General features: G+C 36.9%; 1 protein-coding gene across 1 annotated transcript; it reads left to right on the top strand.

The window, feature by feature from the left end:
• The first annotated feature begins 57976 nt into the window (after positions 1-57976).
• LOC140169807 (uncharacterized) lies at positions 57977-64298 on the top strand. Its single transcript, XM_072193111.1, has 2 exons — positions 57977-58142; positions 62197-64298. The coding sequence occupies exons 1-2, from the start codon at positions 58110-58112 to the stop codon at positions 64000-64002; spliced, it is 1839 nt and encodes a 612-aa protein (XP_072049212.1). The 5' UTR covers positions 57977-58109; the 3' UTR covers positions 64003-64298.
• The last annotated feature ends 7791 nt before the right edge of the window (positions 64299-72089 follow it).

Raw genomic sequence — 72089 nt, 5'->3', positions numbered from 1 at the left:
AGGGCTGAGAGCCCCATTCAAAATATACGGTTAGCATTTACAAATGAAAAATTGACATACTTACAGTGGGGTACTTTGTCGTACCCCAACGGTTTTAGAATAACATAATTTTGCTTGGACACCACATAACAAATTTAGAATTGTTTGTGAAGATTTCATGATTATGTGTTAATCCAATGGCGACGTAAACAAATGGCGATATCGCTTCCACCATCATCTGCGTAAATATGTATTACCTGTGGGAGTAATTGTGGTAGCTGTAGTCATTTGTCTAACAGTGGCAGGCTTCTGAGTTGTTACTGCAATTATAAGATATAAAATGATATTGTAAAAGCAAATTCCAACATCATAGCACCAAATAATTATTGCTTTGGATGGTGCGACCCAATGAAAAATTGCTCTACATCCTTACTATGAAATAAGTTCATCAGATGAAATTATTATTATTATTAGTGTTATTATTATTATTATTATTATTATTATTATTATTATTATTATTATTATTATTATTATTATTATTATTATTATCACTTTTTGACTCACAGGTCGTTGTTAAGGTATCTTCTGCAACAGTTGTTTTGGCGGGAGATTGTGACGTAGACGGCATAGGTCTAGTTGTAACTCTTGGTGGTGGAGTTGCAATGGCTGAAAAGAAATGGATAATGTCAAGTAAAAGTAAATGTATCTTACATTCAGGTACGCCTAAAAGCAGAAGCACACATACTAAGCAGCAACAAAGTGATCATTTGATAGCTACAAACATCAAAACATTTTAAATGTGAAAATCCTACTGGCTTATTATTTTGTTGCTGTTTTTTTAAAGTCGTCCCAAATTTTGGGCGATTTCTCTTTGGACGTGTTAAATAGGCACGGTTTATGGTAACCCGGTGTTCGTCGATATGCAAAACTCATGACAAATTAGTATGATATAAATACGTTGAGTGTTTACCTTGTACATCAATAATAACGGATGTAGTAACACCTCTTGTATTTGCAGTATTCAGTGCGATGCACGTCAACACGCCACCATCCTGATCCAAAGTCCATGGATAATCAAGATTATTACTGAAATCAGACAGTAATTCATTTTCTTGATTTGTCGTAATGACTCCTGATGTTCCTCCGATAAACACTCCATCCAGATCCCAACCAATGGTGCCTGCAGGTTTGGCTCCAATAGCTGTACATGTAAGAATCATCCCAGGCCTGACTTCCATCACACTTCCAGGGCCATAGATTCGAGTCCCATCGCTTATTATAATGTTACTTGGTTCAGCTAAAAAAGAACGAAGTAAGTAAATGTCTGTAAGTTTACACCCATCCTCATACAATAATATACAAGTTCACATACTTCAGTAAGCCATGTGGTAAAAGCCCATTGATCGGCGTATAATGACTTCATAACATTATTATGAATACATTTACAACTTAAAAAGACATACGATTTTGTTTTATTTAGGGTCACCAGAAAATTATGTTAATAAGGAAATTTGAAAATACCACCCAATCCTCTCCTCTTCTCCCAACTAATTACAATTATAAAATTTATTTTTATGCAAGACTTTATTTACCAATAACATCCAATGTTGTCGTTTCACATAACTCTGATCCTTCATCCTCAATCCCATTTGATGCACAGCATGTAAGCGTTGACTCAATGGAGTCGAAACTGGCTTCCAATATGTAAGAAGAATCACTGTCAAAAGTGTATCCATCTGAATTTGATGTACTGTTGAACGACGCTGCAGGGACGACTTCATTATTTAGCTTCCACTGGAGACTACTTGCTGGTTTTGCTTTTAAACCTCTACAATGAAACACTGCTGAACCTTGTGTCACTAAAGTGATTCCTTGGTCAAATGCATTATCCGCTGCGTCATTGTTTGGTTGTTCAAGAGAGAGCTCAATATCTAAAGGTGGACCTGAAGAAATTGCATCAATATTCCGTAATAATCGGACTTGACAAACGGAAAGAAAACGAGACAAACTACACAAATTTTCTATGTCATTGTGCCCTGGTCACATATTGCAGTATGAGTCCAAGCGCTGAAGGACACCATGAGATACAACTAATTCGTACAGTTTGATCAGCTCCTAATCGGCGGGCCTTATAACATCGCGGATTAATATCAATATAGTTTCTTTCGAGAATTGTCTTGTGACAATCTTATTTACACACACAATATAGTCCAGACAGGTCAACTATATCACTCTTAATGTGGATCCAAAGTATAGATATAATATTTTTCCATATTAAGTTACAGTCCACTCGAACAAATTATTATACTTACTTAAAACTGACAATGTCACACTCGTGCTGTAATCATCCGGAGAGCCAGAGCCCACTTCAATTGCTTCGTTTAAAGCTGAACATGTTAACTGAGCACCATCATGAGTAGACCAAGTTGCGACTAATCGAATCTCCTGGAAACTGTCACGGAGACGTCCGTTTTGGGTATTAACAGTATCGTAAGAATCTATCGGTACCCCATCCAGCTCAAAAGTGATGTCTGCAGCTGGTTTAGCGCCAGTTACAGCACATGTAATCAAATGTCGTTGCCCATATATCAATACATTATTCTGAGAGTTCCATTCTGGGTTGATTGATATCATTGGTACATCCGGGAGGACTGCAAAAATGATGAATACATTGGATATTGTGGTAAACTGATAACTCATCATTTATTCTGTTTCAACCAAAATGTCATCTTTATCAATTTAAATTGTTAAATATTTATTCTATTTCAGCTAGAATGTATTTCATAATATACTAACCTACGACTTCTAAATAGTTTACTGTCGACTGTCCGATTGCGGAACTACTACACGTAACCGAATCACCGTCATAGCTGCTCAATCTAGGCGTAAACGTATAAGTACTTCGCACATCGATGAGACTGGGACTATCAGGATTAGTTTGGTATGTCTCACTGTGTAGTTGGCTGTTAATTTCTTGTCCATCAAGCGACCACTGTATTCCTACTTGTCCAGGTGCACCACGAAGAAAGCAGATGAGAGATGTCATTTCTTGATCGAAGACTGGTATGTTATTGCCTCTATCATAAAACGTGTCGCCAGCTCCGATAAAAATTGTTTGTGCTGCAAACATTAGAATTATCAACACGAGATATTTTTAAAGTATACCCAGTGTAGAGACTCTTAACAAAGTTCAGAATAGCGTATGAACCTGGCCCCCTCAGATGAGGTGTTTGTTACCAATTGGGGGGGGGCAAAGATGCAGTACTACCAGAGATGGTTGACATTATGGGCTACACAAAAATGCATGATAGCAATTGAACTGGAGTAGCTTTTGGCAGGAATATGTCATCAAACTTTACATTGGCTAAAATTGCAATTCCGATGTATCCCTCTAGTCACAAGAATTCAGAAAATGTAAAGTTTGACATATCTATGACATACCGTTCTTGAGTTATAACCGAAAAGGTCAAAGGACACGTTTTTGGCTATATGGGTGTCAAAACATCAAAATCAATTCAGATAAAGATATGATTGCACCATCTAAGATGTTTCGTTACCTAGGTAACACAGCAAAACAGGTCAAGGTCAATAGCTCTCAATGGTACTAGATAGGTCAAACTGTTCGGAATCCTTGTGACTAGAGGAATACATTGGAATGGTTTGTAACACAATTTGAGCAACTTTGAAATTTGACCCAGTGTAAAGTTCGATGACCTTTTCCCGCCAAAAGCTACTCCGGTTCAATTGTTATCAGGCATTTTGTGTGGCCCAAGAGGTCAACTGCCTGTGGTAAAAGTGCAGCTTTGCCACCCCAAGTGGTACCGTCCAACCCGCGGGCACACACACTAGAATGAAAGAACGCTACAAAAGAAAAATATCGTTGTCTTTAGTAGGACTAGTTAATGACAGAACATTAGTAATAATTGCCAATGACATTCAATGTCTCGCATTCCCTCGTATTTAGAATTATCAACACGAGAGATAAAAGGTCAGAATAAGATAATACCACCAAAGAATAAAATATTTGTGTCTATAGTAGGCCTAGTTATGTATAGAATTTATTTATTTATTTATTTATTCGTTATTTATTCAGGAAAATTCCATCAATACAAAAGTACTGGTCTCCCTGGAAGCCCTGATAACATATATACAAATAACTCTATAAGAATATGAATAATTAATATACAAACATGTAAATATAGAACAAGTTCAAATTAACATATTAATGAGGAGGGCTACAATAAGTTCCTTATTAACTTAAAATACATACAAAATTATAAGGCATTCTTGAACTCATTCAAGCTTAGAGAATACAAATTGGCACAGAGATTATAAGGAAGTCTATTCCATGAAGTGGCAGCTCTATAATGAAATGTTCTCTGCCCAGAAGATAATTTCCACCTTGGAACGACCAATTTGTTATGTGATTGACTTCGAGTGTTCTTAGAATGAGTAGAGGAGGTGAAGGTAAATTGAGACGACAAATAATGTGGAGCAATGTTTTTTAGACATTTAAAAACTAAAATAAGTAACTGATTCTCCCACCTACTATCAAGTTTAACCCAGTCCAGGTCTTTCATCATTTTGTTCACTGGTGTTCTTATGTCTGCAGAAAGTAAAATACGGGCAAGTCTATTCTGCAGAATCTGAAGCTCATTTTTGTGGCAAGCACTAAAATTTGACCAAACAGAGCTGCACTAGTCAAAATGATGAAAGACAAGGGCTTGGGCAAGTGTTTTAACTGATCTAACTGGAAGATACTTTTTCACTCTACAAATAACACCAATACGTTTTGATACATTAGAAGAAAGATAATTAACATGTTCATCCCAAGAAAGATGTGGATCAAATGCAGTAGTCAAAATGAGGAAAGACAAGGGCTTGGGCAAGTGTTTTAACTGATCTAACGGGAAGATACTTTTTCACTCTACAAATAACACCAATACGTTTTGATACATTAGAAGAAAGATAATTAACATGTTCATCCCAAGAAAGATGTGGATCAAATGTAACTCCTAAATACTTATACTTATCAACTCTTTCAATGCTCTCACTTTTGTAAATGAGGGATATATTTTATAATTAATTAAAGCTTGCCTTGTTCCAAACAACATCAACTTAGTTTTCTTAGTATTTAGAGTTAAATGATTAGATTGAAACCAGTCAGCAATATTCTTTAGATTTGCATTAAGATTATTTTCCAGAACAGTGGGGTCAGATGAGCTTACTAAAAGAGTAGTATCATCTGCATACATTACACACTTACAACTACTATTTACTGCTTCTGGTAATGAATTAACCAATATTATAAATAACAAGGGTACCAAAATTGAGCCCTGTGGAACACCAATATTAATATTTTTAAAATTTGATAAAGAAGAATTCATATTTACAGCTTGAGATCTGCCATCTAGATATGATTGAAACCAAATAAGAGCTTTACCTTTGATACCATATGAACTAAGTTTTTGAATAAGAAGGTCGTGGTTAACAGTATCAAAGGCCTTCTTTAAATCTAAAAAGATTGAACCTGTAACTTTGCCATTATTCATGTTATTTAATATGTGATCTGTCACATCTGATAGAGTAGTATTAGCACTATGATTACGTCTAAAGCCTAATTGACATGGATTTAAAATATTGTTACATGTGAGATAATTATACACTTGGTCATGTACAGCACGTTCTAAGATCTTAGAAATAATGGGTAAAACTGAGATAGGTCTAAAGTTGCTGACATCACTTTTGTCACCCTCCTTGTATATAGATGTAACCTTTGCCTTTTTCCATTCATTAGGAAAGTGTATGTGAACATAGAAAGATTACAAATATATGCAAGGGGATGACAAATAATCGGTGCAGCAAGTTTCAAAAGTTTAGTACTAACATTACAAATACCTGAAGACTTATTATTAGAAAAATTACAAATCTGTTTAAAAACAAATTCAGGTTCTACAAAATCAAATTCAAAATCATCATGCTCATAACTCACGTCAGAATTATTGTTACTATAATTACTACACTTAAATTTATCAGCCAAGGTATTTCCAATAGACGTAAAATAATCATTAAACTGATTAGCAGTTTCTTTATCATTGCCCGTAATGCCATCATTAGTTTGAACATTAGTAACTTTGGAAACATTTTTGGGAATTAATTTTCTTATAGTACCCCAAAGCTTCTTTGAATCATTTACATTACTATTAATTGCATCTGTACAGTAGGTTTTTTTCAAAGTCTTATTTAGTTTATTTACTTGATTACGAAGTTGTCTAGCCATTTTCCAATCTTCAGAGTCATTAGTTTTGTGAGCTTTTCTGAAAAAAATGGTCCCTATCTTTAGAAAGTTTAATATACTTACTTGTAATCCAATCAGGATACAAGCCTTTGACCCTCTTTTCTTTCACTGGACAATGTAAATTGCACGCTTGATCAAACATATCTTGAAAATTATTATAGGCATTATCTACATCATCACATTTTAGTACCTTATCCCAATTAGTCGTCTTAATTGTTTCCACAAAATTATGCTCATTGAAATTTTTGAAACACCTAGCTTTAATAACCTTCGGAGGAACCTTAACTTTTTTGTTTTTACGAATAACATATATCAATGAATGGTCCGAAAGTCCTAAGCTATGTACACCTGAACATGATACTTTGTCCTGTTTTGATACAAATGCCAAGTCAATGATAGTTTTAGTAGACTCTGTGATTCTTGTAAAATCATTAATTAATTGACAAAGGTTACTGTGTGTTGAAAGTTTCTTGATCTTACTTGCATTACATCGTTTATTTACATCAACATTAAAATCCCCAACAATAATAACATCATCATAAAGAGAAGTATTATTTTGAAAAATGAAGTCTAATTTGTCCAAGTAATCAGCTGTTGAGTCAGGTGGGCGGTAGTCTGTGCCAAGTAGGATAGGCTTGGTGTAGGGTAGGTTTACCTCTATCCAGTGAGCTTCAACATTACTTTGCAAATCAGATTTTTCTTTGAAAACAATACCATCTTTTATATAGCATAAAATCCCACCACCATTTAAATCAAATCTGTCAAATCTACTAATATTGTAACCATCTATGTGAACCTCACCATTGCCTATATCATTTTTTAGCCATGTTTCAGTTAAACATAAAATATCAATGTTATTTTCATCAAGTAAAATTCTGATATGATCAACTTTATAACGCAGACTTCTAATGTTGACATGAGCTATTTTAAAACCTTTAGAAGCATAAAATTTATAATCAATAAAACCTTCATTGAATGGGAGCTCATTATTGCACATTTTAAAAAAAGCAATGATTACAGATCCAAGAATCATTGCTGTCACCGGAAGAATTCATATCAGTGCAGGATACATGGAAATCAAGGTTACAATTATTACATACAATATATTTACAGTTTTCAATTTTACAAGTACATTCACCACATTTAATAAAGTTTTTAGAAGATCTTTTCTCATATACATTTTTATCCTTGGTGCATTTTCCACTTAATACTTCACAACCTGATGAATCATCATATTGATTAGGTTTACTACTAGACCCACTTGAGTTCAAGTGCTTATTGTCATCCTTCTGGACATGGCAAGTACTTAAGTTTGAATTACATATATTAACATGATCAATAGAGGATACACTTACAGGATTTTTAAAGTTTTTATGTACACTTGAATTTGTACATGTAGTACCAACATAAGAATAAAAGTCTATTTCACTGTCTGATTTGCTTCCTTGTGAAAATTCAAATTGCGAATTGCTGATAGAACAATGACATTCAATGTTTTGCATTCTCTTATGAGCAGGGTCTTCAAATATGTAGCAATGTTTGAAGCTTGGCAACAAACTTGCCGTCCGTCCAATTGTTCGGTAGCACTCTGTTTCACAAATGACAATAACAATGAATAGCGACCCAACTCTTTAGAAGCTAATGTACATATGCTATATGCCTAAACGTGCAATATAAAATATATATAGTACAAATAAAGCGCGATATCAAATTTGAATTAAATACATGAATATAAACTATTCAATGGCTCAAATCAATGCCATTTCAGCTGACAAATATATTCCCATACCCGCTAATATGGAATATGAACTTGATCAATTATTATACGTACTATGAAATAAAAAATATTGCTATAAAGCTTCATATAACTGAATTCACATGTAATGAGGACAAGAAAACTAATATTCTAATTAATGTTTTTCATTTTCCAATGTTAAGAGACACCATTTAGCGTGTGCCCCTTACATTTACACTACAGCATTCATAATCGGTTTAAACTTTTCCAAAAAGGTTTTCATAACACTAAATAGGTGAGTTTTGCAAGTTACCCACCGCGCATTATCTACTTATAGTATAACATTATCTACTTATAGTATAAATCAGCTTGCATTTAAATAGATATTCAAATAACAGGTCAAATCAAAAGAGACAAGTGAAGATTGCATTTTAAAATGACACAGTGTATACCACTTGTCTTCGATGTCCCTGCGTGTAACACCAATAACATATTTCAAAATAATTATCTATATAAAAACGTTTTAAGCGCGATTTGGTTTTGGTCAAAATGTTGTGCAAACTATTTTCTGGCAAACGTATAATATTTTGTAATCACTTAATAACATTATTTTATAATGTTTGCATCCAGATACAAGAAATGCTTTCTGAATATTATGAAACGTTTTTAAGGGTAGACGAGGTATTGTTGGTCGAAGCAACCTAAAAATCGATTGGCATTATCTAGATCAATATATTATTGAAAATTAACACCTTGATGTTTTGCAAAAGTTCATTCTATATACAAATCGTATACTTTGCAAACTTGCTTAATTTATTGTTGTTAATGAGTTATGTACGTTTTACAAAAGTGTTGTTGTTTCAGCCCTCTTTACAACGTAACTCAAGAACCGCAGCACCTATAAAAGTATATTTGTGATATTTTAATTCTTCTACACGCTCGCTATGAATTGAGCAATGCTGTTTTTGCCAAAGCTCACTACCATTCGTAAGATGCTGTGAACTACCAAATCACAACAGTTTAAAATAATGAATAACCTTAAATATCCTTTATAGATAACCCGGTATTTAAAAATGGTCTATGAAACGTTGTGTTTGTTCAGTGCAGTTTATAGGCCAATAGTATTAGCTCATATAGCCAAAAAGGTGGACATTTTTTGTAACAAGCTGTTTTTTTCAGGAATAGGTGTAGAAACATGTGTACTATCACTGACAAAAAGTCCCCGCAAATCCCCTGTAGGCGTTTTTCAAAATCCAAGATGGCGTCCAAAATGGCTGCCATTTCATATTTTTTCATAATGTCCCAACAAAACTAGCTAGAAACACAAATAAGGTATCCAAACATATGTTTTGAGGTATGAGGAATATTTATAAATCCATATTAAGATGATTCAACCCTTGCAAGTGTCCAAAATCCAAGATGGCGTCCAAAATGGCCGCCATTTTCATGTTATTATCATAATTTTCAAACCATACTAGCTAGAAACACAAGTAAGGTATCTATACATATGTTTTGAGGTGTGAGGAATCTTTATAAATCCATATTAAGTTGATTCAACCCTTGCAAGTATCCAAAGTCCAAAATTAGCCGCCTTTCCAAATCCCGGATCTGGATTTTCAAAATCAAAAAGTCAATTTGAGACCAAACTAGGGCATTTTGGGGTGGCAACTTTTCAGACCAGACCATAGAGCAGTTCTTGATGCGGACACTGAAAACATCAGGAGGAATGACACGTGAACGGGGCATTACAGACAGCACGTTGACCAAGTGGGTTCATGCTCTTCTTCGATGTGCTCCTATCTGTGACGCATTGGAGCAGTTGACTGGAGTTCACACTCGCACATCAGAGTAACACCGCGGCATTTTTGAATAATGGTTAAATGCTCATCTACCGTTTGCTGGTTATGAGGCTAATCAGCTCGTGTCTGTGTCAACTGGGATCGTAAGCTATCGTAGCAGGTGAATCTGTAAACTGTGACAGAGCTGTTGAAATTTGTAGTAATGTAGCATCAGATATGACGAGCAAGAAGTTCACAAATGTTTCACTACGCCGAAATGACAAGGTTACAACAATGGGATCAAAGGACAAAACGGTGACCGTCAGAGGACAACAGGTAGAGGTGAATCCAAGTCTCTTGTTTAATAGAATCACCTGTGTGCTAAACAGCAGCACTGAGATGGGGGCATTTCTGGCATATGAACTCGCTCCTCAGCCACCCTCTCTGTTTGAAGATGGACTGATGCGCAAACCCCCTACGAGTGCATTGGGTCTTCTGCTGAAATCGTTCACAGAACACTATGACTTGCCACAGAATTGCCTCTTCATAGTAGACGGTGGTCACCTACTTCGACATGCAATTTGGTCCAAGCCGGTGTTGCTGGTGTTTGTCTAACTTACACTTCACATATCCTGAATCATTATGGAGTCCAGACCACTGTTGTATTTGATGGCTATGGAAGCAAAACACCCACAAAGCAGGCAGAGCAATGTAGAGGAGCTGAAAAGTGCACATCGAGTGATGTAGCAAATAGCAAGAACAAACTTGACAGGACGTTGTGTCCCTTTGCCCTCTGCCGAGTAAGCCTCCTCCATTCAGTTTTGTCTGTTGCGTTGCTTGTGTCTTTGCTTCATGTGGGGCCAATCCCAAGTCCCTTTGAATTTGGTCCTTCCATCTGGTAGGTGGACGACCTGGTGGTCTTGTTTAATTTCTTGCTGACGTCATTAATGTAGGCTTGGTGGGGAAGCCGATGTTGAGGCATCCTGAAGATATGCCCAGCCCATTTCAAACGTCTCCGTCAGATAACATCGTTGATGGAGCTAGTGATGTTGAGACTCTGTCTGATGGGATTGTTGCGGATTTTGTCAAGTAGAGGAACTCCAAGCATTGCCCCAAGGCATCGCATTTCAAAAACATCCAGTCTGTGTCAAATGGATTCACGTAACGCCCAGGATTCTGACCCATAGGTGGCAATAGGGAGGATGAGCGACTGGTAGATCCTCACTTTCAGCGATCTGGTGATGTCATGGTTAGACCAGATGGTATTTTTCAATCAACCAAATGCCCAGGCTGCCAACTTTGTGCGACATTTAATATCCTTTTCTACTTAGGGCACACTACTACCCAGAAAGACGAAGTTATTTACTAAAAGGGAATCTGGTTCAGCATGGTATCTCTTGGATCGTCAAATATGATCTTGCATTTTGTTGGGTTAATTTTCATTTCCCAGCTGCTGCATGCATTCTCCAATTCATTAGCGGAGATTTGCAGGTTCTCAAAGTCCATATCCATGATTGTGGTGTCATCTGCATATCGGATGTCACCCATTTGCACACCTGAGCCTAGATTTTGGACGTCCTTCATGACAAACTCCAGATATAGATTGAAGAGGCATGGTGAGAGAAGACATCCCTGTCTAACACCAACTAGGACTTCAAACCAATCGGCCATCTTTCCATTTACGATGACTGAGCATTTGGTTTGCTCATACTTTTTTGCAATGAGGTCTACTGATCTCAGACATTTCCAAAGGGCTTCCCTCCATCTGTCCATATGGTGTCAAATGCTGGTTTGAAGTCTACAAAATTCCAGTGTAGTGGAATGCGTCCGTCTTTTTTTAGCCTTTTCAAAGATTTGGCGTACTGTAAACTGCATCTGAGGTGCCTCTGGAACTCCTGAACCCACACTGTTCCTCTCTCAGATGGTTATCTACAGTCTGTTGTATTCGGTTAAGAACCATCCTACAGAATACTTTTACCGGGATTGACAGGAGGGTAATAGCTCTGTAGTTGGCTGGGTCCAGTTTGTCGCCCTTTTGTACACAGTGGTTATTAAACTTTTACTCCAGTCTTCGGGGATTTTCCTTCAGCCCAGGCGGTGTTGATGACCTTCAACAACATTTTGTGGAACAAACAGCGACTTATATATAGAAATGATCAGTAAGAGGATGCATATGGCTGTAATTCATGTCATCCAGGCTGAAGCAGATGCCGATACATTGATTGTGTCCACAGCCCTTACAGTAACAGAGACAGAGGAGCTACCAGTTGTGGTGGTGGGTACAGACACTGGCCTACTTGTGATGTTGGTGACCAGGGCAAGTTCAACAACAGATACCTACATGAAATGCTGTAGTAATCCTGAGATAGTGTTCCGAGTAAGTGATATCCAGCAAGCATTGGGAGATACCAGAAACTACTTGTTGGCACTTCATGCCATCACAGGGTGTGACACAGTCTCAGCCATCTATCGCCGGGGAAAGCGTAACCCTTTCAACATGGTACACAAGAAACGCAAATATGACTTCCTAGGGACCTTTGCGAACAGTACGAGTACGCATGATGAGGTACAGAAATAAGGTGAAGGCTTCATCCTTCAGCTTTATGGGGCCAACAAATATGATTTACTTAATGAGTACCGCTACATGGTGTCTTGTGGATGTAAGCCGGATGGATGCAACACTATGACATGTAGTTGCAAGAAACTAAGTCTTCACTGTACAACAATGTGGAGAAAATGCAGTGGCCATACTTGTTGCAGCACAGCACCAATCATCAAAGAGGACAATGAAAATGAAATGTGCGATCGCAGCTGCTGAAGGCACAGAGCCGGCTGATGGACTTTAGAATTAAAGGTATTTCATAATTGAAGCAACGTACCTCTTCAACCACAAATTTTCAATCTGTTGCCATTTTTAGCCTATTGAGTTTGGTTTATATAGTTGGAAAAAATCAAATTGACTTTGTGATTTTTAAATTACAGATCCGGGCTTTGGAAAGGCGGCAAATTTGGGGCGCCATTTTGGATTTCGGATACTTGCAAGGGTTGAATCATCTTAATATTGATTTATAAAGATTTCTCATACCTCAAAACATATGAATATATGAATACAAAACCCACCCAAGTCCATATGTTGGCTAAATTGAGTTAAGCATGGGAAATTGTTGCTATACATAGGCCTGTCATATGTATGAAAGAACAACTCAAATTCATTCTCTGTGTCTTTTGAGCATGTGAAAAATAGCATGTATGAAAGAACCACCTAATTCCATGATTTGAGTCTTGTAACACATTGATTGAAATCCAGTATGTATAAAAGTCCACTTGTAACACATTCATTGCTAAAGAGTGACTTTAAAAAAAAAATGGGTTTAATAAAGGAAAGTGTGTGGTTTATATTACATGGCAGAATGCTTATCATACTTATATATACCTGTGTGCTTTATTTTGTATTATCTTACTAGTGGTAATCTCATTCTAACATTGTTGTCCTTGTATATGATTCAAAAACCACCCAAGTCCAAAATTTAAAATGAACCCCACGAAGTCCCTGAAATACTAATCGTCATACCTAATACAGGTTAATCCACTCATTTGCACGTACAACTTACCATATTGACCAGGTAAATCTAACTGAAGGAATTAAAATTATACACAGGTTTTTCTCTCAAAATCACTTCCCATGGACTTGGGTGGGTTTTGTATTCATGTATTCATATGTTTAGATACCTTACTTGTGTTTCTAGCTAGTATGGTTTGGAAATTATGAGATAAACATGAAAATGGCGGCCATTTTGGACGCCATCTTGGATTTTGGAAACTTGCAAGGGTTGAATCATCTTAATGTGGATTTAAAAATATTTCTCATACCTCAAAACATATGTTTGGATACCTTATTTGTGTTTCTAGCTAGTATAGTTGGGAAATTATGACAAAATATGAAAATGGCGGCCATTTTGGACGCCATCTTGGATTTTGAAAAAAGCCCACAGGGGATTTGCGGGGACTTTTTATCAGTGATTCTACACATATTTCTGCACCTATTCCAGAAAAAATCAGCTTGTTACAAAAATTTTCCAGGTTAAAACTAATACTATTGGCCTACAACTCAATTTTTCGAAATTTCTGACTTGGATCTGAATGGATCAGATTGAGTTAAAATAAGAAAGCTTACCTAGGACTTCAAGACAAGCACTCGAGTATGTTGTACCAACGCTGTTTGTAGCACAACATGTTATTACATCTCCATTATCATTTATATCAAATTGAAAAGTGCCACTGCCAGCAACGAGGGTATACTCAAACTCAGTGGTAAAACAGCCACTTCCATGATCTGTCTGGTCACCTGCTGTACTTGTTGCAAGTAGTATGTCATCAGCAACACCATCATTAGGTCCATCACCTTGATAAACTGTGATGGTGGCAGCAGGATTTGCATTCAAGCTTTTACACGTAATAGTCAAGGATGTTCCCTGAAGAAATTCAATCTCCATATTAGCACAGCTAGTCTGTATTGTGTCAATTGGCCCTCGCGCTTCATTATTTACAGGATCATTGTATTCTATTGATGATGTTAGCCCTGTTAAAATAGACAGAATAAATTAAAAGGGGCTTACAATAGCAGATTTCAAATATAGCAGATAATCTCAAACTTTGAGTTATAAGCTAACGTAAGGTTTCAGACCCGCTGCAATCGAGTATTTGAGGCACAGACATATAGGCAATTGCATATGTACAAGTGTCTGATATTACAACTTTCAAAACTTTTTTTTTGACTTTATCCCCTCCCCAAAAAGGGTATATAACCTGTTGTTGCATGCTTTCTAAATATTCAGTCTTTTATGCCATCTCTATAAAAGAACAAAAGTCGTGCAGGGGTGCTTTTGTTCTGACTGTGGGAGAGGTCCTTTTTTGGAAAACCTACATGACATACCCCCTTCCCCCCTTGTACCACCACTGTACAAATAGGTCTTCTTTACACTGCTTTTCCTTTTTAATGCCGCAACTAATGTTACAGTTGAATCAATACCAAATTCAAATAAATTATGTAGGAATTGTTTGGTTTTCCTTTAACCCAAGGGTCTAGTAAAATAAACAAACAAACATGCTGATTGTTTTAATGTGATTTTCATGGCCAGTGACTAATGGGGATGGGAAGAGAGGGATGGTCTTGCTCATTACTTACCCACGACTCCAATCTCTGTTGAAACTGTTTGAGTAGTCCCTGTCTCTGGGTGAGTTGATGTACAGGTTAAAACATGACCGCAATTCCCTGCAGCAACATTAATAGGTTGCTGGAGTGTGTTTAAGGTGTCATACAGCATGTCTCCAGTAATTAATGTATCAGTCTCATCGCCATTCAGAGGTGTTCCATCAAGGTCCCAAGTAATATCAACAGCAGGGGAAGCATCTTGGCTATAACAGGTGAATATCAAGCTGTCACCTGCAATGACTTGATGGGTAGGACCTACTTCTACTCCTGCAGGCTGAGGTGGACTTGCTCCATTGTCATCTCCAAGATACATTGTTAGTGAATTAGCTGGTGGTGGCACTGTAATATAAGAGATTCATTACCAGAACGGGCAATATAAAATATCACATCGTTTGAACTGCATAAGGGGAAACATCAGCACCATAGTACAGGGCGCATCAGGTGATTTTCGAGTTAGGATCTAGTTTTGCTACATTAGTGGAACCAATGTTTTTTTTTGCATCTTTACACCTCTAACTATAAAACTAGAATTGGATCTATTTTTTTATATCCCCCAGTGCTTCCCACGAGGGTTTGAAGGTCATAATGGGGCCAGAATTTAACAAAATGAAAATGAATTTAAAAAAACATTATCATATGTGACAAGATCTGATCCAATCAGACAGAAGTCGGCAATAATCAAATGAGATATTTAAGCATAAACATATAGCAAACCGACCAAAAAATAAACCAAAACAGAAACAATAAAAAACATTGATAAAAGGGACGTATAAAAAGTTATGTCGAGATTTCAACATCATCACACTTAGTTACTGAGCAAGTTAGTAATGGTAATTAACAACTCAATTTTTCGAAATTTCTGACTGTGATCTGAATGGATCAGATTGAGTTAAAATAAGAAAGCTTACCTAGGACTTCAAGACAAGCACTCGAGTATGTTGTACCAACGCTGTTTGTAGCACAACATGTTATTACATCTCCATTATCATTTATATCAAATTGAAAAGTGCCACTGCCAGCAGCGAGGGTATACTCAAACTCAGTGGTAAAACAGCCACTTCCATGATCTGTCTGGTCACCTGCTGTACTTGTTGCAAGTAGTATGTCATCAGCAACACCATCATTAGGTCCATCACCTTGATAAACTGTGATGGTGGCAGCAGGATTTGCATTCAAGCTTTTACACGTAATAGTCAAGGATGTTCCTGAAGAAATTCAATCTCCATATTAGCACAGCTAGTCTGTATTGTGTCAATTGGCCCTCGCGCTTCATTATTTACAGGATCATTGTATTCTATTGATGATGTTAGCCCTGTTAAAATAGACAGAATAAATTCAAAGGGGCTTACAATAGCAGATTTCAAATATAGCAGATAATCTCAAACTTTGAGTTATAAGCTAACGTAAGGTTTCAGACCCGCTGCAATCGAGTATTTGAGGCACAGACATATAGGCAATTGCATATGTACAAGTGTCTGATATTACAACTTTCAAAACTTTTTTTGACTTTATCCCCCTCCCCAAAAAGAGTATATAACCTGTTGTTGCATGCTTTCTAAATATTCCTTCTTTTATGCCATCTCTATAAAAGGACAAAAGTCGTGCAGGGGTGCTTTTGTTCTGACTGTGGGAGAAGTCCTTTTTTGGAAAACCTACATGACATACCCCTTCCCCTTGTACCACCACTGTACAAATAGGTCTTCTTTACACTGCTTTTCCTTTTAATGCCGTAAATAATGTTACAGTTGAATCAATACCAAATTCAAATATGTAGGAATTGTTTGGTTTTCCTTTAACCCAAGGGTCTAGTAAAACAAACAAACAAACATGCTGATTGTTTTAATGTGATTTTCATGGCCAGTGACTAATGGGGATGGGAAGAGAGGATGGTCTTGCTCATTACTTACCCACGACTCCAATCTCTGTTGAAGCTGTTTGAGTAGTCCCTGTCTCTGGGTGAGTTGATGTACAGGTTAAAACATGACCGCAATTTCCTGCAGCAACATTAATAGGTTGCTGGAGTGTGTTTAAGGTGTCATACAGCATGTCTCCAGTAATTAATGTATCAGTCTCATCGCCATTCAGAGGTGTTCCATCAAGGTCCCAAGTAATATCAACAGCAGGGGAAGCATCTTGGCTATAACAGGTGAATATCAAGCTGTCACCTGCAATGACTTGATGGGTAGGACCTACTTCTACTCCTGCAGGCTGAGGTGGACTTGCTCCATTGTCATCTCCAAGATACATTGTTAGTGAATTAGCTGGTGGTGGCACTGTAATATCAGAGATTCATTACCAGAACGGGCAATATAAAATATCACATCGTTTGAACTGCATAAGGGGAAACATCAGCACCATAGTACAGGGAGCATCAGGTGATTTGCGAGTTAGGATCTAGTTTTGCTACATTAGTGGAACCAATGTTTTTTTTGCATCTTTACACCTCTAACTATAAAACTAGAATTGGATCTATTTTTTGTATGCCCCAGTGCTTCTCACGAGGGTTTGAAGGTCATAATGGGGCCAGAATTTAACAAAATGAAAACGAATTTAAAAAACCATTATCATATGTGACAAGATCGGATCCAATCAGACAAAAGTCGGCAATAATCAAATGAGATATTTAAGCATAAACATATAGCAAACCGACCAAAAATAAACCAAAACAGAAACAATAAAAAACATTGATAAAAGGGACGTATAAAAAGTTCTGTCGAGATTTCAACATCATCACACTTAGTTACTGAGCAAGTTAGTAATGGTAATTAACAACTCAATTTTTCGAAATTTCTGACTTTGATCTGATTGGATCAGATTGAGTTAAAATAAGAAAGCTTACCTAGGACTTCAAAACAAGCACTCGAGTATGTTGTACCAACGCTGTTTGTAGCACAACATGTTATTACATCTCCATTATCATTTATATCAAATTGAAAAGTGCCACTGCCAGCAACGAGGGTATACTCAAACTCAGTGGTAAAACAGCCACTTCCATGATCTGTCTGGTCACCTGCTGTACTTGTTGCAAGTAGTATGTCATCAGCAACACCATCATTAGGTCCATCACCTTGATAAACTGTGATGGTGGCAGCAGGATTTGCATTCAAGCTTTTACACGTAATAGTCAAGGATGTTCCCTGAAGAAATTCAATCTCCATATTAGCACAGCTAGTCTGTATTGTGTCAATTGGCCCTCGCGCTTCATTATTTACAGGATCATTGTATTCTATTGATGATGTTAGCCCTGTTAAAATAGACAGAATAAATTCAAAGGGGCTTACAATAGCAGATTTCAAATATAGCAGATAATCTCAAACTTTGAGTTATAAGCTAACGTAAGGTTTCAGACCCGCTGCAATCGAGTATTTGAGGCACAGACATATAGGCAATTGCATATGTACAAGTGTCTGATATTACAACTTTCAAAACTTTTTTTTTGACTTTATCCCCCTCCCCAAAAAGAGTATATAACCTGTTGTTGCATGCTTTCTAAATATTCAGTCTTTTATGCCATCTCTATAAAAGGACAAAAGTCGTGCAGGGGTGCCTTTGTTCTGATTGTGGGAGAAGTCCTTTTTTGGAAAACCTACATGACATACCACCTTCCCCCTTGTACCACCACTGTACAAATAGGTCTTCTTTACACTGCTTTTCCTTTTTAATGCCGTAAATAATGCTACAGCTGAATCAATACCAAATTCAAATATGTAGGAATTGTTTGGTTTTCCTTTAACCCAAGGGTCTAGTAAAACAAACAAACAAACATGCTGATTGTTTTAATGTGATTTTCATGGCCAGTGACTAATGGGGAAGGGAAGAGAGAGATGGTCTTGCTCATTACTTACCCACGACTCCAATCTCTGTTGAAGCTGTTTGAGTAGTCCCTGTCTCTGGGTGAGTTGATGTACAGGTTAAAACATGACCGCAATTTCCTGCAGCAACATTAATAGGTTGCTGGAGTGTGTTTAAGGTGTCATACAGCATGTCTCCAGTAATTAATGTATCAGTCTCATCGCCATTCAGAGGTGTTCCATCAAGGTCCCAAGTAATATCAACAGCAGGGGAAGCATCTTGGCTATAACAGGTGAATATCAAGCTGTCACCTGCAATGACTTGATGGGTAGGACCTACTTCTACTCCTGCAGGCTGAGGTGGACTTGCTCCATTGTCATCTCCAAGATACATAGTTAGTGAATTAGCTGGTGGTGGCACTGTAATATCAGAGATTCATTACCAGAACGGGCAATATAAAATATCACATCGTTTGAACTGCATAAGGGGAAACATCAGCACCATAGTACAGGGCGCATTGTGATTTGCGAGTTAGGATCTAGTTTTGCTACATTAGTGGAACCAATGTTTTTTTTGCATCTTTACACCTCTAACTATAAAACTAGAATTGGATCTATTTTTTGTATGCCCCAGTGCTTCTCACGAGGGTTTGAAGGTCATAATGGGGCCAGAATTTAACAAAATGAAAACGAATTAAAAAAAACATTATCATATGTGACAAGATCGGATCCAATCAGACAAAAGTCGGCAATAATCAAATGAGATATTTAAGCATAAACATATAGCAAACCGACCAAAAAATAAACCAAAACAGAAACAATAAAAAACATTGATAAAAGGGACGTATAAAAAGTTCTGTCGAGATTTCAACATCATCACACTTAGTTACTGAGCAAGTTAGTAATGGTAATTAACAACTCAATTTTTCGAAATTTCTGACTTTGATCTGATTGGATCAGATTGAGTTAAAATAAGAAAGCTTACCTAGGACTTCAAGACAAGCACTCGAGTATGTTGTACCAACGCTGTTTGTAGCACAACATGTTATTACATCTCCATTATCATTTATATCAAATTGAAAAGTGCCACTGCCAGCAACGAGGGTATACTCAAACTCAGTGGTAAAACAGCCACTTCCATGATCTGTCTGGTCACCTGCTGTACTTGTTGCAAGTAGTATGTCATCAGCAACACCATCATTAGGTCCATCACCTTGATAAACTGTGATGGTGGCAGCAGGATTTGCATTCAAGCTTTTACACGTAATAGTCAAGGATGTCCCTGCAGAAATTCAATCTCCATATTAGCACAGCTAGTCTGTATTGTGTCAATTGGCCCTCGCGCTTCATTATTTACAGGATCATTGTATTCTATTGATGATGTTAGCCCTGTTAAAATAGACAGAATAAATTCAAAGGGGCTTACAATAGCAGATTTCAAATATAGCAGATAATCTCAAACTTTGAGTTATAAGCTAACGTAAGGTTTCAGACCCGCTGCAATCGAGTATTTGAGGCACAGACATATAGGCAATTGCATATGTACAAGTGTCTGATATTACAACTTTCAAAACTTTTTTTGACTTTATCCCCTCCCCAAAAAAGAGTATATAACCTGTTGTTGCATGCTTTCTAAATATTCAGTCTTTTATGCCATCTCTATAAAAGGACAAAAGTCGTGCAGGGGTGCTTTTGTTCTGACTGTGGGAGAAGTCCTTTTTTGGAAAACCTACATGACATACCCCTTCCCCCTTGTACCACCACTGTACAAATAGGTCTTCTTTACACTGCTTTTCCTTTTTAATGCCGTAAATAATGTTACAGTTGAATCAATACCAAATTCAAATATGTAGGAATTGTTTGGTTTTCCTTTAACCCAAGGGTCTAGTAAAACAAACAAACAAACATGCTGATTGTTTTAATGTGATTTTCATGGCCAGTGACTAATGGGGATGGGAGAGAGGGATGGTCTTGCTCATTACTTACCCACGACTCCAATCTCTGTTGAAGCTGTTTGAGTAGTCCCTGTCTCTGGGTGAGTTGATGTACAGGTTAAAACATGACCGCAATTTCCTGCAGCAACATTAATAGGTTGCTGGAGTGTGTTTAAGGTGTCATACAGCATGTCTCCAGTAATTAATGTATCAGTCTCATCGCCATTCAGAGGTGTTCCATCAAGGTCCCAAGTAATATCAACAGCAGGGGAAGCATCTTGGCTATAACAGGTGAATATCAAGCTGTCACCTGCAATGACTTGATGGGTAGGACCTACTTCTACTCCTGCAGGCTGAGGTGGACTTGCTCCATTGTCATCTCCAAGATACATTGTTAGTGAATTAGCTGGTGGTGGCACTGTAATATCAGAGATTCATTACCAGAACGGGCAATATAAAATATCACATCGTTTGAACTGCATAAGGGGAAACATCAGCACCATAGTACAGGGCGCATCAGGTGATTTGCGAGTTAGGATCTAGTTTTGCTACATTAGTGGAACCAATGTTTTTTTTGCATCTTTACACCTCTAACTATAAAACTAGAATTGGATCTATTTTTTGTATGCCCCAGTGCTTCTCACGAGGGTTTGAAGGTCATAATGGGGCCAGAATTTAACAAAATGAAAACGAATTTAAAAAACCATTATCATATGTGACAAGATCGGATCCAATCAGACAAAAGTCGGCAATAATCAAATGAGATATTTAAGCATAAACATATAGCAAACCGACCAAAAAATAAACCAAAACAGAAACAATAAAAAACATTGATAAAAGGGACGTATAAAAAGTTCTGTCGAGATTTCAACATCATCACACTTAGTTACTGAGCAAGTTAGTAATGGTAATTAACAACTCAATTTTTCGAAATTTCTGACTTTGATCTGATTGGATCAGATTGAGTTAAAATAAGAAAGCTTACCTAGGACTTCAAAACAAGCACTCGAGTATGTTGTACCAACGCTGTTTGTAGCACAACATGTTATTACATCTCCATTATCATTTATATCAAATTGAAAAGTGCCACTGCCAGCAACGAGGGTATACTCAAACTCAGTGGTAAAACAGCCACTTCCATGATCTGTCTGGTCACCTGCTGTACTTGTTGCAAGTAGTATGTCATCAACAACACCATCATTAGGTCCATCACCTTGATAAACTGTGATGGTGGCAGCAGGATTTGCATTCAAGCTTTTACACGTAATAGTCAAGGATGTTCCCTGAAGAAATTCAATCTCCATATTAGCACAGCTAGTCTGTATTGTGTCAATTGGCCCTCGCGCTTCATTATTTACAGGATCATTGTATTCTATTGATGATGTTAGCCCTGTTAAAATAGACAGAATAAATTCAAAGGGGCTTACAATAGCAGATTTCAAATATAGCAGATAATCTCAAACTTTGAGTTATAAGCTAACGTAAGGTTTCAGACCCGCTGCAATCGAGTATTTGAGGCACAGACATATAGGCAATTGCATATGTACAAGTGTCTGATATTACAACTTTCAAAACTTTTTTTTTTTTTATCCCACCTCCCCCAAAAAGAGTATATAACCTGTTGTTGCATGCTTTCTAAATATTCAGTCTTTTATGCCATCTCTATAAAAGGACAAAAGTCGTGCAGGGGTGCCTTTGTTCTGATTGTGGGAGAAGTCCTTTTTTGGAAAACCTACATGACATACCACCTTCCCCCTTGTACCACCACTGTACAAATAGGTCTTCTTTACACTGCTTTTCCTTTTTAATGCCGTAAATAATGCTACAGCTGAATCAATACCAAATTCAAATATGTAGGAATTGTTTGGTTTTCCTTTAACCCAAGGGTCTAGTAAAACAAACAAACAAACATGCTGATTGTTTTAATGTGATTTTCATGGCCAGTGACTAATGGGGATGGGAAGAGAGAGATGGTCTTGCTCATTACTTACCCACGACTCCAATCTCTGTTGAAGCTGTTTGAGTAGTCCCTGTCTCTGGGTGAGTTGATGTACAGGTTAAAACATGACCGCAATTTCCTGCAGCAACATTAATAGGTTGCTGGAGTGTGTTTAAGGTGTCATACAGCATGTCTCCAGTAATTAATGTATCAGTCTCATCGCCATTCAGAGGTGTTCCATCAAGGTCCCAAGTAATATCAACAGCAGGGGAAGCATCTTGGCTATAACAGGTGAATATCAAGCTGTCACCTGCAATGACTTGATGGGTAGGACCTACTTCTACTCCTGCAGGCTGAGGTGGACTTGCTCCATTGTCATCTCCAAGATACATAGTTAGTGAATTAGCTGGTGGTGGCACTGTAATATCAGAGATTCATTACCAGAACGGGCAATATAAAATATCACATCGTTTGAACTGCATAAGGGGAAACATCAGCACCATAGTACAGGGCGCATCAGGTGATTTGCGAGTTAGGATCTAGTTTTGCTACATTAGTGGAACCAATGTTTTTTTGCATCTTTACACCTCTAACTATAAAACTAGAATTGGATCTATTTTTTGTATGCCCCAGTGCTTCTCACGAGGGTTTGAAGGTCATAATGGGGCCAGAATTTAACAAAATGAAAACGAATTTAAAAAAACATTATCATATGTGACAAGATCGGATCCAATCAGACAAAAGTCGGCAATAATCAAATGAGATATTTAAGCATAAACATATAGCAAACCGACCAAAAAATAAACCAAAACAGAAACAATAAAAAAACATTGATAAAAGGGACGTATAAAAAGTTCTGTCGAGATTTCAACATCATCACACTTAGTTACTGAGCAAGTTAGTAATGGTAATTAACAACTCAATTTTTCGAAATTTCTGACTTTGATCTGATTGGATCAGATTGAGTTAAAATAAGAAAGCTTACCTAGGACTTCAAGACAAGCACTCGAGTATGTTGTACCAACGCTGTTTGTAGCACAACATGTTATTACATCTCCATTATCATTTATATCAAATTGAAAAGTGCCACTGCCAGCAACGAGGGTATACTCAAACTCAGTGGTAAAACAGCCACTTCCATGATCTGTCTGGTCACCTGCTGTACTTGTTGCAAGTAGTATGTCATCAGCAACACCATCATTAGGTCCATCACCTTGATAAACTGTGATGGTGGCAGCAGGATTTGCATTCAAGCTTTTACACGTAATAGTCAAGGATGTTCCCTGAAGAAATTCAATCTCCATATTAGCACAGCTAGTCTGTATTGTGTCAATTGGCCCTCGCGCTTCATTATTTACAGGATCATTGTATTCTATTGATGATGTTAGCCCTGTTAAAATAGACAGAATAAATTCAAAGGGGCTTACAATAGCAGATTTCAAATATAGCAGATAATCTCAAACTTTGAGTTATAAGCTAACGTAAGGTTTCAGACCCGCTGCAATCGAGTATTTGAGGCACAGACATATAGGCAATTGCATATGTACAAGTGTCTGATATTACAACTTTCAAAACTTTTTTTTGACTTTATCCCCTCCCAAAAAAGAGTATATAACCTGTTGTTGCATGCTTTCTAAATATTCAGTCTTTTATGCCATCTCTATAAAAGGACAAAAGTCGTACAGGGGTGCTTTTGTTCTGACTGTGGAAGAAGTCCTTTTTGGAAAACCTACATGACATACCACCTTCCCCCTTGTACCACCACTGTACAAATAGGTCTTCTTTACACTGCTTTTCCTTTTTAATGCCGTAAATAATGTTACAGTTGAATCAATACCAAATTCAAATATGTAGGAATTGTTTGGTTTTCCTTTAACCCAAGGGTCTAGTAAAACAAACAAACAAACATGCTGATTGTTTTAATGTGATTTTCATGGCCAGTGACTAATGGGGATGGGAAGAGAGGGATGGTCTTGCTCATTACTTACCCACGACTCCAATCTCTGTTGAAGCTGTTTGAGTAGTCCCTGTCTCTGGGTGAGTTGATGTACAGGTTAAAACATGACCGCAATTCCCTGCAGCAACATTAATAGGTTGCTGGAGTGTGTTTAAGGTGTCATACAGCATGTCTCCAGTAATTAATGTATCAGTCTCATCGCCATTCAGAGGTGTTCCATCAAGGTCCCAAGTAATATCAACAGCAGGGAAAGCATCTTGGCTATAACAGGTGAATATCAAGCTGTCACCTGCAATGACTTGATGGGTAGGACCTACTTCTACTCCTGCAGGCTGAGGTGGACTTGCTCCATTGTCTTCTCCAAGATACATTGTTAGTGAATTAGCTGGTGGTGGCACTGTAATATCAGAGATTCATTACCAGAACGGGCAATATAAAATATCACATCGTTTGAACTGCATAAGGGGAAACATCAGCACCATAGTACAGGGCGCATTAGGTGATTTTGGAGTTAGGATCTAGTTTTGCTACATTAGTGGAACCAATGTTTTTTTTTCATCTTTACACCTCTAACTATAAAACTAGAATTGGATCTATTTTTTGTATGCCCCAGTGCTTCACACGAGGGTTTGAAGGTCATAATGGGGCCAGAATTTAACAAAATGAAACGAATTAAAAAAAACATTATCATATGTGACATGATCTGATCCAATCAGACAAAAGTCGGCAATAATCAAATGAGATATTTAGCATAAACATATAGCAAACCGACCAAAAATAAACCAAAACAGAAACAATAAAAAACATTGATAAAAGGGACGTATAAAAAGTTCTGTCGAGATTTCAACATCATCACACTTAGTTACTGAGCAAGTTAGTAATGGTAATTAACAACTCAATTTTTCGAAATTTCTGACTTTGATCTGAATGGATCAGATTGAGTTAAAATAAGAAAGCTTACCTAGGACTTCAAGACAAGCACTCGAGTATGTTGTACCAACGCTGTTTGTAGCACAACATGTTATTACATCTCCATTATCATTTATATCAAATTGAAAAGTGCCACTGCCAGCAACGAGGGTATACTCAAACTCAGTGGTAAAACAGCCACTTCCATGATCTGTCTGGTCACCTGCTGTACTTGTTGCAAGTAGTATGTCATCAGCAACACCATCATTAGGTCCATCACCTTGATAAACTGTGATGGTGGCAGCAGGATTTGCATTCAAGCTTTTACACGTAATAGTCAAGGATGTTCCCTGAAGAAATTCAATCTCCATATTAGCACAGCTAGTCTGTATTGTGTCAATTGGCCCTCGCGCTTCATTATTTACAGGATCATTGTATTCTATTGATGATGTTAGCCCTGTTAAAATAGACAGAATAAATTCAAAGGGGCTTACAATAGCAGATTTCAAATATAGCAGATAATCTCAAACTTTGAGTTATAAGCTAACGTAAGGTTTCAGACCCGCTGCAATCGAGTATTTGAGGCACAGACATATAGGCAATTGCATAATTATGTACAAGTGTCTGATATTACAACTTTCAAAACTTTTTTTTGACTTTATCCCCCTCCCCAAAAAGAGTATATAACCTGTTGTTGCATGCTTTCTAAATATTCAGTCTTTTATGCCATCTCTATAAAAGGACAAAAGTCGTGCAGGGGTGCTTTTGTTCTGATTGTGGGAGAAATCCTTTTTTGGAAAACCTACATGACATACCACCTTCCCCCTTGTACCACCACTGTACAAATAGGTCTTCTTTACACTGCTTTTCCTTTTTAATGCCGTAAATAATGCTACAGTTGAATCAATACCAAATTCAAATATGTAGGAATTGTTTGGTTTTCCTTTAACCCAAGGGTCTAGTAAAACAAACAAACAAACATGCTGATTGTTTTAATGTGATTTTCATGGCCAGTGACTAATGGGGATGGGAAGAGAGGGATGGCCTTGCTCATTACTTACCCACGACTCCAATCTGTGTTGAAGCTGTTTGAGTAGTCCCTGTAGCTGGGTGAGTTGATGTACAGGTTAAAACATGACCGCAATTCCCTGCAGCAACATTAATAGGTTGCTGGAGTGTGTTTAAGGTGTCATACAGCATGTCTCCAGTAATTAATGTATCAGTCTCATCGCCATTCAGAGGTGTTCCATCAAGGTCCCAAGTAATATCAACAGCAGGGGAAGCATCTTGGCTATAACAGGTGAATATCAAGCTGTCACCTGCAATGACTTGATGGGTAGGACCTACTTCTACTCCTGCAGGCTGAGGTGGACTTGCTCCATTGTCTTCTCCAAGATACATTGTTAGTGAATTAGCTGGTGGTGGCACTGTAATATAAGAGATTCATTACCAGAACGGGCAATATAAAATATCACATCGTTTGAACTGCATAAGGGGAAACATCAGCACCATAGTACAGGGCGCATCAGGTGATTTTCGAGTTAGGAACTATTTTTGCTACATTAGTGGAACCAATGTTTTTTTTGCATCTTTACACCTCTAACTATAAAACTAGAATTGGATCTATTTTTTGTATGCCCCAGTGCTTCACACGAGGGTTTGAAGGTCATAATGGGGCCAGAATTTAACAAAATGAAACGAATTAAAAAAACCATTATCATATGTGACATGATCTGATCCAATCAGACAAAAGTCGGCAATAATCAAATGAGATATTTAAGCATAAACATATAGCAAACCGACCAAAAAATAAACCAAAACAGAAACAATAAAAAAACATTGATAAAAGGGACGTATAAAAAGTTCTGTCGAGATTTCAACATCATCACACTTAGTTACTGAGCAAGTTAGTAATGGTAATTAACAACTCAATTTTTCGAAATTTCTGACTTTGATCTGATTGGATCAGATTGAGTTAAAATAAGAAAGCTTACCTAGGACTTCAAGACAAGCACTCGAGTATGTTGTACCAACGCTGTTTGTAGCACAACATGTTATTACATCTCCATTATCATTTATATCAAATTGAAAAGTGCCACTGCCAGCAACGAGGGTATACTCAAACTCAGTGGTAAAACAGCCACTTCCATGATCTGTCTGGTCACCTGCTGTACTTGTTGCAAGTAGTATGTCATCAGCAACACCATCATTAGGTCCATCACCTTGATAAACTGTGATGGTGGCAGCAGGATTTGCATTCAAGCTTTTACACGTAATAGTCAAGGATGTTCCCTGAAGAAATTCAATCTCCATATTAGCACAGCTAGTCTGTATTGTGTCAATTGGCCCTCGCGCTTCATTATTTACAGGATCATTGTATTCTATTGATGATGTTAGCCCTGTTAAAATAGACAGAATAAATTCAAAGGGGCTTACAATAGCAGATTTCAAATATAGCAGATAATCTCAAACTTTGAGTTATAAGCTAACGTAAGGTTTCAGACCCGCTGCAATCGAGTATTTGAGGCACAGACATATAGGCAATTGCATAATTATGTACAAGTGTCTGATATTACAACTTTCAAAACTTTTTTTTGACTTTATCCCCCTCCCCAAAAAGAGTATATAACCTGTTGTTGCATGCTTTCTAAATATTCAGTCTTTTATGCCATCTCTATAAAAGGACAAAAGTCGTGCAGGGGTGCTTTTGTTCTGACTGTGGGAGAAGTCCTTTTTGGAAAACCTACATGACATACCACCTTCCCCCTTGTACCACCACTGTACAAATAGGTCTTCTTTACACTGCTTTTCCTTTTTAATGCCGTAAATAATGCTACAGTTGAATCAATACCAAATTCAAATATGTAGGAATTGTTTGGTTTTCCTTTAACCCAAGGGTCTAGTAAAACAAACAAACAAACATGCTGATTGTTTTAATGTGATTTTCATGGCCAGTGACTAATGGGGATGGGAAGAGAGGGATGGTCTTGCTCATTACTTACCCACGACTCCAATCTCTGTTGAAGCTGTTTGAGTAGTTCCTGTCTCTGGGTGAGTTGATGTACAGGTTAAAACATGACCGCAATTCCCTGCAGCAACATTAATAGGTTGCTGGAGTGTGTTTAAGGTGTCATACAGCATGTCTCCAGTAATTAATGTATCAGTCTCATCGCCATTCAGAGGTGTTCCATCAAGGTCCCAAGTAATATCAACAGCAGGGGAAGCATCTTGGCTATAACAGGTGAATATCAAGCTGTCACCTGCAATGACTTGATGGGTAGGACCTACTTCTACTCCTGCAGGCTGAGGTGGACTTGCTCCATTGTCTTCTCCAAGATACATTGTTAGTGAATTAGCTGGTGGTGGCACTGTAATATAAGAGATTCATTACCAGAACGGGCAATATAAAATATCACATCGTTTGAACTGCATAAGGGGAAACATCAGCACCATAGTACAGGGCGCATCAGGTGATTTTCGAGTTAGGATCTAGTTTTGCTACATTAGTGGAACCAATGTTTTTTTTTTTTCTTTACACCTCTAACTATAAAACTAGAATTTGATCTATTTTTTGTATGCCCCAGTGCTTCCCACGAGGGTTTGAAGGTCATAATGGGGCCAGAATTTAACAAAATGAAAACGAATTTAAAAAAAAATTATCATATGTGACAAGATCTGATCCAATCAGACAAAAGTCGGCAATAATCAAATGAGATATTTAAACATAAACATATAGCAAACCGAGCAAAAAATAAACCAAAACAGAAAAATAAAAAAACATTGATAAAAGGGACGTATAAAAAGTTATGTCGAGATTTCAACATCATCACACTTAGTTACTGAGCAAGTTAGTAATGGTAATTAACAACTCAATTTTTCGAAATTTCTGACTTTGATCTGAATGGATCAGATTGAGTTAAAATAAGAAAGCTTACCTAGGACTTCAAGACAAGCACTCGAGTATGTTGTACCAACGCTGTTTGTAGCACAACATGTTATTACATCTCCATTATCATTTATATCAAATTGAAAAGTGCCACTGCCAGCAACGAGGGTATACTCAAACTCAGTGGTAAAACAGCCACTTCCATGATCTGTCTGGTCACCTGCTGTACTTGTTGCAAGTAGTATGTCATCAGCAACACCATCATTAGGTCCATCACCTTGATAAACTGTGATGGTGGCAGCAGGAGTTGCATTCAAGCTTTTACACGTAATAGTCAAGGATGTTCCCTGAAGAAATTCAATCTCCATATTAGCACAGCTAGTCTGTATTGTGTCAATTGGCCCTCGCGCTTCATTATTTACAGGATCATTGTATTCTATTGATGATGTTAGCCCTGTTAAAATAGACAGAATAAATTCAAAGGGGCTTACAATAGCAGATTTCAAATATAGCAGATAATCTCAAACTTTGAGTTATAAGCTAACGTAAGGTTTCAGACCCGCTGCAATCAGTATTTGAGGCACAGACATATAGGCAATTGCATATGTACAAGTGTCTGATATTACAACTTTCAAAACTTTTTTTTGACTTTATCCCCCTCCCAAAAAAGAGTATATAACCTGTTGTTGCATGCTTTCTAAATATTCAGTCTTTTATGCCATCTCTATAAAAGGACAAAAGTCGTGCAGGGGTGCTTTTGTTCTGACTGTGGGAGAAGTCCTTTTTTGGAAAACCTACATGACATACCCCCTTCCCCATGTACCACCACTGTACAAATAGGTCTTCTTTACACTGCTTTTCCTTTTTAATGCCGTAAATAATGCTACAGTTGAATCAATACCAAATTCAAATATGTAGGAATTGTTTGGTTTTCCTTTAACCCAAGGGTCTAGTAAAACAAACAAACAAACATGCTGATTGTTTTAATGTGATTTTCATGGCCAGTGACTAATGGGGATGGGAGAGAGGGATGGTCTTGCTCATTACTTACCCACGACTCCAATCTCTGTTGAAGCTGTTTGAGTAGTTCCTGTCTCTGGGTGAGTTGATGTACAGGTTAAAACATGACCGCAATTCCCTGCAGCAACATTAATAGGTTGCTGGAGTGTGTTTAAGGTGTCATACAGCATGTCTCCAGTAATTAATGTATCAGTCTCATCGCCATTCAGAGGTGTTCCATCAAGGTCCCAAGTAATATCAACAGCAGGGGAAGCATCTTGGCTATAACAGGTGAATATCAAGCTGTCACCTGCAATGACTTGATGGGTAGGACCTACTTCTACTCCTGCAGGCTGAGGTGGACTTGCTCCATTGTCTTCTCCAAGATACATTGTTAGTGAATTAGCTGGTGGTGGCACTGTAATATAAGAGATTCATTACCAGAACGGGCAATATAAAATATCACATCGTTTGAACTGCATAAGGGGAAACATCAGCACCATAGTACAGGGCGCATCAGGTGATTTTCGAGTTAGGAACTATTTTTGCTACATTAGTGGAACCAATGTTTTTTTTGCATCTTTACACCTCTAACTATAAAACTAGAATTTGATCTATTTTTGTATGCCCCAGTGCTTCCCACGAGGGTTTGAAGGTCATAATGGGGCCAGAATTTAACAAAATGAAAACGAATTTAAAAAAAAATTATCATATGTGACAAGATCTGATCCAATCAGACAAAAGTCGGCAATAATCAAATGAGATATTTAAACATAAACATATAGCAAACCGAGCAAACCGAGCAAAAATAAACCAAAACAGAAAAATAAAAAACATTGATAAAAGGGACGTATAAAAAGTTATGTCGAGATTTCAACATCATCACACTTAGTTACTGAGCAAGTTAGTAATGGTAATTAACAACTCAATTTTTCGAAATTTCTGACTTTGATCTGAATGGATCAGATTGAGTTAAAATAAGAAAGCTTACCTAGGACTTCAAGACAAGCACTCGAGTATGTTGTACCAACGCTGTTTGTAGCACAACATGTTATTACATCTCCATTATCATTTATATCAAATTGAAAAGTGCCACTGCCAGCAACGAGGGTATACTCAAACTCAGTGGTAAAACAGCCACTTCCATGATCTGTCTGGTCACCTGCTGTACTTGTTGCAAGTAGTATGTCATCAGCAACACCATCATTAGGTCCATCACCTTGATAAACTGTGATGGTGGCAGCAGGAGTTGCATTCAAGCTTTTACACGTAATAGTCAAGGATGTTCCCTGAAGAAATTCAATCTCCATATTAGCACAGCTAGTCTGTATTGTGTCAATTGGCCCTCGCGCTTCATTATTTACAGGATCATTGTATTCTATTGATGATGTTAGCCCTGTTAAAATAGACAGAATAAATTCAAAGGGGCTTACAATAGCAGATTTCAAATATAGCAGATAATCTCAAACTTTGAGTTATAAGCTAACGTAAGGTTTCAGACCCGCTGCAATCGAGTATTTGAGGCACAGACATATAGGCAATTGCATATGTACAAGTGTCTGATATTACAACTTTCAAAACTTTTTTTTTGACTTTATCCCCCTCCCAAAAAAGAGTATATAACCTGTTGTTGCATGCTTTCTAAATATTCAGTCTTTTATGCCATCTCTATAAAAGGACAAAAGTCGTGCAGGGGTGCTTTTGTTCTGACTGTGGGAGAAGTCCTTTTTTGGAAAACCTACATGACATACCCCCTTCCCCCTTGTACCACCACTGTACAAATAGGTCTTCTTTACACTGCTTTTCCTTTTTAATGCCGTAAATAATGCTACAGTTGAATCAATACCAAATTCAAATATGTAGGAATTGTTTGGTTTTCCTTTAACCCAAGGGTCTAGTAAAACAAACAAACAAACATGCTGATTGTTTTAATGTGATTTTCATGGCCAGTGACTAATGGGGATGGGAAGAGAGAGATGGTCTTGCTCATTACTTACCCACGACTCCAATCTCTGTTGAAGCTGTTTGAGTAGTCCCTGTCTCTGGGTGAGTTGATGTACAGGTTAAAACATGACCGCAATTCCCTGCAGCAACATTAATAGGTTGCTGGAGTGTGTTTAAGGTGTCATACAGCATGTCTCCAGTAATTAATGTATCAGTCTCATCGCCATTCAGAGGTGTTCCATCAAGGTCCCAAGTAATATCAACAGCAGGGGAAGCATCTTGGCTATAACAGGTGAATATCAAGCTGTCACCTGCAATGACTTGATGGGTAGGACCTACTTCTACTCCTGCAGGCTGAGGTGGACTTGCTCCATTGTCTTCTCCAAGATACATTGTTAGTGAATTAGCTGGTGGTGGCACTGTAATATAAGAGATTCATTACCAGAACGGGCAATATAAAATATCACATCGTTTGAACTGCATAAGGGGAAACATCAGCACCATAGTACAGGGCGCATCAGGTGATTTTCGAGTTAGGAACTATTTTTGCTACATTAGTGGAACCAATGTTTTTTTTGCATCTTTACACCTCTAACTATAAAACTAGAATTTGATCTATTTTTTGTATGCCCCAGTGCTTCCCACGAGGGTTTGAAGGTCATAATGGGGCCAGAATTTAACAAAATGAAAACGAATTTAAAAAAAAATTATCATATGTGACAAGATCTGATCCAATCAGACAAAAGTCGGCAATAATCAAATGAGATATTTAAACATAAACATATAGCAAACCGAGCAAAAAATAAACCAAAACAGAAAAAATAAAAAAACATTGATAAAAGGGACGTATAAAAAGTTATGTCGAGATTTAAACATCATCACACTTAGTTACTGAGCAAGTTAGTAATGGTAATTAACAACTCAATTTTTAGAAATTTCTGACTTTGATCTGAATGGATCAGATTGAGTTAAAATAAGAAAGCTTACCTAGGACTTCAAGACAAGCACTCGAGTATGTTGTACCAACGCTGTTTGTAGCACAACATGTTATTACATCACCATTATCATTTATATCAAATTGAAAAGTGCCACTGCCAGCAACGAGGGTATACTCAAACTCAGTGGTAAAACAGCCACTTCCATGATCTGTCTGGTCACCTGCTGTACTTGTTGCAAGTAGTATGTCATCAACAACACCATCATTAGGTCCATCACCTTGATAAACTGTGATGGTGGCAGCAGGAGTTGCATTCAAGCTTTTACACGTAATAGTCAAGGATGTTCCCTGAAGAAATTCAATCTCCATATTAGCACAGCTAGTCTGTATTGTGTCAATTGGCCCTCGCGCTTCATTATTTACAGGATCATTGTATTCTATTGATGATGTTAGCCCTGTTAAAATAGACAGAATAAATTCAAAGGGGCTTACAATAGCAGATTTCAAATATAGCAGATAATCTCAAACTTTGAGTTATAAGCTAACGTAAGGTTTCAGACCCGCTGCAATCGAGTATTTGAGGCACAGACATATAGGCAATTGCATATGTACAAGTGTCTGATATTACAACTTTCAAAACTTTTTTTTGACTTTATCCGCCTCCCCAAAAAGAGTATATAACCTGTTGTTGCATGCTTTCTAAATATTCAGTCTTTTATGCCATCTCTATAAAAGGACAAAAGTCGTGCAGGGGTGCTTTTGTTCTGACTGTGGGAGAAGTCCTTTTTTGGAAAACCTACATGACATACCCCCTTCCCCCTTGTACCACCACTGTACAAATAGGTCTTCTTTACACTGCTTTTCCTTTTTAATGCCGTAAATAATGCTACAGTTGAATCAATACCAAATTCAAATATGTAGGAATTGTTTGGTTTTCCTTTAACCCAAGGGTCTAGTAAAACAAACAAACAAACATGCTGATTGTTTTAATGTGATTTTCATGGCCAGTGACTAATGGGGATGGGAAGAGAGGGATGGTCTTGCTCATTACTTACCCACGACTCCAATCTCTGTTGAAGCTGTTTGAGTAGTCCCTGTCTCTGGGTGAGTTGATGTACAGGTTAAAACATGACCGCAATTCCCTGCAGCAACATTAATAGGTTGCTGGAGTGTGTTTAAGGTGTCATACAGCATGTCTCCAGTAATTAATGTATCAGTCTCATCGCCATTCAGAGGTGTTCCATCAAGGTCCCAAGTAATATCAACAGCAGGGGAAGCATCTTGGCTATAACATGTGAATATCAAGCTGTCACCTGCAATGACTTGATGGGTAGGACCTACTTCTACTCCTGCAGGCTGAGGTGGACTTGCTCCATTGTCTTCTCCAAGATACATTGTTAGTGAATTAGCTGGTGGTGGCACTGTAATATAAGAGATTTATTACCAGAACGGGCAATATAAAATATCACATCGTTTGAACTGCATAAGGGGAAACATCAGCACCATAGTACAGGGCGCATCAGGTGATTTTCGAGTTAGGATCTAGTTTTGCTACATTAGTGGAACCAATGTTGTTTTTGCATCTTTACACCTCTAACTATAAAACTAGAATTGGATCTATTTTTTGTATGCCCCAGTGCTTCCCACGAGGGTTTGAAGGTCATAATGGGGCCAGAATTTAACAAAATGAAAACGAATTTAAAAAAAAATTATCATATGTGACAAGATCTGATCCAATCAGACAAAAGTCGGCAATAATCAAATGAGATATTTAAATATAAACATATAGCAAACCGAGCAAAAAATAAACCAAAACAGAAAAAATAAAAAAACATTGATAAAAGGGACGTATAAAAAGTTATGTCGAGATTTCAACATCATCACACTTAGTTACTGAGCAAGTTAGTAATGGTAATTAACAACTCAATTTTTCGAAATTTCTGACTTTGATCTGAATGGATCAGATTGAGTTAAAATAAGAAAGCTTACCTAGGACTTCAAGACAAGCACTCGAGTATGTTGTACCAACGCTGTTTGTAGCACAACATGTTATTACATCTCCATTATCATTTATATCAAATTGAAAAGTGCCACTGCCAGCAGCGAGGGTATACTCAAACTCAGTGGTAAAACAGCCACTTCCATGATCTGTCTGGTCACCTGCTGTACTTGTTGCAAGTAGTATGTCATCAACAACACCATCATTAGGTCCATCACCTTGATAAACTGTGATGGTGGCAGCAGGATTTGCATTCAAGCTTTTACACGTAATAGTCAAGGATGTTCCCTGAAGAAATTCAATCTCCATATTAGCACAGCTAGTCTGTATTGTGTCAATTGGCCCTCGCGCTTCATTATTTACAGGATCATTGTATTCTATTGATGATGTTAGCCCTGTTAAAATAGACAGAATAAATTCAAAGGGGCTTACAATAGCAGATTTCAAATATAGCAGATAATCTCAAACTTTGAGTTATAAGCTAACGTAAGGTTTCAGACCCGCTGCAATCGAGTATTTGAGGCACAGACATATAGGCAATTGCATATGTACAAGTGTCTGATATTACAACTTTCAAAACTTTTTTGACTTTATATCCCCTCCCCAAAAAAGAGTATATAACCTGTTGTTGCATGCTTTCTAAATATTCAGTCTTTTATGCCATCTCTATAAAAGGACAAAAGTCGTGCAGGGGTGCTTTTGTTCTGACTGTGGGAGAAGTCCTTTTTTGGAAAACCTACATGACATACCCCTTCCCCCTTGTACCACCACTGTACAAATAGGTCTTCTTTGCACTGCTTTTCCTTTTTAATGCCGTAAATAATGCTACAGTTGAATCAATACCAAATTCAAATATGTAGGAATTGTTTGGTTTTCCTTTAACCCAAGGGTCTAGTAAAACAAACAAACAAACATGCTGATTGTTTTAATGTGATTTTCATGGCCAGTGTCTAATGGGGATGGGAAGAGAGGGATGGTCTTGCTCATTACTTACCCACGACTCCAATCTCTGTTGAAGCTGTTTGAGTAGTCCCTGTCTCTGGGTGAGTTGATGTACAGGTTAAAACATGACCGCAATTCCCTGCAGCAACATTAATAGGTTGCTGGAGTGTGTTTAAGGTGTCATACAGCATGTCTCCAGTAATTAATGTATCAGTCTCATCGCCATTCAGAGGTGTTCCATCAAGGTCCCAAGTAATATCAACAGCAGGGGAAGCATCTTGGCTATAACAGGTGAATATCAAGCTGTCACCTGCAATGACATGATGGGTAGGACCTACTTCTACTCCTGCAGGCTGAGGTGGACTTGCTCCATTGTCTTCTCCAAGATACATTGTTAGTAAATTAGCTGGTGGTGGCACTGTAATATAAGAGATTCATTACCAGAACGGGCAATATAAAATATCACATCGTTTGAACTGCATAAGGGGAAACATCAGCACCATAGTACAGGGCGCATCAGGTGATTTTCGAGTTAGGATCTAGTTTTGCTACATTAGTGGAACCAATGTTTTTTTTAAATCTTTACACCTCTAACTATAAAACTAGAATTGGATCTATTTTTTGTATGCCCCAGTGCTTCCCACGAGGGTTTGAAGGTCACAATGGGGCCAGAATTTAACAAAATGAAAACGAATTTTAAAAAAAATTATCATATTGTGACAAGATCTGATCCAATCAGACAAAAGTCGGCAATAATCAAATGAGATATTTAAACATAAACATATAGCAAACCGAGCAAAAAATAAACCAAAACAGAAAAAATAAAAAAACATTGATAAAAGGGACGTATAAATAGTTATGTCGAGATTTCAACATCATCACACTTAGTTACTGAGCAAGTTAGTAATGGTAATTAACAACTCAATTTTTCGAAATTTCTGACTTTGATCTGAATGGATCAGATTGAGTTAAAATAAGAAAGCTTACCTAGGACTTCAAGACAAGCACTCGAGTATGTTGTACCAACGCTGTTTGTAGCACAACATGTTATTACATCTCCACTATCATTTATATCAAATTGAAAAGTGCCACTGCCAGCAGCGAGGGTATACTCAAACTCAGTGGTAAAACAGCCACTTCCATGATCTGTCTGGTCACCTGCTGTACTTGTTGCAAGTAGTATGTCATCAACAACACCATCATTAGGTCCATCACCTTGATAAACTGTGATGGTGGCAGCAGGATTTGCATTCAAGCTTTTACACGTAATAGTCAAGGATGTTCCCTGAAGAAATTCAATCTCCATATTAGCACAGCTAGTCTGTATTGTGTCAATTGGCCCTCGCGCTTCATTATTTACAGGATCATTGTATTCTATTGATGATGTTAGCCCTGTTAAAATAGACAGAATAAATTCAAAGGGGCTTACAATAGCAGATTTCAAATATAGCAGATAATCTCAAACTTTGAGTTATAAGCTAACGTAAGGTTTCAGACCCGCTGCAATCGAGTATTTGAGGCACAGACATATAGGCAATTGCATATGTACAAGTGTCTGATATTACAACTTTCAAAACTTTTTTGACTTTATCCCCTCCCCAAAAAGAGTATATAACCTGTTGTTGCATGCTTTCTAAATATTCAGTCTTTTATGCCATCTCTATAAAAGGACAAAAGTCGTGCAGGGGTGCTTTTGTTCTGACTGTGGGAGAAGTCCTTTTTGGAAAACCTACATGACATACCCCTCCCCCTTGTACCACCACTGTACAAATAGGTCTTCTTTACACTGCTTTTCCTTTTTAATGCCGTAAATAATGCTACAGTTGAATCAATACCAAATTCAAATATGTAGGAATTGTTTGGTTTTCCTTTAACCCAAGGGTCTAGTAAAACAAACAAACAAACAAACATGCTGATTGTTTTAATGTGATTTTCATGGCCAGTGACTAATGGGGATGGGAAGAGAGGGATGGTCTTGCTCATTACTTACCCACGACTCCAATCTCTGTTGAAGCTGTTTGAGTAGTCCCTGTCTCTGGGTGAGTTGATGTACAGGTTAAAACATGACCGCAATTCCTGCAGCAACATTAATAGGTTGCTGGAGTGTGTTTAAGGTGTCATACAGCATGTCTCCAGTAATTAATGTATCAGTCTCATCGCCATTCAGAGGTGTTCCATCAAGGTCCCAAGTAATATCAACAGCAGGGGAAGCATCTTGGCTATAACAGGTGAATATCAAGCTGTCACCTGCAATGACTTGATGGGTAGGACCTACTTCTACTCCTGCAGGCTGAGGTGGACTTGCTCCATTGTCTTCTCCAAGATACATTGTTAGTGAATTAGCTGGTGGTGGCACTGTAATATAAGAGATTTATTACCAGAACGGGCAATATAAAATATCACATCGTTTGAACTGCATAAGGGGAAACATCAGCACCATAGTACAGGGCGCATCAGGTGATTTTCGAGTTAGGATCTAGTTTTGCTACATTAGTGGAACCAATGTTTTTTTTTGCATCTTTACACCTCTAACTATAAAACTAGAATTGGATCTATTTTTTGTATGCCCCAGTGCTTCCCACGAGGGTTTGAAGGTCATAATGGGGCCAGAATTTAACAAAATGAAAACGAATTTAAAAAAAAATTATCATATGTGACAAGATCTGATCCAATCAGACAAAAGTCGGCAATAATCAAATGAGATATTTAAACATAAACATATAGCAAACCGACAAAAAAATAAACCAAAACAGAAAAAATAAAAAAACATTGATAAAAGGGACGTATAAAAAGTTATGTCGAGATTTCAACATCATCACACTTAGTTACTGAGCAAGTTAGTAATGGTAATTAACAACTCAATTTTTCGAAATTTCTGACTTTGATCTGAATGGATCAGATTGAGTTAAAATAAGAAAGCTTACCTAGGACTTCAAGACAAGCACTCGAGTATGTTGTACCAACGCTGTTTGTAGCACAACATGTTATTACATCTCCATTATCATTTATATCAAATTGAAAAGTGCCACTGCCAGCAGCGAGGGTATACTCAAACTCAGTGGTAAAACAGCCACTTCCATGATCTGTCTGGTCACCTGCTGTACTTGTTGCAAGTAGTATGTCATCAGCAACACCATCATTAGGTCCATCACCTTGATAAACTGTGATGGTGGCAGCAGGAGTTGCATTCAAGCTTTTACACGTAATAGTCAAGGATGTTCCCTGAAGAAATTCAATCTCCATATTAGCACAGCTAGTCTGTATTGTGTCAATTGGCCCTCGCGCTTCATTATTTACAGGATCATTGTATTCTATTGATGATGTTAGCCCTGTTAAAATAGACAGAATAAATTCAAAGGGCTTACAATAGCAGATTTCAAATATAGCAGATAATCTCAAACTTTGAGTTATAAGCTAACGTAAGGTTTCAGACCCGCTGCAATCAGTATTTGAGGCACAGACATATAGGCAATTGCATAATTATGTACAAGTGTCTGATATTACAACTTTCAAAACTTTTTTTTGACTTTATCCCCCTCTCCAAAAAGAGTATATAACCTGTTGTTGCATGCTTTCTAAATATTCAGTCTTTTATGCCATCTCTATCAAAAGACAAAAGTCGTGCAGGGGTGCTTTTGTTCTGACTGTGGGAGAAGTCCTTTTTTGGAAAACCTACATGACATACCCCCTTCCCCCTTGTACCACCACTGTACAAATAGGTCTTCTTTACACTGCTTTTCCTTTTTAATGCCGTAAATAATGCTACAGTTGAATCAATACCAAATTCAAATATGTAGGAATTGTTTGGTTTTCCTTTAACCCAAGGGTCTAGTAAAACAAACAAACAAACATGCTGATTGTTTTAATGTGATTTTCATGGCCAGTGACTAATGGGGATGGGAAGAGAGGGATGGTCTTGCTCATTACTTACCCACGACTCCAATCTCTGTTGAAGCTGTTTGAGTAGTCCCTGTCTCTGGGTGAGTTGATGTACAGGTTAAAACATGACCGCAATTCCCTGCAGCAACATTAATAGGTTGCTGGAGTGTGTTTAAGGTGTCATACAGCATGTCTCCAGTAATTAATGTATCAGTCTCATCGCCATTCAGAGGTGTTCCATCAAGGTCCCAAGTAATATCAACAGCAGGGGAAGCATCTTGGCTATAACATGTGAATATCAAGCTGTCACCTGCAATGACTTGATGGGTAGGACCTACTTCTACTCCTGCAGGCTGAGGTGGACTTGCTCCATTGTCTTCTCCAAGATACATTGTTAGTGAATTAGCTGGTGGTGGCACTGTAATATAAGAGATTTATTACCAGAACGGGCAATATAAAATATCACATCGTTTGAACTGCATAAGGGGAAACATCAGCACCATAGTACAGGGCGCATCAGGTGATTTTCGAGTTAGGATCTAGTTTTGCTACATTAGTGGAACCAATGTTTTTTTGCATCTTTACACCTCTAACTATAAAACTAGAATTGGATCTATTTTTTGTATGCCCCAGTGCTTCCCACGAGGGTTTGAAGGTCATAATGGGGCCAGAATTTAACAAAATGAAAACGAATTTAAAAAAAAATTATCATATGTGACAAGATCTGATCCAATCAGACAAAAGTCGGCAATAATCAAATGAGATATTTAAACATAAACATATAGCAAACCGACCAAAAAATAAACCAAAACAGAAAAAATAAAAAAACATTGATAAAAGGGACGTATAAAAAGTTATGTCGAGATTATAACATCATCACACTTAGTTACTGAGCAAGTTAGTAATGGTAATTAACAACTCAATTTTTCGAAATTTCTGACTTTGATCTGAATGGATCAGATAGAGTTAAAATAAGAAAGCTTACCTAGGACTTCAAGACAAGCACTCGAGTATGTTGTACCAACGCTGTTTGTAGCACAACATGTTATTACATCTCCATTATCATTTATATCAAATTGAAAAGTGCCACTGCCAGCAACGAGGGTATACTCAAACTCAGTGGTAAAACAGCCACTTCCATGATCTGTCTGGTCACCTGCTGTACTTGTTGCAAGTAGTATGTCATCAACAACACCATCATTAGGTCCATCACCTTGATAAACTGTGATGGTGGCAGCAGGATTTGCATTCAAGCTTTTACACGTAATAGTCAAGGATGTTCCCTGAAGAAATTCAATCTCCATATTAGCACAGCTAGTCTCACTAGTGGAAGTTTTGGATGAGAAAACGGACATTTTGATGAGAAACGGCCAAAATGGCTAGAAATTAATTTTCTCATTCTTTTGGATGAGAAAATAATAATGTTTATTTTGAGCTCAGCGGGGATTAGCAATTCTCACCAGACAATAATGATTGACGCACACACGAGGAAGTTTCTCATCCAAAAGAATGAGAAAATTTAAATTCTAGCCATTTTGGCCGATTCTCATCAAAATGTCCGTTTTCTCATCCAAAACTTCCACTAGTGTAGGTGTTCGTGATCACAGTCTTTATTTAACACGCCACGCCGGTAGATGTCGTTGTTAAGCAGTGTTTGATTTGTTGGTGGTGGTGGGAGGAGAGTAAAAGACAGTCGATAACCGACAATCAATGATTAATTAGTTGTCAATATTCAATTAGATTCTAAAACCTAACATGCAAATGATGATCACAGACTCTCATGTTCAATCGCAATCGCTAAGGATGATGGGGGGTAATATGTGTGTAGTTGAGGGTGGTGGAGGAAAATCGATAATCGATTATCGAAATCGATTATCGATTATCGATAATCAATCAATCATTTATCAATAGTCAATGTTTAAAATGTATAGACCTAAGCAATCGACAAAACTAGATATCTGCAGTAATTTGAAAATATGCTATCTCTAAAGTGCTAATAAAACCAACATTTTTGATCATTTCTATGCATATCATATCTCATGCAACCTGAATGAACCAAATTTGTCTCCACTTGGGATTTCAACAGCTTGAAATTCAAATTTTTCGTAAAATACGGTTCAAATATTTTGTTCTGAATTGGAAAATCTCTCTTGGTATATAATGGCAATAAAGAGGATTTTTATCGTCAATTTCAAACTTTGTTATCTTAATCATCATGGCCGTGGACACATGATACTCTATTTTGAAAGCCACCCGAGTTTCCATTTTGACAAACGAATCAAAACAAAAATATCTTTAACATTGTCGTCAATACAAGAAAAATCACAAAAGTGCCTTTTTTCTCAAGAAAAAATTTAGCACCCGAAAATAAATTTTCTTAAAAATTGTTTTTTAAATTCTTTATATATGCTTAATAACTTAAAAAAAAAAAAAAAACCTTTACTAGAATATCGTACAGTAACACGTGCTAGTATGATAACCTCATTGTTGGGGATTTGTGACCATGGTCGTCAGACAAATCAAATTAAGACAAAACACGAGAAAAAAGATAGCCAGCAGTACATAGAGTATCATGATGCCTACACTAGTGGAAGTTTTGGATGAGAAAACGGACATTTTGATGAGAAACGGCCAAAATGGCTAGAAATTAATTTTCTCATTCTTTTGGATGAGAAAATAATAATGTTTATTTTGAGCTCAGCGGGGATTAGCAATTCTCACCAGACAATAATGATTGACGCACACACGAGGAAGTTTCTCATCCAAAAGAATGAGAAAATTTAAATTCTAGCCATTTTGGCCGATTCTCATCAAAATGTCCGTTTTCTCATCCAAAACTTCCACTAGTGTCTGTATTGTGTCAATTGGTCCTCGCGCTTCATTATTTACAGGATCATTGTATTCTATTGATGATGTTAGCCCTGTGAAAATAGACAGAATAAATTCAAAGGGGCTTACAATAGCAGATTTCAAATATAGCAGATAATCTCAAACTTTGAGTTATAAGCTAACGTAAGGTTTCAGACCCGCTGCAATCGAGTATTTGAGGCACAGACATATAGGCAATTGCATATGTACAAGTGTCTGATATTACAACTTTCAAAACTTTTGTTTGACTTTATCCCCCTCCCCAAAAAGAGTATATAACCTGTTGTTGCATGCTTTCTAAATATTCAGTCTTTTATGCCATCTCTATAAAAGGACAAAAGTCGTGCAGGGGTGCTTTTGTTCTGACTGTGGGAGAAGTCCTTTTTTGGAAAACCTACATGACATACCCCCTTCCCCCTTGTACCACCACTGTACAAATAGGTCTTCTTTACACTGCTTTTCCTTTTTAATGCCGTAAATAATGCTACAGTTGAATCAATACCAAATTCAAATATGTAGGAATTGTTTGGTTTTCCTTTAACCCAAGTGTCTAGTAAAACAAACAAACAAACATGCTGATTGTTTTAATGTGATTTTCATGGCCAGTGACTAATGGGGATGGGAAGAGAGGGATGGTCTTGCTCATTACTTACCCACGACTCCAATCTCTGTTGAAGCTGTTTGAGTAGTCCCTGTCTCTGGGTGAGTTGATGTACAGGTTAAAACATGACCGCAATTCCCTGCAGCAACATTAATAGGTTGCTGGAGTGTGTTTAAGGTGTCATACAGCATGTCTCCAGTAATTAATGTATCAGTCTCATCGCCATTCAGAGGTGTTCCATCAAGGTCCCAAGTAATATCAACAGCAGGGGAAGCATCTTGGCTATAACAGGTGAATATCAAGCTGTCACCTGCAATGACTTGATGGGTAGGACCTACTTCTACTCCTGCAGGCTGAGGTGGACTTGCTCCATTGTCTTCTCCAAGATACATTGTTAGTGAATTAGCTGGTGGTGGCACTGTAATATAAGAGATTTATTACCAGAACGGGCAATATAAAATATCACATCGTTTGAACTGCATAAGGGGAAACATCAGCACCATAGTACAGGGCGCATCAGATGATTTTCGAGTTAGGATCTAGTTTTGCTACATTAGTGGAACCAATGTTTTTTTTGCATCTTTACACCTCTAACTATAAAACTAGAATTGGATCTATTTTTTGTATGCCCCAGTGCTTCCCACGAGGGTTTGAAGGTCATAATGGGGCCAGAATTTAACAAAATGAAAACGAAATTAAAAAAAAATTATCATATGTGACAAGATCTGATCCAATCAGACAAAAGTCGGCAATAATCAAATGAGATATTTAAACATAAACATATAGCAAACCGACCAAAAAATAAACCAAAACAGAAAAAATAACAAAACATTGATAAAAGGGACGTATAAAAAGTTATGTCGAGATTTCAACATCAGCACACTTAGTTACTGAGCAGGTTAGTAATGGTAATTAACAACTCAATTTTTCGAAATTTCTGACTTTGATCTGAATGGATCAGATTGAGTTAAAATAAGAAAGCTTACCTAGGACTTCAAGACAAGCACTCGAGTATGTTGTACCAACGCTGTTTGTAGCACAACATGTTATTACATCTCCATTATCATTTATATCAAATTGAAAGGTGCCACTGCCAGCAACGAGGGTATACTCAAACTCAGTGGTAAAACAGCCACTTCCATGATCTGTCTGGTCACCTGCTGTACTTGTTGCAAGTAGTATGTCATCAGCAACACCATCATTAGGTCCATCACCTTGATAAACTGTGATGGTGGCAGCAGGAGTTGCATTCAAGCTTTTACACGTAATAGTCAAGGATGTTCCCTGAAGAAATTCAATCTCCATATTAGCACAGCTAGTCTGTATTGTGTCAATTGGCCCTCGCGCTTCATTATTTACAGGATCATTGTATTCTATTGATGATGTTAGCCCTGTTAAAATAGACAGAATAAATTCAAAGGGGCTTACAATAGCAGATTTCAAATATAGCAGATAATCTCAAACTTTGAGTTATAAGCTAACGTAAGGTTTCAGACCCGCTGCAATCGAGTATTTGAGGCACAGACATATAGGCAATTGCATATGTACAAGTGTCTGATATTACAACTTTCAAAACTTTTTTTGACTTTTATCCCCCTCCCCAAAAAGAGTATATAACCTGTTGTTGCATGCTTTCTAAATATTCAGTCTTTTATGCCATCTCTATAAAAGGACAAAAGTCGTGCAGGGTGCTTTTGTTCTGACTGTGGGAGAAGTCCGTATTTGGGTCATGTACATAAAATGTGTAGTTCTTGTACCACCACTGTACAAATAGGTCTTCTTTACACTGCTTTTCCTTTTTAATGCCGTAAATAATGCTACAGTTGAATCAATACCAAATTCAAATATGTAGGAATTGTTTGGTTTTCCTTTAACCCAAGGGTCTAGTAAAACAAACAAACAAACATGCTGATTGTTTTAATGTGATTTTCATGGCCAGTGACTAATGGGGATGGGAAGAGAGGGATGGTCTTGCTCATTACTTACCCACGACTCCAATCTCTGTTGAAGCTGTTTGAGTAGTCCCTGTCTCTGGGTGAGTTGATGTACAGGTTAAAACATGACCGCAATTCCCTGCAGCAACATTAATAGGTTGCTGGAGTGTGTTTAAGGTGTCATACAGCATGTCTCCAGTAATTAATGTATCAGTCTCATCGCCATTCAGAGGTGTTCCATCAAGGTCCCAAGTAATATCAACAGCAGGGGAAGCATCTTGGCTATAACAGGTGAATATCAAGCTGTCACCTGCAATGACTTGATGGGTAGGACCTACTTCTACTCCTGCAGGCTGAGGTGGACTTGCTCCATTGTCTTCTCCAAGATACATTGTTAGTGAATTAGCTGGTGGTGGCACTGTAATATAAGAGATTCATTACCAGAACGGGCAATATAAAACATCACATCGTTTGAACTGCATAAGGGGAAACATCAGCACCATAGTACAGGGCGCATCAGGTGATTTTCGAGTTAGGATCTAGTTTTGCTACATTAGTGGAACCAATGTTTTTTTGCATCTTTACACCTCTAACTATAAAACTAGAATTGGATCTATTTTTTGTATGCCCCAGTGCTTCCCACGAGGGTTTGAAGGTCATAATGGGGCCAGAATTTAACAAAATGAAAACGAATTTAAAAAAAAAAATTATCATATGTGACAAGATCTGATCCAATCAGACAAAAGTCGGCAATAATCAAATGAGATATTTAAACATAAACATATAGCAAACCGAGCAAAAAATAAACCAAAACAGAAACAATAAAAAAACATTGATAAAAGGGACGTATAAAAAGTTATGTCGATATTTCAACATCATCACACTTAGTTACTGAGCAAGTTAGTAATGGTAATTAACAACTCAATTTTTCGAAATTTCTGACTTTGATCTCAATGGATCAGATTGAGTTAAAATAAGAAAGCTTACCTAGGACTTCAAGACAAGCACTCGAGTATGTTGTACCAACGCTGTTTGCAGCACAGCATGTTATTACATCTCCATTATCAATTATATCAGCAATGAGAGTATAGTCAAACACAGTGTCAAAGAGCCAGTTGCAGTAGCTGTCTGGTCACCTGCTGTACTTGTTGCAAGCAGTGTGTCATCAGCAACACCATCACCAGGTCCATCACCTTGATAAACTGTGATAGAAGCAGCAGGATTTACATCCAATCTACTACATGTAATAGTCGAGGATATTCCCTGAACAAATACAATCTCTTGATCGCAGTTATTCTCCGTTGTGTCAAATGGCCCAACTGGTGCGCCAGATACTGGATGAGTGGCCTCCAAGGTGGGTCCAACTGTTGAAGAGACAAAATAACATCAAATGGGTTTTAAAAAGCAGTTAATCTCAAACTTTGAGCCCAACTTAAGGTTTCAGACTAACTGCAATAGGCAATTACAATATATACAAACAAGCGTTTAAAAAACGCCAAAGTTAAAAAGTGTTTACCTCTATGTTTTACACCTTTTTCTATTATTTTTTCACATTATTTTTTATTTTGGAGTTTGTGTTTTATCGCAGTGTTTTGAAGAAAAAAAACATGGTTGAAGTGAATTGATTAATGTTCGTAAATGGTTTTATTGAAAAGGTTTGTGGGGTTAAATTGCATATTGAATTCGAGGAATGCCCTTCTCATCTGATATCAAATAAGTTTTAGGAATTTGTGATATAATAAAACTTTTATGGCAAAGTATTAAAAATTAATATTTTGACTTTTAACAGTACAAGTTAATAGCATCAATTTAATTATATGTACTTAAAGTGTATATACATAGCTGGGAGGAAAAGCCGTCAATCATTTGAAAATTTTGACCTTTCATATTGAAGTTATACTCTTTTTTTCACGAAACCTACCAAATTTAGAACTTTTATTTCATGAATGTATCAAAAACTAAATTTCGCCAAAATGCAAATACGAACTTATCACACGACGACCCAGAAAACACAAAACGTTTTACAGAAAACGTTTAAGACTGGGGGTCTGTTACCGTCCAGCAAAATTTTAAATATGTAGACAAACTGAAAAAATAGAAATCCCTGATTATTTTAGCATGGAAAGGGTTGGGGGGGATTTTAAAAATGACATTTAAAAAGTTGTATTTGGCCTATCGGGTAAAACTAATTTTAGTCGAAAATGACCAAAATTATAATTTTCTGGGGGTCTGTTACCGTCCAGCAAAATTCTAAATACAGGGTGAGTCAAAAAAAGTGCAATAGAGAAAAGAATCCATTTTCATATAAGAACCGAGTTGAACTTTTTAAGTTTTACAACATTTTATAAATGGTATATCCATTAGTGACCTTGTGTGAAAAAATCGAGGAATTAGCATGTACCGTTTTGTTTTTATGACACATTTTATAGCGATACCCAATTTTAATGTTTGTCCAAGAGACATCTAAAATTTGAATGTCAGTCCACTCTGTATAAGGTAGATTTGGAACAACTGACATTTTCTTAACCTCATTGGCTATGAAATAAAATGGAGCACCCAAAGTGTTATTGCCCTTGGCCTTGTTTAAGGAGAAGAAACATTATTTGTTGTTATTTTCATTTTACCATAACTTTAAAGATGTTTATTCTCTATCAAAAACATACAAATTTGTAGGCGGATTTTATCAAATGTCGAAATGAAACGCGCGCAATTTGAAGTGGAGTGAATTATAAAATATCCAATAAGATGGACATAATTTTTTATTGGGATTTAAAAAACTGGAGTTGGAGTCGAGTGAGGTATGAAGGACTTAAAGGAAGTTTAAAAGTTAGTTTGAACAGAAAAAAGAAATTAAAAAAAGTGCCATATTACCCCAACATTAAAGGGGTGCAAATGTAAGGTACGGTTGATATGTCATAGCTAGAGCGAACCCTTGTTAACAGATATATAGTTTAAACAAATTGGGTTCTAAAGAAGTTCTGGCTTTTTAGAAGTACCAATTTTTTGACAAATTATGGATTTATTTTAAAGGGGCATTTATGGCAAAAACGGTCAATTTCGATTAAAAGTATTGTGTTTCAATAACATTAATGAAATAATTATACAAAATATTCTATTGGTGAAAAGATTGAAACTCTGAGTCTCAGCGTTAAAGGTGAACCTCATTGAAAATAAAGTTATATATCAATGGAAAGCTTATGATGCCAGGAAGCAGAAAAGATTTTTTTTATTTGTCTAACGCACCAGGATAGACATAATCTCCATGCAAAGATTGGATATTGGCACCCCCCCCTAAATTACAAAACGAAATCGTTCAAATTGGGCGCTTTCGATGATGACGTCAACACGGGGACACACAGTTACTTCCGGGTTTGATTGTAAACACAATGTCCATGCATTACTGTGGCATGCATCGGGCCAATGCACGAACTCAGTCATTGCCAACTTACTTTACATGAAAAATATCTTCAATAAAATAAGAATAACATGAAGGAAATATCATGATCAAATCAAGAATGAAGTTCCTGAATAAAGTGTGTGGATTAAAAAATGTTAAAAGTGTTGGCCGGGGTGATTTGGGATAGGCCAAGCCATCCACGATATGCAGGGAATATTACAGTAAAGCACGAAGAGCGAAGATTCGCCGAAGAACCGGAATGAAAACAGATTGCAAAACTAACTGCTAGTGCTACCAGTTCAGATCGTCACACCAAGTTGAGATGAACTTATCACAATGAGAAAATGAAAGAATAGAATAAAGTACATGTACGGGATTTTTTAATTATTTCTTAACTTTACAACCGGTCATGTATGTTAGGCGAACTCGTAGATACATACGGGGCGGGGTGAACTCACTCAGTCGCCGAGTGTTCCGTATCCGCGACTGTACGTACTGTACTTGCAGACAAAATGACCGAAGTTTGATATTCACATTCTGATATTTCCAACTTATTGCTACTTCATCAGCAAAATTTATTCCTGTAGATGTTCCAAATATAAGGGAACGATTGATCAAATCTGCTGAAACACGGCGCAACTTGAACTTGTGCTACCGGAGAGACGAAGCGAGTCGCTGTGTTTGCCCACCTTGATCGGCGCGGCTGCCTGTAATTTCTTCAGCATAAAAGCAGCAATTTATGCATCGTGTTCGGTAATCCATAAAACATGAATGTTTCACTTTTTCAGTACACTGATGGTAGTATCATTAAAAGAATCGTGACACAAGTGACAATATTTTAATTTTATTCAGATTTCAGAATTCCATCAAATAACGGTCTACTAAGCCTAAATTGTATTTATTTTATAATAAAGTATCTGTTTCTTTCAATCGTGATTGTGTGGAAAGAATGTACCGGGAGAATGTATTACCGCAATGCGCTATAATATGAAAACCTTTATGGGCTGGATTTGATGAAATCGGCGGTTTTTTTAATTAATTCTTTGATTACTACAAGACGATATTTTTAAAAATCAGATATTTTTAAATGAATCAAAAATAGGGAATGTCACAAACATGTTATTTAATTTGTTATTCGATCATGTTTATTCAGTCCATGACATGAACGGTATACGGTAGCAGCAATCATTTGCGCATGGAATTGATCCCAGCGCGAAATTCAAACTCAATTACCCAGTTATACCCAGCCAGTTATGACTGATTTTGTCAAAAATTTACGGAACATTTTCGTGTTGACAATAATTCTATTATTTCTAATATATATAGAAGGAATCAGCAACTTGAAGATTCTTCTCATTTCAAGCTTTATTGTGAAAATCAGACTTGCCGGGCAGCTTGCAAAGTACAGGAAGCAAGTCTTGTTTACATGTTTCCGAGTAGGATCACGTGACTGCGAACCCTGAGCTTACGTCACGAGCATTCTCAAGGTCAAAGACGATTGATTTGGGTGCTTTTTGGGCGCCTTAAAAAACACCAAAAATTCATTAATTTTTTTAATTTTTCAGCTTTATTGGCCATCAAAAAAATCGGAAAAAATTATTTTTAATATCCTGATATCATAAGCTTTCCATTGATATATAACTTTATTTTCAATGAGGTTCACCTTTAAATGGTACAGACAAGCTGTACTATACACACAAGCCTTAAGGTTAGACAAAGAAACGTATAAAAACGTTCAAAAGACGTATAAAGTTGTTCTATAAAACCAAGTTTTCTCAGCAATCAAATATCGCAATGAAAGAAATGTTGGTGCGTTGGATGTAGCTTTACATTATTTTTGTGTGTTAGTTCAAATGTTTAAAATCCGTTTGAAAATCCTTCGTTTATATCCTTTTCGTTTATATCAAAAACGTGTTCCATGTTTTTTTTTAATGTACGCCCGTATAAAACCACGCCGAGTGATTGTTTTCTCAATTTTTGTATTGTACTACAAATCGATCAAAGAAATAATGTTGGCACTTATCAGAATCAAAACCAAAATTGTGGAACGTTAAGTTTGACATCTAACCATCTACATTATTTATCTGTTACTCGCTCTACTATTTGATTTTCACTCTAAATGGAAGCTACTTTTGCATAAACGAAGTTTTTCGTCATCGATGCGTCCGACATTGCAGAGGCAATGCGCTTGTTTATCTTAATACAGCCGGTTATATGCACTATTGCATAATAGTCAGTTTGAGATCAACAATTTTAAGTGGTGAAATATTAATAAACAAAATTTAAAAACTCGGACGTGACACGTTTAATAAACCAGATATAATGTACCTGTTCAAATACATTGTTCATGGTTCATTAAATTGAGCAAAAATGTTAGGAATAAATCAAGCTTGAAAACCAATTTTGCATGGCAGTTGCTTGTGTGTGAATTGTACATATTGTGATGACTCCCTGTATCATGCAATTAAAGGCAGAATGAGGGGAGACACTTTCATGCACGCCCAATTTTGGGAGTTTTTGATACTTATAAACACTAAAATGTATTCTGTCACTGGAAACTGATTAAAATCAGCAAATCGGCGGGAAATTATGCACGTGTATACAGATTCAAAATGTGCAATTTTAGGTTCTTTTAACGTCCGTAGCAATGCATATTTAATTTTTGAGTAGGGTTTATGTATAATTGGTTAGGATTTGTTAAAACTATTTTCTTATCACATCCGTAAATCTGACTTATTGATCAAATGATTTATTTTTGAGATTTATTTCCCTCCATTATTTTGCTTTTGTTGCTTGAGATATCTGTTTTTTTTTTTGTGTGTAAATAGGTAACTGTATTTGAGTGTAATTCTTATTTCTAGTATTATAATAATTATCATATAATATTTCTTTTAAGGTGTTGAAACGCTTAATTCAGGCTTTTGCCATTTGTTACATCTCCGCCATCTTTTTTTAAAATTCAATGTTGCTGTTTTATTAATTTTTTGCTTGCATGTATTTTGATGGAAATAAATGTATGTTTGTATGTATGTATATATGTATGTATGAGACACTTTCATGCACGTTCAATTGTTGGAGTTTTTGATACTTATAAGCACTAAATGCATTATGTCACATGAAACCGTTAAAAAAAATATGCACGTAATGTATACAGATTCAAAAGTTGCAGTTTTTGCTTCTTTTAACGTTTGTCCGTAGCAGGTCCATTGCCCGCAATGCATTGTGCATATTTAGCTTTTGGGTAAGGCTTATTGTTGTACCCGATGTGTGCACTAAATTTGTAGAAATCAATGGGGGGAAACAGAAGCGGAAATTGCAACTTTTGAATCTGTACCTTCTATCACTTCACACCTGATAACATTCTGCATCATTAGCCATCACTGACATCACAAATTTAACATGTTAAAGAAAATATCCTTGCGCACATTATGGTTAAATTGATTAATTGAAATCTACCCTCACTTTCAAGTAAATTGTAATGCATCTTCTTGTCATCTTGTCATCTTGTCTATCATGCTCACTGTGTAACAAGACTATAAAGCGAGATGTCAAAAATATGAAAGCGTCCCCCCTTTCAATATATTTTAAATGAACGCTCTAACAGTGGTGGAGGGGTGGTGGAGGGGGGGGGGGTCAATCCGGAAAAACAAAAGCGCTGATCCAAAATAAACATTGCTATGTGTCAGACACTCAGACTGATGTATTTCAATTCAGATTCACACTATTGGACTGACAGGTATGTAACGCCTATGACCAACTACATTATCATGTCAATTACTCACATTATTCACAATAATTATGTCACCTACCTTGAGCACCAACAAAGTAACTCATTGCCATGGTTATCACATATGGAAAAAGAACAAGTAGCCGTTGTTTTCCCGCCATTGCAAATGTTTATCTGCTGAGACATTGATCCTTTCACATAACAGATATCCAGGCATTAAGTTGAGTCCTCCTCTAATGTCTTAATTCCGATCATAATTGGTAAGAACCACGACCGGTGCTTAACCAGCGGCTCCATAAACTGTATATAACATACGCGTGCATATCTAACACACTCAGAACGCTAGTCAGTCGATGGCTATAGTTATACAAGACCCACTCAGTCACTTAATTGGGCACTGGAAACGATTGAATTCGGTGTTGAAATTAACAAAAATTTTAGTTTCATCTTTTCACTTCATTTGTTTTCGGTTACATGAAAAGTAATATTTTTTATATCTTCGGTAAAAGGTAGAAAAACTATAATGCTTGGTACTGAATATTTTTTCAAACCCTGATGTTAAATTTTCAATCTTCACAGGCTTCAACTTGCCGCATGAGCTTTTTGGAGGGTCAACGGTTTTGCTTTTTAAAGGCACATTCTCCGATAAAGTGTTCAAAATGCCAAATCTGTGTCGCCCATAGTTTCAAGTCGAATTCAGACTTGTTTCGTCAGTAAGAAAGGACTTTTATTAATAGAACTAATACTTAGGAGTTGCTTTCTAAAATGTATGAGGCTAGAGGTTTTAACATGTCTAGAAAGTATAAATCAATAAAGCTGATTATGTATATAAAACGGTGTATCTCTGAATTGTGCTGAATTAACATATATCGACTTTTATCACGACTATACATACATAACAATAGACGATGGTGAGTAGCGTTCTGAGTGAACACAGAATTGAATTGTGTCTACAGTGGCAGAATAAAGTGTCACTGCAGACTGCTGATATTTATTCTCATCAAATAACCCCTAAAAGAATTGAAATTAAATTGAAAGAAAAATATTGTGTTCTATAAAGTATTTTGCATACAATTTGGGTCAAAGATGTAAATTTAATTATTAGGGCTAATTATAATTGATCTGGTTAAAGATGCCCTTTTTGCACTTGATATTAGCACAATGAGGGTTTAATGCATGCTTAAATGCATAATAATAATTAAATTTACTCGATTGTTGATTTCTGGCTTGTTCCCATAACTTATGGTTATGGGCAGGTTAAACTTTTGTTTATCCAATGACTCTTCGTGTCTACACATTGACTCGCCAGGCCGCGGTAAATGATTCTCAAGTAGCCCAATTTTTAAGCTTTCAAAAAAGAATTTAGAACGCAAATCACCCAATTGGGCGGAAAAGTTCTTGACGTTAAAACTTCTGGTACTTACTGGGAAGTTACTTACTGACCGATCAATAAATGGTCACACAATTCCATTTGAAATCCACACTACCCTGTGGAAGATTTTGAAATATCTTCCACAAGAGGAGTGTGAATTTCAAATGGAGTTAACACATTAGCAGCTCCATTTGAAACTCATCCTCCCATTGTGGAAGATTTGGGTTGAATCTTTCTCAGAGGGTGTATGAAATTTGAATACAGCTGCCTAATGTGCTAATTCCATTTAAAATTCATACTCCCTCTCTGGACTATGTGCCCAAAATCTTCCACAGGGGTAGTGTGGATTTCAAATAGAATAGCCCATTGTGTTCCCAGACAAAAAAAAAAAAAAAAAAAAAAACCCGAAGTGATTTATAGTGCGCTACGCTCAGGCACAACGCCTAGACGTTGATCCACAAGCCTCAGCACACTTTACAGGTTGTCGCTGACCACTACGGCTCCACATCTTTCCATAAACCATTTAACAACAAAGAATAGTCAGAAGTGTTTGATAAGTTTGATCATCACATTTTATTACAAAGACGTAAATCTAGTTTCGTACAGTTTGCATCAATCGAACATCCAGGGAAATGATGATTTCTCCAGAGATCACACTTCTCATGGTTCTCACACATTGAAAAAATTTGCTTCGTAGTGGTTCTGTTATTGGTCCATTCATTGGGGTTCACACTTTAAGCAACCTCTGTTAGGGCAATCATACGTGATCATGGTATGATTATGCTCACATACAGCTCCTTGTTGATTTTGACCCAGATATCCATGATGGCTCTCAGCGTGTCCTTAATATTGTATGAGAACTTGTATCCCCAAGAAATTTCAACCTTTAAAATATAGTCTCAAGATTGGTGAGACGATTCCTAGCAAAGCGGATAGACTGGAAAAAGTTTTTGCTAGAAACCATGTTCTGCTACGTCTCACCAATCTTGAAACTTTATTTTAGAAGTTGCAATTTGCTCTATATTTTACATAAGCACCTATAGTTTTAATAAATGGCATGTACTGCAATGGTTTAGTTACCAAATTTCTTTCCAAATTCTTTTTGTTGTTTCGTAAAGTTATTTTAACATTAGTTACAGGTCAATAATGTTGCATGAGGCCCGCTATATACTTGTAAATCACGTATTATTTGGTTAAGTTTTTCCAACGAATTTTATGTCTGATTTCGTCTCTATAATTATAAAGATCATGCCTACTTTGGAGCTAATACCAATGACAGCCATTTTTAAACTTTACATTTGAGAATTTTTAGGGGACAAAATTATGTTGAAAATTGTTACAAAAATAAGCTAGAGTTACAAACATACCCATTCCAATCGTTAATTGTCATTAAAACTTAAATATGTTTAGATTTACCAGAAAAATATGACACAAGGCAGTTGTTGGATTTAGCGTCTATTGGAAAGTCCGTGACTTCTCTAGTCCGAAGGTTCGTTAGTTCGAATGTTCTCTAGTCCGAATATAGAATAAGGGTTAGGGTTAGAGTTAGGGTTAGTGTTAGGGTTAGGTTAGGGTTAGTGTTAAGGCTAGGGTAAGGGTTATTATTAGGGTTAGGTTAGGGTTAGCGAGCCTTATTCTATATTCGGACTAGCGAACCTTATTTATTATTCGGACTAGCGAACCTTCGGACTAGCGAACCCGATATTCGGACTAGCGCACCTTTTTCAGAATTCAGACTAGCGAATGGTAAATTACGTGTTCGGACTAGCGAACCTTTTGGACTAAGGAGCCTTCGGACTAGGGAACCTTCGGACTAGAAAATTGTCACCATGCTGTTATTTTACTTGGCAGGCAGGTGCTATTATATATGATCAAATGCTGATCTTCAGGTAAATAACACAACAGTAATCAGTCCTCAAAGTAAAAGATAGTATCTACTACCAATGAGTAAAGCAGATATATCGCTTTATTTATTATGGTATGTAGATTTAAGCAATAATTGACTTGACTGCAACTTCAAAGTGAACAATCCACAAGTAAATAAACTAACCAGTGACCTGTGATTAACACAAATATTAGTTATTGTTCAATTCCACCTACATTGGGTTAACCTACATTTGAAAACTACGGTCGATCCTTCATGTAATTATTTCGTGTAAGCTAATCCTAACTCAGGAATAACCAAAACCACACACCCGGCTGCACCCTTTGAGAAATTTAAGATTTTGTAATTATTTCAGATTCAACACTTTTGATCCGAACCAAAGTGGTTATACCTTAACATTACAAATGTCAAATTTGCCCCTTTTGTAACGCTATGGAAAATGCGCTATTTTGGCTTGTCGCTCATGGAAGTCAACTTCCACCGTTTTTTGGCAGAACCCTAAATCGAACGATAATTTGCGTACTTTTAAGTACGCAAATTATCGTTCGATTTAAAAATACAACAATGCACTTTCAATCGAAGATTGCTACAGATGAGTTGACCTCAATGTTTATCAACAAAGGCAAGGGACTGCAGGGCCGTTCCGACCATTAGGCCAGGTAAGGCGGTCGCCTAGGGCGGCAAACGCAGAGGGGCGCAAAAACAAAGAAGAAAAAAGAAAAACGGGAATGGAGAAAGAAAAGGGAAGAAAAAATGAGGGCGGATAAAAAGAAAAAATGGGAGGAAAAATCAAAAGGGGGCGAGGTATGCTTTGGTAGGGCGGCAAGGAGAGGCTTTGCCTAGGGCGGCAAAATCTCTAGGAACGGCCCTGAGGGACTGGTATCTATATGCTTGAGCGAATTGCATACAGTCACTTCATTGTTCAATAGCCTTATTTTGATGTGGGGGAGGTTTAAAATCACGGGCCCTGATTAAAATATGATGTGCGCGCATACTGTCATGCAAAAAAAACCAATGGAAATTGTGATGATGCGTACGTGCGAATACCCTAGTTCTGTGGTTCTGATTCATTATTCTTAGTCAGTGGCTGTGGCTTAGCTTGTTAGCGCTGAATTTCATTGGTTTCTGTATGCCGTCTATTACACGGTAAACAACAGCAAATGCGTCGTGGAAGACGCTGGTCGAAGTGCGAGTATGTAGTACGCTCTATAATAATACACGAACGAGATCGCAGTACGCGAAACTAGAACAGAAAACAAGTTTAATTTATTTCTGAAAAAGGGGAGTTACTAAAATTTTGATAAATAAAAGAGTGTTATGTAAGTGAATTAATGTAAATAAATATTTAACTAAGAACTGAAGAATGAGAATAAACGATAGGAATTTTTGTTTTTACGTTTTCAATGTACAGTTTACGTTTTTTAGCGGGAAGTGTTACCTTTCGTTCGAGATAAAAACTTTTCTGATTGGATGAAGGGAACATTTGGGGTTTTGAGAAAAAACACAGATGCTGTATTTTCCACTAGTCACCAGCTATAAGCTCACATAGCTCTAATGCCGCCATGCACTCAACCGCGTAGTAAACACATACACTAACAGCTACTAACAGAGGGGCTAAAATCTGAATTTTGATGATTTTTGCGATCACAAACTGCATGCGATAATAATAACTAGGGCCTAGTTATTCTCTGTTGTTAATATCATGGTTATACGTAAACCGGTAAATCAGATATTTCACACACAGGGATTTCCCCCATATTACTCAACCGAGAGTATTGCATGATGATACCGTGCTGAACTGATTCAAGAAAAACTGATCTACAATAATTAAAAGAGTAGTAAAACGATAAAACGATAAAACAACACATGCTTGTTTTATTTTAAAGAGGTGTGATCCGATCGACAGCCCCACCCCTCATCAGAAAAAAGTATGTACAGGGTGAGTAAAAAAAAAAAGAAGTGCAATAGAGTAAAGAATCGATATTTATGTAAGAACCAAGAACCTACAGAGGGTGTACATGAGATATTTGGAACAACACGCATAGTAGTCGTGATAGCAGCCCGGGGTAGTAGTCGGAAATAGTTGGAAAATACTTCATCGTTGATTTATTCAGTAGTTTGTGACATAAATTCCATAAAACCTATTCTCGCTCAAGATAAAAAGTATTCAAAAGCCAATTCTTTGCCGTAAGTGGTTCATATTCAACATGGCGGACGAACCATTAATGGGTGATGAACAGGTAAGTAAAGTTGTTTGTTACTATGTAGGTGTTGGTAAGATTCGCCCAATGGCGCACATATGGCTCCCTTGATATTACTGGAGTTTAGTCACACACTATTAGGCACGGACCTTTAATTGTTCTTAGGATTTTCAGGAGGGAGCTCTTTATACGTGAAATTTACCGTAATGCAAAGGAGCACATGCACGCAATTAGTGGAATCTTTCAAGTATATTTCGACGTTTGATTCTTGATTGGATAGTACTTAAAGGAACGTAAACTTAGCCCAGGCCTTTAGCACTGAGTTGATTTTAATATAGAAAAATAAGAAAATAATTTTTAAATAAGAAAAAATTGTCTAATTTCGTTATATGATATAGGCCTATACCCCCTTGCCTAAATAGCCCTCATCTCTGCTTTTTGCCATGAATTTTGGTGTCGGTGGAAAGCATACATTTTGTCATGGACCCTGTACCTGAGAGATATTAATTTCAATTTCATTTTGTAAGACAAAATAATAGGTGGGCAATAAACCCAGTTATTGTTATGCAAACAATGCAGTTCTGCTGTTCAATGTGGTAAGTTTATCAGCAGTTATTAGAGAGATTACGATGCTCAAACCGCGGCACGTGGACCGTGCGTTTAAACGTACGTTTATACATGAATGGGCTGTATAGTCAACCAACGATTTTGGATACAGTATACAAACATTTGTTTTAACGGCGATATATGTGATAACGTTAATTCGAACTCATTTGATTTTAGAGCAGGTCTAACATGCAGTACATGCTTCTTAAAATGTATTGATTTTTTAGTGTTTCCCGAATATTATTATTACACATGTATTTCACATGTATTTCAATGGACCATCTGTACGAACGAACAGCGCGTATGAATGAAGACACATTTTCACACCTCCCTGTTGCTTTATTGTTATTGTAATGATTTCTTACAAACAAAAGGCATCACATTAATAGTTTAACTTTCCTTCGTATTTTCCTCATCCTAACAATATTGCGAAATGGATATAATTTGTGCATTTTCAACGATGTCTCCACGTTCATTTCGAACGTGCACATTCTTCAAAACTGGCTAAATAAGCGAACTCACTTCGATACAGGAGAGTGGTTTTGAATAAATCGACGGGCGTGCGATCACGGCGTTTGGAAATCGCAACCTATTATGAAATATTTCTCCCAGAGGCATAATTGACATCTTTTGGTCGCATTACAGTATGAACTTGCCCTGTCTAGACCATTTGATCTCGCAGATTCGTAGTTTCTGTCTTTAAGATGCCAATGTATTTGGAGAGTTTTTTCTCAAGTTCAAGTATAAGGTTGATATTATTTATTATATATATGCTATTACATCGTTGCGAAGCAAAGAAATGGCAAAATTAAAGAAACGTTTATATAGTTAACCGACACTTTCGGTTTGAGAGTCTACTCTCACTTCCCTGCTTAGACCTTGACACTATATTTGTACAAATCGTTCATCAAACGGTGTCCAAGTACATGAAAATAATAACTTCCTTTATGCTGAGTGCAAAAGAGCAAAGAGGTTTGTCGACATGACCTCAAACTTTATAAAATGAAAATCTATAACCCACCATGCTTGCGACGTTGCTAAACAGAATTAAAAATCCCTTTAAAAGGGAGTACTCATGCCGTATGGAAGTCGCGTGATCGTTTGGTATACATTGCATCCTAGTGTCTATAGCTGCCACAAAATCAGGTCATGTGGTCATTTAATAAGGCGAATTTTCTCCCGCTACTTTGCATGATACAAGTAGAATATATGAAATGTTATTTTCATATTTTTAAATCCTGAACACATTATTGTGTGAATATTGCCTATTAGTTACACATTTGAACCATAATCATTATAACCGTAATAATAAGATCACTTTAAGGGGTACTACACCCCTGGCCAATTTTGTGCCTATTTTTGCATTTTTCTGAAAAATTATAGCACATTGGTGACAAGTAAGATATGCATATTATAGGGGCAAGGACTACAACTACTGCACTGAAAATTCAGCAACTCAAGGCAAGTAGTTATTGATTTATTGATCAAATATTGGTTTCATCTCATTTTTGACTGTTGTCTGTGCTGAAATAAAATTACCAGTGCAGTAGTTGTAATCCTTGTCCCTATAATATACATATCTTACTTGTCACCAATGCGCTATAATTTTTGAGAAAAATGCAAAAATAGGCACATTAATTGGCCAAGGGTGCAGTACCCCTTAACAACAAAAAACTCGGCAAAACTATTAGGAACTCTACACTACAGAAATCTCTAAAAGTCACTTTCAGATTCAGTTATAAACCTATGTAATAAATATGTTGTGTTTTCTTATTATTGCATTTATTTTTACTATGCGGAAACGGGACGAGTAATGTGTATGGATCATATAATTCTTTAAATTTTAACATCATACTGTAGTTACTGTCCGTTTTCCTATACACATTACACAGTGCTCTCACCATTGACGCGTGACCTCTACAAACAGTGTATGTTATAGGTATATGGGCATTGCCTAGTTAACATCGCCTGCAATATTTAAACTATTCTCCAAACTTCTATATATTTCTCTAACATGACATAAAATTACAGCTAGGTTAGATGTTCAGAAGGGGTCGCACTTTCGTAGAATATGAGTGAGGGCAAAGCATAGCTAGCTCATAGCTAGCCAACTCCCCGTGTTAATTGAATGGAGATTTGACCGAAAATATTGAGCTATATTGGTAATGGACCGCTCCGTTCTGAAGGATGCCACAAAAAACGGTACAAGCTACATTTAAACTATTCTATGAAATTCTAGAAAATATAGTTTTGTAACATGTCCTAAATTTTTAGCTAATTTAGGTGTTTGGAGAGCGTCGCACTTTTGTGTTTTAGGAAGGATATGTAAACGACAGATAACACCAAAAATATGAAGAAATTATTTCCAAACCGTGTTAAGTCAACAATCATTATGTTGCTCATTTTCAAGAATGCTGGTTTACAAAAAGCAGGCCATTGTCTCATTTCGTGAACAAAGGTCACATACCATTGTTTCCTTTCGTTTCCTTTATAATCGGTTACCCAACTGAAGCTATAATACCAGCTTTATTGCGATATCGCACATGTAAAACAGACACTTGTGCACAACCAGAGAAGATCCGATTTAATCAGTTGAGCTGTTTCAATGAGTGTTATCTTGGTTTAATAGCTTTTAATGGGGTTTAAGTCCTGCAAAGGTCGAGATGAATTCTACTGTAGACATGACTGCATCATGTTACCTATAATCTATACTGACATCTTTTCCCTGTAGAAGTAACGATGTAACAAGATTAATTACCATAGCAATGAGTTTACATTATTTTTGAATGTATTGCCCTGTACTGGTCGTTACGTTGTCAAAGAACAGTGATTAAGACCATCATAGAAATTTCATATTATGCTGAGTTCATTCACTGTACGTTTCACTCGCACAAGTACATACTCTGTGATTTCCCGAAGAAGAAAAACAAATCATTCAAATTTCTGACGTTAAGGGATGAAGACGTATCATAACTGCCCTTATGAATATTTCATAGACCTTCTCTCTTACTATTATCATATCATGCACTATTCCAGGTGGTAACTTTGCCGCGTTCTGCAGAAAGAGTGTCGCAAACTATATTATCTTCGGTGGTGTAGAGTCCTATTCATTAGAATTATGGTAATTATGTTGGCTGATGCCTTCAAGAGAGAATCTTTTTTTTTTGTTTTCACAAAATACGATGCTCGCCTGCACACGATCTACGAGGTTAACGTACTATGCCATATCCTCTTGGAATCGTGATGCAGGCACGATCAAAACCGGTACATCTATAGCGTGAGTTGCAGCGCGAAGCGATTGCAACATATACGCACAGCCCCCACCTTTGATCGCGCGTGTATCATGCGCTGACGCCACTGCCTCGAGAAAGCCAAATGAACGAAAGGCCTTCGTATGAGCTAGCTTAATTTCATGCAAAGCACCCTGGAAAGACTTGAATTTTAGCTTTGGTTTGATAACAATTTATAATTTTGTTTAAATCTACAGAAAGGAGACTACGGATCCGTATCATCCGACGACAAATCCCCAAACACAGCTACTCCCAAGGATACGCTGGATGAGATATCTACAGTGAGCTCTACTACTGAACATGGTGTTCAAGCACTGCATGTTATGATAGCTTCTTTCATCGGTAGCGTTGGAATCGTATTTGGTGTAATCCCTATCCTCATCCCGTCTAACAGTTTCAAGCTACTTCGTCTGGACCTCATTCCATATATCGGACGTACACTGTGCTCGCTAGTATTACTTACTTTGTCAACATTCTTTATATTGTGGAGGCGGTGTACTTCTAGCAGTGTAGTGCCAACGGAGGAAGAAGCGTTGTCATGTGGTCAAGCATTTTGGAAGAGAATCAAAAACTTCGGTGGTTTCGTAGTTTACCAATACCCGGCTCTTATACAGATATTCGTCTTTGCTATTGGTAGCGTTGCGACCTGTGCGTTGGATATCTATAACCATTCCAAGAATTATCATGTGTACATGCCTGTCTTTCTCATACAAGATACAAGTCGAATGTTGTCATTATTATCTCAGATGGTACTCTATTCATGGTTCCTATATGATCGACCTAGGGTTCTACCTGGTGGGTACTTTGGGTTTATTGCCTTAATGATTGGAGCAGAAGTATGGCTTTGGATATCAGATACCACCGAACCACTGTGGACAATAGACGGAGATCTTGCAGGCAACAGGAATGATGTGGATGACAACGAATTCGCTGAAGGACTTGAACACTTTTTGGAGCCATTCTATATCGAGTTTTCCACCATTTCCATTGGATTATTATACGAACTCTGGAGCCATGTTCCAGATAAGAAAGATCATGACAAAGAACATGTCTATCCTTCTTTATCGTTACCTAAGACACATAAGGTATTTTCAGTGTTACTATTTATACTGTATGTGTCCATATCTTCGTTGATTCTATTCGCTCATTGTTCGCGTTGTGCAGAGAATGAGCTCGTCGTGTTCATAAGAATCATGATTTACAAAGGCTTTCTATTCCTGTTATACGGGTTTGGACTTCTATTCATCACAGTAAAAGCTCTAAGGCTGTTAACCTCAGACGCTAAATCTTCTGCTACAAGTCTAGGGCAGTATCTCCTGATCATAACCGCCATTGTCATGTTTGTTTTCTATATTTTACGGATTTTCGCTGCTGCGTATGATTTGCATTACGACGAGATCAAAAATCAAACTATTACTATCAATGAGTCCATAGTAGCCGGAGAGGAGTTCTTAGTAACCTACCGAAGTGTTACTCTTAAGAAGCACTTGCTTATAATCCCAAATATAACACACACGGAGGTGTTAGGAATGGATGGCGTCATGTTAACCTACCCATTCTTCATCATTGCACAAGTATGGACTCAAAGTCATCTCCTCATTGAAGCACAACGTCACAAGAAGATACCAGATTTTGTCAAGACGGTACTCTTGTATATAATCATGATGAACTTCGCTGAATGGTTACAGACAGGTATTGCTCTTGGGTTTGATCGAGATGGAGGCAAATCGGCTACTACCCCCATCATGGATACTTTCTTCAGCGATCAAGGTGCGCGAATAATACGGTTGTGTCTGTATCCGTTTATGGTTCTTTATCGCTTTCACTTAGCTGTCGTTGCCTGGGAGATTCTGGTAGAAAATGCTAGTGAAGAGGAAGATGAAAAGGAAGGCGATAAAGAAGAGGGACTCGAAGACAAACCAGAACATGTAAGAGAAGTTGAAGACGTTAGAAAAGATGAGGGTCAACATGAAGGAAATGTGGAGGGTGAAAGTGAAGCTTAATAATATTTGAATAATGCAATTGTGCGGAAAGTGATCGAGACTGTTTCTGATTTCTGGACAAAATAATGTTTTGTTATAAAAATTAGTTGCATTTTTTCATGCATAAATTAGCATATTTGGAAATATCAAACAGAAACGTTACCGTTTGACAGAGAAATAACCCAGAAATTATCTTGTTTCAGTGCACGTGACCTAACGTTAACTAGAGTATGACCTACAGTGAAAGTTAAATTTGCCATTGGTGTCGGAATATAATTGAAGATTGATCTCTGTAAGGTTAAGGTTGTAACACTAGAGAGGGGCATTGATGGGGGGGGGGAACAAAATCGACAAAATTGCAGCAAAAAGTGGAAATTTACGTAATTTGGGGTTTTGGCTCAAAAGTGGGGGGGAGAAAAATTTGGGGGATGATAATCTAATGATATATTCTTAAAGTGTATGTAGCTGGGAGGAAAAGCCGACGATCAATTGAAAATTTTGACCTTTGATTTTGAAGATATGGATTTTTCTGAAAAGAAAGGTCACAATTTTCAATTGATCGTCGGCTTTTCCTCCCAGCTACATACACTTTAAGTATAAAGCATCATATTTATAAAGTTTACTTCGAGTACTGTTAAATATCATAATCAATTTTTAATCATTTGCCATAAAATGTGTATTACATTGCGAATTTTAAAAAAATCAAAATTATTTGATATCAGGACATTCTTCGTATTCAGAATGCAATTCGATATGTCTGATGTGCTCTAATGTCCCACAATAAATACTATCCAAACGTTCATACCCCATCCCTTAATAGATTAATTCTTAACTCTTATAATTTACGCCAGGTCGCTCGAAACTTAATCTAAAACAGTATATTACTAGCTTATCATAGTTTTAAATCGAGGGGAATTCCCTTCAAGATCATGCAACTAGAAAAGTAAATCTGGTGACAAAGCTATTCCATCAACTAGAGGCCCCCGGGGTCCCCCTCTTAATGACTTAAATCTATAAAACCTAAACCATCGAACTTCCCTGTAAATGTATTGAACCCAAATATTACTGAATGTTATTTCAATACCTACATTAGAGTGTTTCCAAATCATCGGGGAATTCCACGCAATTTCTATAAATACCACAAGTTGACCTGCAGAGGGTGTACATGAGATATTTGGAACAGCACGCATATTAGTCGTGATAGTAGCCCGGAATAGTAGTCGGAAATAGTTAAAAAAGGTAGTTACCATTTGTAAATCCGGGTGTCAATTCGATCATTGGCACATACTTAATCGTTGATTTATTCAGTAGTTTTGGAAATAAATTCCGAATACATCTTATTCAACCTATTCTCGCTCAAAATAAAAAAAAATATTCACGAGCCAATTCTTTGCTTTTGTTGCTTTATTTTTAACATGGCGGACGAACAACCATTGATGGGCGGTGAACCGGTAAGTTGTCTGTTACTGTGTATGTTGTTGGTAAAATTCTCCTAATGGCGCATATGGCTCCCTTGACATTACTGGAAGTTAAGTCACAAACTAAAGGGCACGGATCTTTTATTGTTCTTAGGGTTTTCAGGTGGGAGCTCTTTATACGTACAATTTACCATAATGCAAAGGAGCACATATACGCCATTAAAGGAATCTTTACAGCATATTCCGACGTTTGAGTCTTGATTGGATAGTACTTAAAACTTAAACTTAAAGGAACTTTTAGCCCGGGGGAGGGGGCACTCGACTTTGGAAGTGACGGGGATGTGCGGACAGCAGTTCGATACTAGGGGTCTTTCGGTGAGAACCTAGACACCAAAAGGAGGGTCTTTCGATGAGAAGGCCTCCAAAAGGGGGATCTTTCTGTGAGACTCGTGAAAATCCTACCAAAAAAGGGGTCTTTTTGTGAGACTAGGATAATCAGAAATTTGTCCAATTTTTTGAAAAAGGGGGTCTTTTGGTGATAGTAAAACAAAAAAGGGGGTCACTGGGTGAGAAAGAGTTCAGTAAAACAAAAAGGGGCCATTGTGTGAGAAGGAGTTAAAAAATAGGGGTCAATGTAACCGCACATCCCCGTCACCCATTTTTCGTGAGTGCCCGGGAATTTAGCACTCAACAAGCTGATTTAATACGCTCTTAAATAAAAATCCCTTTAAAAGGGATGCGTCTGGTCCAGAGAAAAGATTGCATGCGTTGTGGTCATGGAAACAGACTGGAAGAATCAGGATCCAAGTACTAGTTTATTCTCATGACTTTTTAAAAATGTGTTTTAATCTCACCTTTTCAAATCGTAAAATATTACATGTGCTTGCTTGTTTATCCCAGTTCACTGATTCCAATACTTATATCAAACATTTACAATACCCTACATCATGCGCCCTTTCTTTGGTAAGCCCATTTCCTTTTTTAAAGGAATTTTTATGTGCATTAAATCAGTTATGAATGAACAAGAAAACTGTCTACAATAATGAAAATTTATGGGCCCTTCTTGTCCTTGACTGACCTCTTGAAAAGTTTCAATTATAGTAAGGTTTAAAGGCTTACTTTTGTGGTATTTTTTCCAACTTTGTAAACAAACAAAAGTTAAGAGAAAAGAAAACAATGAATTCATGTAGGCCTTGTCCATTTGCATGCTCTGTTTGTGATGCCTATAATCTTTAACCATGTTTGATATTAATGTGAAATGTAAAAGCACCAATTATTGTTGGTGTTTTTAAAAAACACAAATTTAGTTTAAAAAAAATTGTTTAAAGCAAATATTATTTTGAATCACATCATTAGATCATACTTTCTAACACGTACACCAACACTACTTTACCCTAGAAGGGCATTCGACCCTGCATGTTCATTTCCCTGGATACTTTATTTGGACTTGAATTTTACTTCCACTGTTTTGAAAGAACTTATTTGTTAAGGAGTGCCTTTAACACAACTGGTTCATATGGAAGATCTCAGAAAGCTCTTATTTCAGTTATACCATTACTGAAATAGGTAAGTTGAAAATAATTGAATCAATGTTTACAATGTGTATAACAACTTTTATGAGAAAAATTTGTATTTACTTTCTATATGGTTTAGAAAACAAAAATTCACAGTGATTGCATTTCCTACAAAAGTGTTACAGTCCTAAAACTGGCCAGGCTAGTTTGGGGTGACACAAAGGACATGTGCCACCTTACACTGGATATTTATATCTTCTGATTTATTATATTGTACTTTCTAGCATTGACCTATGAACCTATTATGGCCACAATTCTTCCTACTAAATTTATGACACAATAACTGCCTTACCCTAGAGAGTCATTACTATAAAGTACTAGGCTGGTCAAATCCCATTTCTGCTGTCTCTGTCTCAGTATGTTAGTTAGTTAATTAATTAATTAATTAATTAATTAATTAATTAATTAATTAATTAATTAATTAATTAATTAATAATTATAATAATTAATTAATTAATTAATTAATTAATTAATTAATTAATTAATTAATTAATTAATTAATTAAATCAAATCTAGGCTGGTTAAAACCCATCTCTGCTTTCAATGATCACTTTGTGAAATGAAGTGCATTACTTTACCAGCGTGCTTTTCAAATTATACTATTTCATATCATTCCTGGGATATCATTAAGTTTGGAGGAACATTATTACAAAAATTACAGCAATATAATGTAATACATTAATATTATGGCAACACAGGACTATGTTCATATAATCTTCTGATTTATTATATTGTACTTTCTAGCATTGACCTATGAACCTATTATGGCCACAATTCTTCCTACTAAATTTATGACACCATAAGCCGCCTTACCCTAAAGAGTCATAAAAGGCTGGTCGGTCAAATCCCATCTCTGCCTCAGTCTCTGTCTCAGTATCAATGATCACATCTTCAGCTGAGTTATAACAGATAACTTCTAGAATGTGTCACTGGAACTCCCTGGGGATTTAATCCAGACACTAAATGCATCTGGCCCCTTGGGGCCAGAAGCGAAAAGAAGAAAAACGGTCCAATTTCGTCATATCATAAATTTCCCCTTGGCTGATGACCTTTAGCCCTCGTCCCCGCTTTTTGCCATGAAAATATTGATTTTGGTGTCAGTGGAAAGTCTATATTTTGTCATGGACCCTGTGCCTGAAATATGTTAATTTCGATTTCATTTTGTAAGACAAAGTATATCTAAGGTGGGCAATAAACCCAGTTATTATTATGCACACAATGCAGTTCTTCTGTTCAGTGTCGTAAGATTATCAGCAGTTATTAGAGAGATTACGATGTTCAATACGTTTATACACACGTTTATAGATTATACAGCCTGTCTCAAAAAAAATGTGCAAGTGAAAAGTGCCCTCTTTGGCAATTAGAAAATACCGTTGTGATATGATGCTTACACCAACGTCACGGGCGCAGTCTTAGCTCTCACATGCCGTTTGTTCTGTTCAATTTGCTTGTTCCAATTTCGAGATATGTGTATTTAACAACGAAAGGGTAAAATCACAACTGTACATGTAATTCAATGATAGCTGATGTTGATGCGTCTAATGCACTCCCCCTTTCGGGGCGCATGCATTAGACGTATCAACATCAGCGCGCGTGCATTATTTTGTCTAACATCTCTTCCAACAAGTAATACGCGTTCATTAACCTATAAAATGTATAAGTGCGCAATATTTGCTTGTCTTTTAACATGTCTGAAGTGACTAAGAGAACAGTATTTACCATGATAAATTCATTGACATGCACATCTATTTGATTTTTTTGACAGCAGAATGTGAAACATTAATTTATCTTTTAATCTCTTTTAAGTTGAAAAGAGAATCATCATTCCTGCATCAAAATTGTGTGTAATTATGCATTCTTTTGATTTCACGAAGGAACTCTTGATAAACCTGATGCTATCACTGTTAATTGTGAAGCCCTCTTCCCTAGTAAAAGTGGCACAATTGTGATTTTACCCTTTCGTCTTTAACTAAACATATCTCGAGATTAAAACAAGCAAATTGAACAGAACAAACGTCATTTGAGAGCTAAGACTACGCCCTTGACGTTGATGTAAGCATCATGTGACAACGGTATTTTCTAATTGCCAGAGAGGGCGATGTTCACTTGCACAATTTTTTTTTGAGACAGGCTATACATGTATTGGATGTATATAGTCAATCAATGATTTTGGATACAGCATTCGGTCCTCTTGTGGCCAAATATTTGTCACCAAAATCTGGTAAATTGTGGAGGGCGTAAACATGTTTTTTAACGGCGATCTATAATGATAACGTTCATTCGAACTCATTTGATTTTAGAACAGGTCTAATATGCTTCATATAATTGATTTCTGTAGTCGCGTTCATGAACCGTCATAACGCCGTAAAAATGCCAAGCTACGTTTGTATCAAAAAGGCACATCGTAATGTCATTTTTCACATCTCACATGTACGAGTATTCAATGGACAATCTGTACGAATGAACCGCGCGTATGAACGAAGTCAACTTTTCACACCTCCCTGTTGCTTTATTGAAATGATATCTTACATACAAAAAGGATCATAATAATAGTTATACTTTCCGTCGTATGTTCATTATCCTTGACTGTCCTTAAAATGTTGTCAAATGGACAGATTTTGTGCCTTTTCAACGATGTCTCCGCGCTCATTTCTAAAGTGCAAAATCTTCAAAACTGGCTAAGTACGCGATCTCACTTCGATACAGGAGTGTGGTTTTGAATATATAGATGGGTGTGCATTCACGGCATTTGGAAATCGCAATCTCTGTATTATGTAATATTTCTCCCAGAGATGTCATTGACATCTTTTGTTCGCATCAGAGTATGAATTTGGCCTGTCTCAGAATAGACCATTTGATCTCGTAGATTCGTAAAGTGAATTGCAAAGGGGAAAAGCAAAACATTTTGCCTAAAATTGCTGTAATTTCGGGTTTTTTTTTATGGCTGACAAGGCCTTAAAAGTAAGGAGTAGTAGTGCTGCTACTGTATGAAGTATATCGTCAGCCTGCTACGCTAATTGCCAAAGTCATTTTTTGTAATTTTGGGAACAAAGAACAAACTGTGGTTCAAGCATGCATCAGTTACGTGATCGCCCTAATTATTTCGGATTATTATCTTTCATTTCTATCATAGTGCAAAGATTGGAGAATAAATATGTTTAAATGCAAGTTTGAAACATATTTTGTACTTTGTTCTAAAAATTACAAAAAATGACTTAGGCAATTAGCGTAGCAGGCTGACGATATGCCGACAGTGCCCCGTCGTTAGTTTTTAATTCTCATGTCTATAAACATGATAAAAGTAGTAATAGGAAACTTTTTTGGACACATATCCCATGTCAATATTGGTCTAAAAAGTTGTTTGCCTCATAACAATCTCACCATCGTCCGCTATTTGTATTTTGTGAAAGCATCACGAAAAGATTAAAGACACTAGGATACCATGTACACCACATTTCGCCATAATTCATTCTAGAAACGCTTGCTGTTAGAATAAGAAAAATTTTAATGCTAAATTATTGCACATTCTAGGGAAGCGTGGTTACTGTTTTGAAATAACCGAGTGAGAGGGTTTTCAAGAAAATATTTTTCCTGTCAAAACTGAAGCATCCTCTGTATAAAAGAAAATATGAATATTAACTGCACATCATATATAACTATTCGTGATACCCAATTGTGGCATATTTGAGGTCGTTTATGAAGCAGAGAATTTTATTTAAATTTTATATACGCCAAAATATTTTTTTAATTGAGCAAGAATAAGGATAGAAAAAACGTTAAAAAATCTATGTATAAATAACATTAGACCCGGCAAAAGATTACTGTTTCGTTTTTATGGTATTCTAATCTTTTATTTCCCGAAGAAACATTTGGGGTCTAAAATGGATTTTTATGTAATTGATAAAAACATCGAACGTGTATACAAGAAAAATGGTAGGTTTTTCTCTATAGTATTTTACTGACCATGGAAATGTACTGAGACACAAGCACGTGTCAAAATCGATATAATGTATTGTCCATATAGACGCCCAGTTATCATGCTTATCGTTGATTTTTTTTTGTATAAAACACGCAGTTAACAACAATTGAGCGCTAATAATACACATAAATGTTTTTATTTGAAATATAATTCCAAAATATGGTACGTTTTCTGCCTTTGGTTGTCACGTGGTAGGCCTATGTTGAAGTTGCGATTATATCTTCGAATAAGTTCCAAATGAATTCCAACAAGACAAGTAGCCGAGTGGTCTAAGGCGCTGATGGGTTTATAGTGTGTCCAAAGCAGTCCGCCGCCGTGAGTTCGAACCCCGCCTCCGCCAAACTTTAATGAAGTAAAATTAAACTTTTGAAATTTTACTTTAAAAAAATTTCATATTGGGGAAATGTGACTGGCAGAATTTATGTATGGCGTGGAGTGGTGTGGATACCATGTATACCAAACAGTCATGTACTCCCTTTGAAAGACCTTCGTATGATCTAGCTCAATTTCATGCAAAGCACCCTGGAAAGAGTTGGATTTAGCTGTGGTTCTATAACAATTTGTACATACCTCTTTTATTTGTTTAAATCGGCAGGAAAGAGGAGGCTACGGATCCGTATCATCCGACATATCCCCAGACATAGACATATATACTCCCAAGGATACGCTGGATGAGACATTTACAGAGAGTTCTGCTCCCGAATATACACCTGGTGTTCAACCACTGCATGTTATGATAGCTTCTTTCATCGGTAGCGTTGGAATTGTATTTGGTGTAATCCCTATTCTCATCCCTTCTAACAGTTTCGAGGTACTTCGCCTGGACTTCATCCCATATATCGGACGTACACTGTGCTCGCTAGTATTACTTACTTTGTCAACATTCTTTATATTGTGGAGACAGTGTACTTCTAGCAATGTAGTGCCAACGGATGAAGAAGCGACACCCAGCAAACACAAAACGTTTTCGACATCATTCGCAAAAGGTTATAAAACGTTGTCAGAAAACGTTTAAATGTCTGGTTATATAAAGGGTATATTAATGGTATAAAACGTTTTCATAACCTTAAAAAACATTTTTTGTTAATCTACTGCTCAGCAAACACAAATGTTTTACAGAAAACGTTTAAATGTCGG

The sequence above is a fragment of the Amphiura filiformis genome, chromosome 14 (genome assembly GCF_039555335.1).
Source record: "Amphiura filiformis chromosome 14, Afil_fr2py, whole genome shotgun sequence".
NCBI classification, from domain to species: Eukaryota; Metazoa; Echinodermata; class Ophiuroidea; order Amphilepidida; family Amphiuridae; genus Amphiura; species Amphiura filiformis.
This window is presented reverse-complemented; position numbering and strand designations above follow the sequence as displayed.

Bases quoted from the DNA above. Each gene is read 5' to 3' on its own strand.
- LOC140169807 (XM_072193111.1), top strand. From the start codon at position 58,110: ATGGCGGACGAACCATTAATGGGTGATGAACAG. The intron at 58,143-62,196 runs GTAAGTAAAGTT...TTAAATCTACAG, and splicing joins CATTAATGGGTGATGAACAG to AAAGGAGACTACGGATCCGT.